Here is a 72,089-nt window from a genome sequence, read left to right on the forward strand (position 1 = left end):
AAATTGAATAAAATGGAGTCAGGCCAACTTTTCAAATCTTGGTATTTTAGAAACTATTTTCAATGATCCCATACTTTTAGATGCCACAAAAGCCCTATTTTAACAGCATTATTGTTCTGCTACTATGTGGTACTGTTAAGCTGTAAGTTATTAGATAGTATGACTTTAAAAAGAATTGTAATGTAGATGACCCAAAGAGGAACAGAGAGACACAAAGTGGGCAGAAGCATAATATAGCATGTTAGAAAGGATGACATGCTTGAGAATTGATGTAAAATACATAATCAAAGTCACATAAGACTAGAAAAAGAGATGAGGTGACCTAAAAGCAAGATCAAGGAGTAAAAGGTAGACGAATCGAGTGTTGGATCCACCAAAATATTTTGGTATCCCTAAAATATTTTAAAAACAAAGGAACATTACAATGACTTGGACTACTTTTTAATGGAGACTGAATGGAAAGGTATGAATAGAGATGGCTGAGGTCTACTGCTGGAGGAAGGACCAGTGCAATACAATCGTGAATCAGCTGAAGTCTTGAGGTCTAATGAAAAAGGACTTTTCACTTAGTCCTAATATTCAAATGCATCAGACTTCACATAGCTCCATAAAGGACTCCTTTGGACAAAAGCACTGAGAAATATGTACTCTGCTGTCATTTTTTTCTTTATTATTTTTATCATTATTAGAGCAGTTAGAATGACTCTACATAAAAAGAGGGTGCAGGAATGAGTCAATTAGAAATGTATAGGTGAGTAAGAGGGATTCCTTGGGAGAAGGGGGAAGGTAGAGGAAGAATAAGGAAAATTATTTTACATGAAAGAGATGCACAAGGAAGAACTTTTACAATGAAAGGGAAAATGGTAGGGAGTGGGTAATGCTTGAAATTCACTCACATCTAAATTTGTTCAAAAAAGAAAAAAATATATATACATACTCAATTGGTGTTAGAAATCTATCTTACCCAACAGGAAAGTAGGAGGGGAAGGGGATAAGAAAAAGTAGAGGTGATAAAAGGGAGGACAAATAAGGCAGGGGTCAAAAGCAAAACAGGCTTTAGAGGAAGGACAGGACAAAAACAGAAAGAGAAGGATGAATAGAAGAAAATAGAATGGAGGGAATGTACAGTTAGTAATCATAATTGTGAATATGAATGGGATGGACTCACCTATAAAACAGAAGCAGATAGCAGAATTGATTAGGAACCAGAATCCAACAATATGTTGTTTACAAGAAACACACATGAAACAGAGACACACATAGAGTTAAAATAAGGGGCTGGAATAGAACCTATTATGCTTCAGCTGAAATAAAAAAAGGCAGAGGTAGCAATCATGATCTCAGACAAAGCAAAAGCAAAAGTAAACCTAATTAAAAGGGGTAAGCATCTTGTTAAAAGGCACCATAGACAATGAAGTAATATCAATGCTAATCATACAGGCACCAAATGGCATAAATGCACCAAATTCTTAAAGGAAAAGTTAAATGATTTACAGGAGGAAATAGACAGTAAAACTAAATAGTGGGGGACCTCAACCCTTCTCTCTCAGAGCTAGATAAATCTAACCATAAAGTAAATAAGAAGTCAAGGAGATGAATAGAATCTTAGAAAAGTTTCATATGATAGACCTCTGGAGAAAACTGAATGGGAATAGAAAACAGCATACCTTTTTCTTACTGTACATGGCACCTTCACAAAAATTGACCATGTGTTAGCATAAAAACTTCTCAACCAAATGAACAAAAGCCTGAATATTAAATGTACTCTTTTCATTCCATAACACAATAAAATTACATTTAATAAAAGGCAATGGAAGCATAGATTAAAAATTAATTTGAAACCAAATAATTTAATCCCAAAGAATGAGTGGGTCAAAGAACAAATCATATAAACAATCAATAATTTCATTAAAGACAAGGACAATAATGAGACAACATTACAAAATTTGTGGGATGTAGACAAAGCAGTACTTGGGGAAAATTTAGATCTCTAAGTGCATACATACATCAATGAAAGAGAGAAAGAGCAGATTGATGAGTTGGGCATGCAATTAAAAAAAATTAAAAATTAGCAATTAAACAATCTGAGTGAAATGGATGAATATGTACACATAAACTACCCAGATTAACAGAAGAGGAAATTGAATACTTAAATAACCCTGTCTTAGAAAAAGAAATTGATTAAGCCATCAATGAGATCCCTAAGAAAAAATCCCCAGGGTCAGATGGATTCACAAGTGGATCCTACCAAACATTTAAGGAACAATCAATCCCAATACTAAATAAACTATTTTGAAAAAAAAAAAAGGTAAAGGAGTCCCACCAAATTCCTTTTATGACACAAATATGCTTTTGATACCTAAACCAGGGAAAGCAAAATCAAAGAAAGAAAACCTTAGACCAATTTCCTTAATGATTATCACTGCAAACTTTTTCAATAAAATACTGTTCAGTCGTTCTGTCATCTCTGACCCTCTATGACCCTGTGGGCCACAGCAGGCCAGGCCCTTCTAGCCTCCTCTCTCTTGCAAAGTTTGTCCAAGCTCATGTTCATTTTTCCATGACACTATCTATCCATCTCATTCTCTGCCATCCCCATCTCTTTTTGCCTTCAATCTTTCCCAACATCAAGGTCTTTTCCAATGAGTCCTGTCTTCTCAGTGTTTAAGCTTCAATGTCATTATTTGAATAAAATACTAATAAAGATATTACAGCAAAATATCACAAAAGCCATACACTATGACCAGATGGGATTTATACCAGGGATGCAGGGTTGGTTCAATATTAGGAAACAATGAGCATAAACCATGTCAATAACAATAATAACAAAAAAATCATATGATTATATCAATAAATGTAGAAAAAACCTCTGACAAAATACAACACACATTCCTATTAAAAACACTAGGAAGCATAGGAATCAAGGGAACCTTTCTTAAAATGATAAGTGGTATCGATCTAAAACCAAGATCAAGCATTATCTGTTGTTGTTGGGTTGTTTCAGTTGCGTCAGACTTGTGACTGCTTTTACGGTTTTCTTGGCAAAGAAATTGGAGTGGTTTGCCAATTTGTATCTTTCCTAACAGTTTCCATTAAAGAGTAGTCCAAGTTCTATGTGTACAAAAATATTTGGAGCAGCTCTTTTTGTGGTGGCAAAGAATTGGAAATTGAGGGAATGCCCATCAATTGGGGAATAGAGGAACAGGTTGTATATGGTTGTGTTGCAATACTATTGTGTTTTAAGAAATGACAAGCAGGACGGTTCATATGAAGGAAGGTTTATACAAGGAAGATTTATATGAACTCATACAAAGTGAAGTGAGCAGAACCGGGACAACATTATATACAGTAACAGCAATATTGTAAAGATGATCAGCAGTGAAAGACTTAGCTATTCTGATTGAGACAATGATCCAAGATAAATCCAAAAGATCCATGATGAAAAATGCTGGAGAGGAGAAAAACATGTAGGAGAAAGCCAGGCCCCATACACGTCTCTGATTTACAACTTGCCTCCCTAGAGACTTCTAAGAATTTCCCGCGATTGAGTTTGGTGACTCTCACTCTTGGTAGAGGTGAGATACCTCATTTCTAGTAGGAAATCCCATTCACTCTGTCTCTTGTCTGGTATATTCTAATCTGTTTAATTCCTTTGATTTCAGTTGACTACCTGCTTGAATAAGTAGATTTATATGCTATCCACTATTTGTGGTAGTCCTTTTTATAACTAGCAGTTAGTGGGTATGAGTCAAACCTTTGGATATTAGCTGCACCCCTTCCTCTTTAAGGGATAGAAACCAGGGAGGCGTTTTGAACCTAAAATTAATTTCCCCTAGATGAGCAATATTTTAATAGGGAGATAGATATAATTCCTATGTAATACACTCTCTTGGAGGAAAGCAGAGTAACCTGCCCCAACCTCCTTTTCCCCTCCGGGCAGGAATCAGTCTCCCTTGGAGAGGAGTTAGTGAGATTCCAGAGATATCTATCACTGCCTCCCTGCAGACTATATGTAGACGACCCATGTGAATGTACATAAGCTATCTACATGGGCAACACACACACACACACACATACACACAAGATAGAGAAGGAACCATGCATCTATTCCCACATAATCATGAAAGAATCTCTCTCCTTTTTCAGCCTGTTTCTAGTTTGAAAGAGATTCTTGTGTTAGCCACTGTAATCCTTCCCTAAGTTAAATTATCTGCTTTTATCAGACAAAGAATCCTGCTCAGTGGTTCCTTGTCTACACTGCTAGGTCATACAAGCTCAGAGCAGCAGAACAGGGAACTCTAAGAATGGGCATGGGGATGTGACAGGTTTCAACAGAACATTCTCAATCCCTCTCAGAGTGGGCTCTGGGAGTGGCTTTGCTGCGCTTTCCTTTTCCTTTTAATGAGGTCACAAACTCGTTTTCTACTGGCCATAAGACACACTGAACTTTTCATTGTTGTTGAGCAATTGTGCAGTTAAAGCCACTTGGCCGGCCTTTGACCTTTTTTTTCATGCCCGTGAGATCCAATTGTAAGACAATAGGGCATGCCCTGTAAGGTCTTCCAGCTAACCTTAAACTGTGCTTCATCTATCTGAAAGCAGACATGCCACCATGAACATCCCTCTAGGGACCAGTGAGGATATTCATTCTCCAAAGAGAAATAAAGCCACATCAACAGCATATAAAGCATGGGTTATTTAGAGTAGAAAGCAGCAAAAAGGTTATTGTTTCCCCTTGAATTACTGATGCTTTCTGAATAAGGAAAAAATTTGAATCTCAGGACACCAATAAGCAAGAACATGGTCAAAGGTTTTAAAAACAGTTCATCAAAACTATGGACTGAGTGACCACTGGGTGTGGTCCCTTCATGGGAAGGAACTGAAATTGTCCAGCTCCCCTCATCCTCATCCAGTCCAGTCAGTGGTGTCACCCCTAAACTCCCCACAAGAAAGACTAGTCTTGCCAAGGCCCTGAGAAGATGCACACATGGGTGTATACTGACAGAGCAGTCACCATTGGATTGCTGTTGGGCCAAGAATGGCCAGATCAGCAGTGGGAATGGCACAGGAGCCAAGCATTAGGAAGCCAGGCACTCCTTCAGCCCAGTCTCATCCCTTCAGAAAGTCTGGCATGCTCTCCCATTTCACCTTCTCCTTTGGACTCAGCTCAAGTTCCGCCTTCTACACTAGGTCTTTCTTATTTCTCCAGTTTCTAGGGCCCTCCGTCCCCAAACCACTTTGTGTAAGGGCAGGGGCCTAATTGAACTAATAAGTCATTCAACTTATTTCACTTAGCCTTGAGAGCTTTATAAAATGAGAACCTCTCCATTGAATCAAACAAGGGCATTAGAAAGTAAAAAGTCATTGAAAGCCATTCAATGAAATGGATTGATGCTCCACAAGAGATGTCTTGTTGGTAGGCTGAGGAGACTTGGCCGTGCCCTATGTGTCTTCTAGAAACTAGTTAGGAACTTGGTGGAGGGGGCGAAGAGATTTGAGCATTTAGCAGCTTAGCGGTACAGACTTAGGCTTCAGCCCCTTCTTGGCCAAAAAAAGACCCTTCAAGTTTTGAAAAGTCCAGAGATTTCAGACTTGTCATGGGCATCTTAGCAGCATTTCCACAAGTGACTGACAGTAATATCTGCTTCATGAGCCCAGGACAGACTGAATAAGATGAGGAAAGGCAAATTCAAAGCTCTGTGGCAGGGCTTCTTCCCTTCTGATCTGTCTTGGATCCCTTGGTGAAACCTATGAGCCACTTCTCAGAATACTGTTTTTAATGCATAAAATAAAAATATATAATATTACAAAGGAAACCAATTGTTTTGAAATACAGATATATGTGTATACACACGCACATACACATACACACGTGGATATACATATACACGTATACATACATATACATACATGTATGTATACACACACACACATACATACATGTTTGTATACAAGGAGCCCGATAGAAAAGCTCCATCATGCATATGGGAGCATCATGATGACAAAAGGACTTGCAGTAACTGTGAGTTACCCCCTTTGCCCCACGTGTTCTAAGGTGACTTTCCTCTGGCCTCTGTATGTACTTGTGAGAGAGTATCACTGACCTTGGTGGGGGAAGGAGCAGAGGGGCTATTTTGTACCAACTGTACACCACACTAGTTAAGTGCCCAATTCTAAAAGTTAATTAAGTCAGACTGGCTAATTGATATCAACTGAAAATCATGAGGTGGATGGTGGGGGGTTGGGGAGGAGTTCATTGGTGAAACCTTGTGATCTATAGCATTAGAAAGATGCTCCCAACTCCTCAGGGGTACCCCTAGACTCTGAGAGCTGCCCCCTGGGGACCTGACCTACCTTACCATAAGATTGGCCAGATGGCATCAAGTCTAAAACCTTCTAAACCCAGGCTGGGATTCGCTTCTGCTTAACCTAGGTTTGTCTTTGTATTTTCAGGTCGCAGCACAGAGCCTGGCACCTACTCCATAAAAGGTCTTGAATTGAACCAAATCATTGCTGCCTCAGCTGGTTATAGGGCCAACGGGGGCATGCGTTGGGGGAGAGGGAGGACAACAAGCTCTGCATTAAACCTTTTGGTTATTGGTTAGAGGTCATTAGATTGGACAAAGGGATTTTTTTTTCCTTCTAAAGTGGCATGTAAATAACAAAGGTGCAGGTGGGATTTTCGGGAGACATTCCCTAGGAATAACAGAAATAGAAATAGAATAATAGAAATAGATCTGAATGCTGGCTTATTCATCACCTCACCTGTTCTTTCACTGAACATGAAGAGGAGACTGGGTGGTCAGTGGTGCCCTACTTCCTGGCATCTGCTCAGAGATCTCCACAGCAGTACTCTGGCCAAAGAGGCTAAAAGCAATGGCCGTGTTAACACAGGGGTATTTTCTTTCAGACAAAGAAAGGAGACATTTTAGGAGAGTGTTCTAGCAGAAAATTCCATCTCAAACACTTTAGGAGAGCGCCTAAGTGGATGGATAGAAAGGAAAGGAATGAGCAGTCAGTGTCAGTCAATAATTGTTAGGCTCCTCCTGTGTGCCGGGCACTGTGCTAAGTGCTGAGGATATAAAGAAAGGCAAAAGAAGGATGGGACATATGGGATAGCGGCCCTAAATACAGTGATCATCAGACCTGGAGACAGGATGTGATTATTGTACTTTATGTACTTAAAAGGCAGTCATGTAGAAGAGGGATTAGATTGTTAGGACCCAGAGCAAAACTAGAAGTAATGAGGTACGATGCAAAGGAAAGGAGGAAGAAAGGAAGGAAGGAAGGAAGAGAGAGAGGGAGGAAGGAAAGAAGACCTTTAAATTCTAAAACTATGAATCAATTAAGTTGCAGAGCAATAAATTTAGACTTGGTGTAAAGAATAACTTCCTAACAACTAGAACTCCCCCAAAGTGGAATAGGCTACCTGAGGAGGTCATGGGTTCCTCTCTCCCCCCAACTTCCTATACCTACATATACACACACCCCCAAAATGGTAAGACAACCTGCTTCAGAGAGTCCCCTTTTCTAGAAGGATAAGGTACCTATTCAGGGATAATCATTTTTTTCTGAGAAAAGGGGGGATATAGGGGGTTGTCAAGTTGAAACTGGTTTAGGGGAAGCTAGAAATGAGCTGGGACTTTTAAAATCTGGGTATAAAATATATACATGCCCATAATACTCTGAGTGCTTGAGTCAAATTTATACAAGTCATGTTATACAAGCCAATTTATACAAGTCATTCCCCAATTGGCTGAGGGACATGAACAGTCAGTTTTCATATGAAGAAATCAAAGTTATCTATAGTCACATGAAGAAATATTCTAAATTGCTATTAATTAGAGAAATACAAATTAAAGCAACTCTGAGATACACCTCACACCTATCAGATTGGCTAATGACAAAAAAGGGAAAACGATAAATGTTGGAGGGGATGTGGGAAAATTGGGACACTAATGCACTGTTGGTAGAGTTGTGAATTGATCCAACCATTCTGGTGAACAATTTGGAATTATGCCAAAAAGGCTATAAAACTATGTATACCCTTTGACCCAGCAATAGCACTTCTAGGGCTGTATCCCACAGACATCATACAAACGGAAAAAGGACCCACATGAGCAAAAATATTTATAGTAGCTCTTTTTTGTGATGGCAAAGAATTGGAAATTGAGAGGATGCCCATCAGTTGGGGAATGGCTGAACAAGTTGTGGAATATGAATGTAATGGAATACTATTGTACTATAAGAAATGATGAGTAGGATGATTTCAGAAAAATCTGGAAAGACTTACATGAACTGATGCAAAGTGAATTGAGCAGAACCAAGGGTACATTGTATTCAGTAATAAGATTTTGTGATGATCAGCTGTGAATGACTTAGCTCTTCTCAGCAATACAGTGAGCTAAGACAATTCCAAAAGACTCATGATAATCTCCTCAGTAGAAAGAACTGGTAGAGTCTGAGTGTAGACCTAAGCAGACTTTTTTTTCTACTTTATTTTTCTTCGTGTATTTTTTTTGGGGGGGGATGGAGAGTCTATGTTTTCTTTCACAACATGACTAATAGGGAAATATGTTTTGCATGACTGCACATGTATAACCTTTATCAAATTGCTTGTCTTCTCAATGAGGGGAAAAGGGAGAGAAGAAGAAAATTTGGAACTCAAAATTTTAAAAAAATGTTAAAATTGGTTTTTACATGTAATTGGGAAAAAAGATCAAATGGGGGGGAGACTCTGAGTGCTGCAAATTTTGTCAGTCTCTTTGTGAAATTCAGATCTGCCTCATTTTCCTGTCATCTGAACTCTCCACTTGACCCAGACCATGTGTCTTTGAGTAGCTTCTGGAAAAAAGGGACTAATATTTTGGTTTTTGTCACCCCAGTGCCTGGAACACAGTAGGTGCTTAATAAATGCTTCTTGTTTGATTGCTGGGTCTTCAAACACTGTGCTCATCTGCAGCTGGTACAGTGTTTGCTGAGTCTCTCTGATATCTTTTGTGGTCCACCTTCTATGTCAGGTCATCTAACCCTGTTTCTCCATGACCAACCCATTGCCTCTGGACCTGCCTGGAGGAGAATACTTTTAGCTGTAGCCTTTCCCATATCTGCAGCTTGGAAAAGCTCAGCCTGTGCCATTGTGGTAAGAGGGAGGTGTCCCTAGACCATGGCAGGCCTGGGAGGAACATTACACAAGAGAATCCAAAGGAACATGGCTTCTGTCCTCCTCAATCACCCTCTGAGAGTGAGTCAGGGAACCTTACTTCTCTCTTTCCCTGCAGAACACAAGGACATTTCTACTGTTGTTACTGGAGAAGCATTTAGCTGGTGTTTGCCACTGAAATCTGGTCTAAATTTTAAAAAATAAACGAATGCTCTAAAAGATAATGACTTACAGGGCCATAAACAATATCCAGGGTTGACAAAGGACAAAGCACCAGGTGAACCAGATTGCTTTTGGGGAGCAAATTGCCTAAATGGATTGACAAAACATTTTCAAGCAGCTGATACCATGTCTGCTGCAGGCTTGGCTGAAACTGTTAATTCCCACTGGTTTGGGCTGGAGCATCCTCACAGACATTTAAATTGGCCGAGCACTGTAGTCAAGAGGTGATGATGGATGGTAATGCACCAAGTTAAGAGAAGACAGTGGTGGATGCCAAAAGACGAGAGATGGGCAACGGCTGCCCTGACTTTTGAAAGGGGAAGAGAGATCAGTTCCGGAAACCACAGCCCAGGGAACTAGACATTAATTCCCAGCAAAATGCTAAAAGGGATTCTTAAACAGAGGGTTTGTAAACACTCAGAAAAGGAAGACATTGCTGGTGGCTACCAAGATCACTAGGGGACAGCTCACATCAAACCAGCCTAATTTTCTATATTTATAGAATCACAAGACTGGTCCCTTCCTCCTCCAAGGACCTTCAGGCATGGATGTGGGGGGGGGGGGGTCTCTGGTACATTCAACCAAGCTGGAAAAGGCTTTGAGGATGGACAGGCTTGCTAGTGCCTCCTGTCTCAGCTCTGGCTTGACAAAAATTCAGTGACTGACCAAAAGCATATGTCCCCACAAGATGGATTTTTTCATTACAAAAGTTTGGAAACTGACTATTGAGGTGTGAAATGGCCAGAATCTGCTTTGGTGAAGGGAGACTCCTCATTAATGAGACCAGAAGGTTATAGATTTAGGACTAGAAGGGACCGGAGAGACCAACCCTTATTTCTCATTTTTCAGATGAGGAAACTGAGGAACAGAGAGGTTAAGTGACTTGCCTATGGTCACAGAGCTAGTAAGTGTCTGAGGTGGGATTTGAACTCTCACCCTCCTGGCTCCAAGTCTATTGCACTGCCCAGGCAGCTACGCTGTCTCATATATCTTTTGAAATACTCAACTGCTTCCTCCTGGCCACTGCTCCCTATGTGAGCTATTTTTCCTATTAGAAGTTAAGTTCCTTGGTGGCTGTGGCTATTTGTATCCTCAGCACTGAACACAGTGCCTAGCACATAGTGAGGACTCAATAAATACTTTTTTGTTCATTCATTCATGCACTGAAATATACCAGACTGGCAGATGACCCAGAAGTCTTTCATAGGGTTTAAAGGTAGAAGGGATTTCATAGACCATCTAATCCAATCCCTTCATTTTACAGATAAAGAAACTGAAGCCCATGAGGGTTAAAAGATGCCCTTTCTTGATTTCAGTCTAAAAAATAACAAAGCTTCTCATGGAGCCCCCAGCATGCAATGAGGAGATATCAATGACTCAGTTAGAAATGGATTCTCAGCTTCCTTGAACTTGCATGCACAGTAAATGCTGATTCCTCCATCGTTCTCAACCCAGATAGAAGTGTTGAATTTATAAATTTAGATCAGGAAGAGACTTTCAAGTTTATCTATTCCAACTCCCTCAGTTTCCAGATGAGGAAACCAAGTCCCAGAGACAGTAAGAGATTTCTCCATTCCTCCCCAGGACTCCCTGCTCATACAGAAGCTGACTGAAATCTTCCAGCTTAACTAGCAAGAGGAGGTTATCCCCCAGTTCAAGAATGCCTCCATCGTCCATCGTTATAAAGGAACAGGAATCAGGTTGTCCTGTGGGATTTCTCTTTTAGTGGTTGCTGGCAAGATTCTTGCCAGAGTCCTCTTTAATCGGCTGACAGTCATCCTGCCTTGGGGGGCACTGCTTTTGTTGAATGTCAATGTTTGCCTTGAAGAAGATAAGTCTGTGAGCAATTCAGCACTCTGCACCACACATTTTCTTTGTCACTGTCACGTCCTCTGTCTTCTCATTACAACGACATAGTCTGCTAAATGCCACTGTTTGTTGTGAGGGTGCATCCTCAAAGTTTTGTTGCATTTAGGTAAACAGAAGACAGTGCTGGTGATGAGAATGTTGTGAGACGTACAAATCTACAGTAATACGTGACCAATGCCATTGCTGTTTCTGACTCTGTTCCTCCTAAGGGCTCCCCACCATGTCTCATAGTCTGTGTCTACTCTGGCTTAAAGTGACTTGAAATTACTCAGAACTATATTTTGACACGTTGATGATGAGGGTCTCCAGGTCTTCATAAAATTTTTCTTTGACTTCATTAGGGTTCATCATGGCTCATCACTGATGATGGTGGCATGGAACTTTCCTGCACGAGGCAATCCCTTTGTCGTGAACCTGTCCTTCACTTTTTTTGGGAAGCATACAAGCTTGTTGACTAGATTAGTTTTGACTGTGAAACCTACTCTAGTTTCACGGTACTCCCCTTCACTTTGGCCACTCCATAAAAACATGTATCCAGCTCTGACTTTGGTAACCTGGGCTTCATTTGCCAGCCTTGTTTAACTCAGGGCTGCTGTTTGGATGTGATACCTGCTGAATTCTCTCACAACATGAGCTGTCCATCTTTTAGGCCTACCAGATTTTATATTGTCCATGAGTGTGTGCACATTCCATGTACTGATGGTAAGTGGAACATCTTTACAAAAGTTTTTGTGCATTTTTAAAAAATTTGACCACAGGGTGGGATCCCTGCCTGCCACAGTAATCAGGCCAGGGCTGGATTAAGCAGATAACTTTTTTTCTAATTTTTTTTTGGGGGGGAAGGGATTTATTTATTTTTAATTTTAAAATTAATTTATTTTGAATTATCAACAATCACTTCCATAAGCTTTTGAATTTTAAATTTTTCTCCCCCTCCCTTCCCACCTCTCTCCCCAAGACGGCACACAATCTGATATAGGCTATACATATATATTCCTATTAAACGTATTTTCATATTAGTGATGTTGTTGGTAAGAATTAGAACCAATAGGAGGAACCACCAGAAAGAGGAAACAAAACACAACAGAAGAAAAAAAATAGCAAATAGTTTGCTTCTATCTGCATTCAAACTCCATAGTTCTTCCCTTGGATGTGGATAGCATTTTCCATTATGAGGCCTTTGGCGATGTCTTACGTCCTTGCATTGCTGAGAAGAGCTAAGTCTCTCAATATTAGTCATCACACAACATGGCTGTTACTGTGTACAGCATTCTCCTGTTTCTGAACCAGATAATTTTTAGGGCAATTTTTTTAGTCTTTTCCTCATGTCTGGAGGAGAGCAGCATTGTCCTTTAAAAAAAAGTTGCTCAAACACCCGGGGACTGCAGAATCCCACCGCGGCTTCAGTTCAGTGAGCAGAGTATTCCGTGGCCTGAGCCACCTGTGTGCAGGAATGTATCCACACATGCTGCTTCATCACTCATCTATCACCATAGGACTTCAAGGTAGGTAAATTAATAAAATAGTAAGATAGTAAAATAATAAAATATTAAAACAGTGGATGGTGGGTGATGTCTTGACTTGCATGTGAAATGGGTTTGAGTGAGGCAGAATTGCACAGAGTGGTCAACCTCATTCTCTCTTCCAGAGTCATCAAAGTCCAATGGCAGGGCAAAAGTCAAGATGACTGGTGATGGCCCAGGACGCAGGGGATGACCTTGGCATCTTCAATGACTAACTCAGCTCCAAGCACTCCACATCACCTGCTTCTACCCCCTTCATGGTTCTTGGAATAAATTATTCTCCTCCACTCATTCTGCTGAGAAAAGTCTTTACATGTTTGGGGTAGACATCCCTGAAATCCCTAACAGGTTTGAGGCTCATTGGTTATTTTCAGCCTTTTTAGCTCATCTGCTGAGACAGTTTTACTGGGATGTGGTCACTGCACATGCTACAGCTTCTTGGAGGTCACAGATATCAAACAGTCAGGAACCCCAAGATTCATTGAATCCAACCCCATCTTTTGATAGATGAAGAAAGTGAGTCCCAGGAAAGTTAGGTGACTTGTCCACAGTCACACAGGAAGGAAGGGGCAGAGCAGCATTTGAACCCAGGTCCTCTAACTGCAAGGCAAGCTAAAGTGTTTTATACCTGGGGGAAGGGTCGGTTTCCTCTCTCTGAGGTCACAGGTCACGGGATGCTCCCTGGAACTATCCTGATCTTGGATCTGGCTTGTGTTGGGAGTGAAGACAGAGCCAGGAGTCCTTCCACCAATCCAGTACCCTTCCTGTTCTGGAGCAGCCTCCACCTTGCCCTGAAGCACTGCAGAGGTCTGCCAGCCCCATCGGGCCAAGGCATCATGGCGCCAGCCCTAAGCATAGCCCTTTCCCTCCTGACTCCAGCCAAACTGGGCTTCATTGTTCCACCTACACAATACTCCATTTCCCATCTCGGTGAACAAAATAAGTATTTCCATAGTGCTTACTGTATGCTGGGCACTGTACTAAGCATTTTATAAGCATCTCATTTGAGACTCACAACAGCTAACATTCATATAGCACCTGCTCTGTGCCAGGTACATGCTGAGTACTTTATAACTAGCCTCTCATTTGATTGTTACAACAACCCTGGGAGGTAGGTGCTATCATTATCCTCATTTTACAGATGAAGAAACTGAGGTAAACAGAGATTAAGAGACTTGCTCAGGGTCCCACAGCAAGTAAGCGTCTGAGGTTGGATTTGAACTTAGGTCTTCCTGATTCCAGGCCCAGCAGTCTATCCTCTGTGCCATCAAGTTGCCCATGACCTTGGCACCGGCTGTACCTGGTGCCTGAAATGCATTCTTTCCTCACCTCCTCATCACAGAATCCCTTTCTCACGCTACTCAGGCAGTGTGTACGAATCTTTTGTATGAATCTGTATTGTATGAATCTTTGTGTTTGAATCTTTTCCTGATCCCCTGAACTGCCAAAGCTCTCCTCACTTCCAGCTAACTTATCTTTAACTACCCTGTATTTAGTTGCATATCTTTGTATACTGTTTACACATATATTTGGGCATGCTGCCTAACTGCCCCGACCCCCAAAATAGGACATAAAGTCCTAGAGGGTAGAGATTTTTTTCATGCTTTGTCTTTGAATCCCCAGCACCTAGTACAGTGCCTGGCACATAGTAGGTGCTTAATAAATGCTTACTGATTCTCTACCCTTTCCTGTCCCTCTTTGGAGATTTTGGTCTTGGCCCCAAGGCAGGGCTGAATGAGCTTAGAGGTGTCAGGTGCTTCCTATAAGATTCTTCCCCTTGCTACCCCTAACTTCCCTTCCAGATTCCCTTGGGTGTCTCCCGCTAAGTCATACGACTGTCCATTTTGAGGTTCTAGAATGTGGAACCAGCTCCCCCAAGAGCAGCTGTTTTGCCCACCCATGAACTCTCTATTTTACAAGTAGATATTTCATTTCCTGTTTAGCTACAAAGAGTTCAGGAGGGCTGAGGCCTCCTAGGTTTGATATCCTGGGAGGATTCCAAGAAGAACCGTTTGAAGGAGAAAAGTGATGAAAGGAGACATTTTGCCATGCCCCGTGCTGTGATGGCTCCAGGCCCTGGTGGACAGAGCCAACTGAGTGATTGGCATCAGTGATCAGCCCCTCTGCACAAGAACTGAGCAGGCTGTACTGGACGCGCCAACTCACTGCTTTTGAAGTATGTTCGCAGTATATCCACAGCTCCAGTTTGGAGAAGTTGTAAAGGGAACTGGGTTGTTTTCATCTATCAGAAGAAGGTATTTCTGCCCGAGTTGGAAATCAGGAGGGCTCTGTGAGTTTCTGCAGTCCACATTGTCCCCTCCCCGCCTCCTTTTTGTACGATTCTGTTCAAGACAACAAGTAATTATTAAACACTTACTGTGTGCACAGCGCTGTACTGGGGAGTGGGACCCTGCAACACCTGCTACATAGACCCACAGAATTTAGAGCCAAAAATGATCATCTAAACTCCAACCCTCCCCCCATTTTACAGAGGAGGAAATCAAGGTCTGGAAAGGGGAATCAGCAGACCTAGACACTCCTCTTTTTCTTGAATTTATGCAATAAAACAAGCATTTCCATAACATAGTATAATACATTCTGATGGTAGTTAGGATTCAAACTCAGAACTTCTGACTTCAAACACAGGGGTAGATCCTTTCCCTACCCCATGATACTTGTCTATACCCTGTGTGCACTCTTCACAGGGGCCCCCTGATTGGAGAATCAGAAACTGTTTCTGATGGAAACACAATCAAATCCATGCTTCCAGGACTGAGTTTGTCCCTGCTGTCCTGAAGCAGCCAAGCTCATCAGTTAGATGCTTATTAAAGTCACATTCAGGAGCGGCATCAGCACTGGGGAAAATTTGGTTCCCTGGTGTAGACCTCACCAACACTATTGGGTTTTTCCCATTTTACTGGTGCTTTTTAATCTTTATACAACTGTTACTTCTTAATAACTCTCTGCCCCGCCTCAAAGAGTAGTCTCCTAACAAAGAAAACCAGTTAAGTAAAACAAACCAGGCAACGTCTGACAGCCCTTACAATATATGCCATGGCCGAGGTCCATCCTCTCTCCCCTTGGGGAAATGTGATTCATCATCCATTCTCTGGAACCAAGATTAAACACTGAATTCTGGGGGCTTTTCACGTTTTCCTTTATATGAAAGGAAAGACCCATCTTTTCAATAATAACATTTTACTGGTGTTGCTGAATAGCAGAGACACTTTGGAACAGTGCTGCCTCTGATGAACTGAAATGAGAATCAGGGTGGGTGGGAGCATGCGGCAACATCTATCCAACCAGAAATGCTGAAGGAGAACAGAACTCATGGAGATCAGTAAGTAGTTGTATGATAGGAAGAAAAGATGGAAGATAGCCAGAAGGCTCCACTGCTATACTGAAGGTGTCAAAAGAAAAAAAAGAAGGTCTCTGGCAAGTTGGGTAGATCCCAGTGGGGAATGTTTTGGAGAAAAAGACAAGAAGTGGAGTGATGGATCCCCAGAGTGTAGTTGACCACCTATACCCTCAGGGTTCTGGGGGTTACCCTGGAGGACCGAGTCTCTAGTACTTAGTGGGGAAAGCCCCCACTGGTGTGCTTCCCATTTAAATCAGCCATTAGACATCAACCAGCTTTTTAGCAAAGGGCCTTTATTTAAGTGGTAGAGCAACAATGATTAGTACAAGATATTCCTGCCCCCTCCCCAAATCTGAGGCGCACTCTCTCACAAGTACATATAGGTCCATGGAAGAATGAGTTGTAATTGTAGAAGATGGCTAGGGTGTAAATGCGGAACTTCTAGTTACTTTCTTGAGTCCATAGCTGGTATTCCTCTCTAGTAAAAGGAGTCACACTCCTTGTAATTGCTTCCTCCCTTGTGTGACTCATTCTCTGTATCTATGTTGTCTTCAGTATGTTCTGGCTGGTCCTGGCCAGACATGATGTCTACAAGTGGTATAATCTCTTTAGTAACATGATCAATGGAGAAAACTCTTTTAGGCTTACTTCCTACTACCCTTGCTGTCCTCTGGTACAAGTGCAAGGGTTTGACTCCTCAAGGTACACCCAGACCTAAAATATTCCACCACTTGACTGGTGTACCACAGAACTGAGGAACCACTGAAATTTCACCCATTATTTAAAGTCTCCAAGGGACATAGTTAGTTTATTTGGACCTAATTGAAGAGGAGTTCCAATTTGATAAAAAGTTCAAAGGAAGTTGACAAACATATTTACATACATTTAAAACCTAGTCATGTCTGTTGATTGGTTGAATAATTGATTGAGGTTGGGGTGTCAAATCCCTTCGCTCTGCATCAATTCATATAAATATTTCCATGACTCACTAAATTCCTCATGTTCCTCATTTCTTACGATACAGTAACATTCCATTATAATTTTTCTTACCACAATTTGGTCATCCATTCCCCAATCAGTATTACCCTGTTTCCAGATTTTTGCTACTAAAAATGTGCTACTATGAATATTTGAGTATATATGAGACTTTTCTTTGTGTAATGTCCTCCTTGGTACATGTGCCCAGTAGTGGGATTTGGGGCTCAAAGGGCTTAGTCAGTTTTCTTACATAATTCCAAATTGTTTTCCAATTCACAATGTTCCACCAGCAGCAGTGTGCCTGATTTCCCAAAACCCATCAAGTATTGGACATTTCCATCTTTTGTCATCTTTGATAATTTGGTATGAAACGAAATCTCAAATCATTTTAATATGCATTTTTCTTACTTTTAATGATTTGGAGTATTTTTACATAGCTGTTGATCAGTTACATCTTTTCTCCTGAAAACTGATTGTTCAAGTCCTTTGTCTACTGATCCATCAAAGAATATCCGATATATGTCTAAATAACAGGCTGCCACTACCACTATCACTCATTAACAAAACTCCCTTAACAGTTGAGTTGAGATTGGTCATTTGAGACCATACACCTGTTGTTTTTTTCAATGGAAAAAGAAACAGAATGCAGAGCTGGTGAGTTCTACTTCCTACTAGGAGAAAATTCGCTTGTTTATCACCATCTTTGCTTGGATCAAGCAAACTCAAGTTAAGTTCAATCGAAATTCATCCTCAACAGACCTTTCTCTAAAGTGTGTAGTAATCAATATTATGTCTTTAAGCACAATGCTATTTTTTAAAAAAAAGCTTCTCAGTGCTCCATTTGACAAAAGGTAACTTTTTATGAGGTGAGCAATTACTGTATATAAATTATGACGGTCTATCATATGACAATTTCTTAAAAAGGAAAACTCAAGATTTCTCAGAATATCACTGATAATAAAGCATCAACTTAATTTTCATTGTTATTAAGGCACATTATTATATGATTTAAATTTATATATTCCAATGGATCTGTGATCTCATTAATATGGGTATTTTGGCCAATAATGTAGACTGGAACCCATCCATGTCCTCACACGTGCTACTCTTATTCCTGTACTCCCATAACTTTTTGATAGGGTGGGAGCCTTTCTTGGTTTCTCTTGACATTGTGTGGATATCAGCAGAGGGCACAGTCTGTCCATTGGTTATCCTTTGTTCTTACTATGTAGTCAGTCCAACTTTTTCATATTTCACACATTTCTCTGATGACGTCCTTTACAATATTTCTCCTGTGTAATCACTCATTTGTAATAGGTTGAAGCTCCCCTTAGGCCCCCACACACTTCTTCATCACCTTTTGATGCTTCTCAACTTGGCTCCTCCACAGACCATGTTGTTTTGTTAGCTCCCGAGGGAAGGGACACCTCTTTTTGTATCCCCAGCTCATAGCATGGTGCCTGGCACATAGTAGATGTATAATAACTTTATTGGATTGGGCTATATCACCAGAAAAATTCAGGTGTTGAAAAGCTGGGTCTTTGTTTCATGAAGAATCTTGAAAGAACTTTGCAATTTCTCAAAGATTATCTGGTCTCCTTCCCTCTCTCTACTCAATTTTAGGACCAGCTTGTGGCCTATACATTTATAAACACCTACAAGTAACTACATGTACTGATGGACCAGCTCTATCAGTTGTCCACCCATTTGCATATCATAGACTGAAGAACAGGCATCCTTCATCCACTTGGTTTTTCCTGTATGGATAGTTAGGACAAACTCTTTTGAGTAGCAATTTTTTAGTCATACCTAAATAGTCAGTTCTAATAAATAGGTAAAATATTTCAGCACTCAAACTCTTCCCATTTACACTTTAAAGTTTATAAATATTACTAAATGTTTAAGAGATTCATGTTCTTTTCCAAATCAGAGCACTTCATTAGTAAGTTAGTTTTATTTCTTGCTGAAATTCAGTTAGATGTGTTGCTAAATGTTCTGCTTTCCACTTTTTTTCCTTTTGCATTACTTGTACTCATAAAGAAAGATATTTTATATCTCTTTTGGTTTACCTTTGCCTGGATAAAGCACATTCTCCAGGTGGTTCTGAATTCAGCCAGTATTGATAAGGGTAAGGGTCAGGTAAGTCCCAATCAGTGGTATTTGGGATACGGAGTACCAGAAACAGTCTAGACCAGGGCACAAGAATGTTCTCTTGTACCTGTGTTTGGGCTCAAGCTGAGGCATGGTCAGATGAGCTGGAGACAAACACCCAGAGGTCAGAGCTGAAGAGAGAGGAGGACAGGTCAGGAGCTGCTGTGAGGTAGATGAGGTACTCTTCTCCCCTTGAGGATGGAAGCCATATTTTCTGTCTGACATCTCACAAGCTTTCCTTTTGTTGTTGGAATGTCTGTCACTCACTATCCCTACCTTTTAGTTCTAATCCCCCTACCTAGGGCAGGATGGTAGAGTAGTAGAGAGTCTTGGGTTCAACTCTTGGTTGGACATTTAGTTACTAGCTTTGTCAGAGGTTCAGGGTTCAAATCCCACCTATGTGACCTGGAGCAAATTATTTAACCCAGGGCTTAGTTTCCTCATTTGTAAAATGAGGTCCCTTTGAGTTCTTTATTGCTGATCTTATGATCTTTCTCCTCTTCTTTGAACATTTTCCCTGTTTCACCTCTCTTCTGTAAGAACAATGGACTTGTATTCAGAGCCCTATATTAGAGTTTTAGCTCTTCCTGTGCATAACACAGTGTCTGGAACACAGTAGGCACTTAATAAATTCTTATGGACTGACTAGCACTCATTATCTGTGTGACCCAGGGGAAATTATTTTCCTCTGTGAGCCTCAGTTTCCACCTCCTAAAATAAGGGTGATTGGACCACATAAGCTCTAAGATTCTTTCCAGTTACGAAGCTCCCATGTTCTCTGCCCTTTTCAGGGAGCCTAGTGTTGGCCCTTTATAGACAACACCAGCCAATCAGAATGTTCCTTTTCCTCAAGTGGTTAAAGCCCCCCAGTCACAGCCCCTCATCTTGGACTCTTCTTAGATGTTTGCCACTGGCTTCTTAATGTGTCTTTCTTCCTCACCAAAGGTGTTTTCTTACCATGCCCCCTCCTCATTTGATAGTCTTGGCAGCATTCCAGATGTTAGGGGATGCTGGAAGTCTGGTCTCCAGGTAATTGACCCAGGATTGTATATGGGCAGCCATGAATGACTTTTACTCTCCAATGAAGTTAATGAAAGAGTTTCCGTTGAACCGTCCACCAGAGCACTTACAAGTCTTGGGGACCCCTGAGACCTTACTGCCTCTAATTCTTTGACTATTAAACAAGACTCCTTTGCAAATACCCCGTCTATGGGCTTCTTTTCTTGGGAAAGAGAAACTATCATTCTAACATCTTTATGTTAGATGAACCAAATCTAATTATTATTATTATGATTATGAACCAACCTAATCGTCCCATTGTAAAATATGATCAACTGATATTTTGTGCAGGATTATGGGAAGTTTCTGTATCTCTTCACTGGTGATCTCCATAAAAAACAGGAACAAACTATGAGCTGGCCTTTCTCTACTGTTCCTAAGCTTTGAAAAGTAATTTGCATTCATTAGCTCATTTGATCTTTATAACAATCTTGGGCAGTAGGCTCTGTTAATCATCTTTATTTTATAGATGAGTGAACTTAGGCTGAGGAAGGTAAAGTCAGTCTCCCAGGGTAACAGATCTATTAAATATCTGTCAGGATTTGAACCCATACCTTCCAACCTCCATGGCTAGTTACACTTTTCCTGTCCTGCCTTTCATAAAAGTCACTTGTATCATTGAAGCCTTCAATGTAGCAATGACAGGAGTTATCTGACAGGCCCCCATTTTGCAGATGAGAGAAAAAAGGAGGCAATGAAGTGGAACTCTAGAATGGTTGGAGCCTTTTCCCATATTCCTCTTATGAAAACAATGAACTGTGACCTAACAATGCACATTGATCTATTGCTTTATGCCTTAAGCTATCGTGAAATTTAGAGGAACTTCAGAGATCCTTTAGTCCTACCTCCTGAATTTCCTTGTGAGGTGAAATGGTGGCCCAGGACACATGGATAATGGGAGAATTGATTTAGAGCCAAAATTGACCTTGGAGGACATCTGGTCCAGCCCCCTGTTTATATAAATGAGGATAAATGAGAAGTGACTTGCCCTGGTTCTCACACATAGTAAGCAACAGGCAGGATTTGAACCCAAGTCCTTTCCTCCCTGTTAAACTTCACTTTCTACAAAGTCTCACCTTCCCACTGGGTTTTAGTCTTGACACAACTGACCTGCCCTTCCAAAGACACAGACTTGCCTTGAGGAAGCACCGTTGATGACTGTTCAAGGACGTAACAAAAGCTGGACAGCAAGGGCCTTGTTCCACACTGCTCAGTTTAGGGGGGTATTTGATGGTATTTTTGACTCTTCAGCAGCATAAGACCAACAGAGCTTAAGACTTACTCAGTGAGAATAGTTAGGGTTGTTTTTTTAAAAGGAAACTACCAACTCGCGGGCAGGGTGAGCTGCCCTTTCCCACTTCACTTCCCAGCTTTCACTGAGAGTGTTCTACTGTTCCATGTCCTGGGCACAGTACTCACCCTGCATGGACGAAAATCTTAGTTGCGGTTCTGTTGAAATGCTTGGATATTACAGTTAGAGCTTGAATATGACAACCCCATGAAGTGAGCCCATCTTGCAGGTGAGAAAGTGGCTTGCCCATAGCCATAGAGATTCCTTCCCTAAAATCTAGCTCTCTTTTCAGCATGCTATCCTGCTGGCCACTTCTTTCTCTTTTCACTTCCCTCACCTACCCACCTATTAGCCTGTGGTTCCTCCTAATTTACACGACTAAACTCGTGCCTCGTCTAAATGTGACTATTCATGTGAACATAAAAATGTGAACTACCAGACAGAGCATTAGTAGTTACATGGCAAAAAGCAGCCTGAAGAACGCCCAAAGCATTTCCCTTCAGAATGCAGAATGGCTGTAACCCGGAGATGCTCGAAGCTGGGCTCTTCCCTCTGCCTCATCCCTCACATCCAACCAGTTCTGACGTCAGTCCATTCCACACCACGGCATCTCTGCATCCATCCCTTCCTCCTGGATCACATGACTATGAGAGCCTCTTCCCTGGACTGTTGGCAAGCCTGCTCTGATAGATCCCTCTTCTTCCAGTCCTCCCCTTCCCCGATCCACCGTCCACACTTAGCTGACCACATCCCTGCTCTAAAACCTTCTGTAGCTTCCTATAACCTCCAGGATAAAATATAAGCTCCGCAGATTGTTGTTGAAAGCACTCCATCACCTGGATCCAATCTACCTTTCCAGACTTACTGCTCCCCTTTACACACTCTCTGTTCCAGCCAAACCTGGCTATGAGCTGTCCACCTGACTCAGTCTGCCACCTCCGGTATGTGCTGGCACATATGGTGTGAACACTTAGCTCTCCTCACTGGACTCAGGAGTCACCTTCTAAGCCAAGCCTTTTTCTGTTTCCCCCATTGTTAGAGATCTTTCTTTATGCCATTTGATAAGGAAGAAAAGTCACAGTGAGATGGTACAGTGGGTAGAGTCCTGGAGTTAGGAAGACCTGAGTTCAAATCTAGTCTCAGACACATATTAGCTATGTGACCATAGAGAAGTCAAAACCTCTGTCTGCAAAAACCTATTGGTTTTTGCAATTTTATCATCTGAGTGACTATCTCTCTCCACCACTCCCCTGTTCCCTCTCTCCCTCCCTGTCTCTTTCTCTCAGCCTCCCCAAAGTCTCTCTCTCATACTCACTGTCTCCCACTTCTCTCTTTCCCTCTTCTCTTCTCTTCTCTTCTCTTCTCTTCTCTCTCTCCTCCCCCCCTCCCTCTTTCCCTCTCTCCTTCCCTCTCCTTCTCTCTAGGGGTATGCTTCCCCCAGGTGGTGCCTTAATTATGTCATCTGAACCACAAGAGACAATCATTCTCACCTACATTCATATAGTGATGTCCACCTGTCTGCCCAGATTTGCACCCTACTTATCAAACCTAACTGATCAGACACAGAGCTGTTAAGCCACGTAAATGCACATAAAGAGGTGGGACAGTGGAGAGCAACCTAGATTTGGAATCAGAGAACCTGGGGTCCAACCTCTGCTGTCTTGCGTGACTGTGGGTCATTCAACCACTCAAGGACTCTGTTCCTCACCTGTAAAAAGAGGCCATAGGACACAACAGCCTCTAAGGTCCCTTCTTGGTCTAAATCTACAATCCTTTGAAAGGTATGTTTTAAACAATATATGTAAAAATTTGGGGGGTTTGTCTGGACCTGATTCATCAGACTAAGGGGGTCCTTGGTTAAGAAGCTGAAGCTCTCTCTGTCTCTCTGTCTGTCTCTGTCTCTCTCTGTCTCTGTCTATGTGTCTCTCTGTCTCTGTCTCTGTTTTTGGTCATCTCTCTCCACTCCAGGTCTCTCTGTCTCTGTCTCTCTCTGTGTCTCTGTCTTTCTCTGTCTCTCTCTGTCTCTGTTTCTCTCTGTCTCTCTCTCTGTCTCTCTTTCTCCCCCAATATAGGTCAGAGCTTTGCCTACATCTTACCATCTGAGAGATTTGCCCACAACTGAAAAAGTAAGTGACTTGCTCAGGGCCACACAGCTAGCAGATGTCAGAGGCAGGTGTTAGCACTTACAGCTCAGCAGTCCATTATCCCAGCCTGCCTCTCAACAAGCAAATATGTGAAGGAAGGAAAGAAGGAAGCATTTATTAAGTGCCTACTATGAGCTTTGTACTTGTTGCGTCATAGGTAATGCTAATAGTTTAGCGTAAATTTTAGAACAATTCTGTTTTACAAAGTACAATTCTGTGCCTTTGCCCATTCAGCTGTTCACTCTTCTCTGCCTTTAATCTCATGCTTAGCTGCCTAGGCTGTGCTTTCCCAATTGAACAAGCACCTCCTGTAAGGAGGCAGGTCCCTCCGGGTTTGGGGGCCAAATACTTTGTTTCTTCACTGAACCAAATCCTTCAGCTCCTTCTAAGGTCATCCAAGGGAAGGAAGATGGCTACTTTTCTTTTGGGGCATCCGCCTCCTTACCCCCATTAACAGAAGCAGGAGGAGTTGGGAGGAGGCTATGCTGCCTCATGCTGCCACTAAGGGTCGCAAAGCTCCCCAACCAGACTCCTTTCAGTCCCAGAAAGTTGTCCCCCCACCCTTTCACAGTTTGTCTCTGAAACTCGATTTCGTGTTGTTGTTTTTTAAGTAGCCCCTGCTGCCGGCCACAGAGATCCTGGGATGCCTGTCATCTGCATACAGTGGGGTCTATGCGCATCTATTAACTATAACTGGGGTAAAAGTAAAGTATTTTCGTGGGCTTGAGGCTATAAAATGGGAAGCTTTAAGGCAACTTTTATGCAAAAATGTAAAGCCTTGTCTGATTTGGTTATATCTGGTGATTGAGGGAATGAAGTGGAAAAAGGAGATCCAGAAGTAGGAGAGATGTGTTTAAAATTAAAATCCCACCTCCAACAATTGATCAGTAACAGATGCAGGTAAGTTGTTTAACCTCCTTCACCCTTCCATTCATCTATACAACGGGGCTAATAATTCCTGGAAAAGTTAACTATCGATAACATCTCTCTGTGTGTATATACAGTTATCCTTTCCACATTGTGACTTTCCCCAGGCATTTTTGATATATCTCAGGATGGCATCATAAATTAAATGGGAATTTGGGGGGAGTTTTGTGGAAGCCACAGACATGCAAAAGCAAGCAGAAGACACAGAAAAAGTTTAGAAACTCAGAAATACATAAAATATATATATATAGTATCAATGTTTTTTATCTTTTTATGTCATAATAATTTAGACTTCTTCTCTGGTACAAAGGGAGGGGCAAAAAATTTTACTGTGGATTTCCCAGATCACAGGGTGTTACACCTCTAACCTCCACAATGTACAAGGGATAACTGCACATAAAATCTATACAATGGAGCTAATAATCCTTGGAACAGGATTTGAGAGAGGGTGGAAGGAAATAAGGTTTGTGTAGAACTTTTCAATCTTTATACTGGAACTGGAAAAATGGTGGCTATTATTGCTAACATTATTTTCAAATGCTACTTGCCAAGCTGACTTAGCCTCTCTGTGTTTCACTGTTATCTGCTTTCTCCTGTTACTATCAGCAGCACCCTTGGATAGAAAGTATTAATGACTTTATGTGTGTAGCAAGCATGGGACACCTGGCCAGGTTCCATGCATGCCTATGCGGTTAATAATAATGATGATGATAAATAATTAGCATTTATATGATGCTGTATGGTTTACAAAGCACTTTACAAATATTGCATCAATGACTTCTTACATACACTTCATGACATCAATAACTCACAGCACACTGTCATACCATTCATTGTATACGGCCTTTCCTCCACAACTCGGCAGGCCCTGTTGTGAATGGTTTTCGATTCCAAGCTAAGGAACATAAATTTTATTGTACAGGCAATAGGTTCTTGGGCAGCTAGATGGCACTGTAGTGGATAGAGCTCCTGGCCCGCAGTCAGGAAGACTCATCTTCATGAGTTCAAATCTGGACTCAGACACTTACTCACTTAACCCAGGTGGCCTTAGTTCCCCATCTGCAAAAATGAGCTGCAGAAGGAAATGGCAAAGTACTCCTTATCTTTGCCAGGAAAATCCTAAACTCTTTGACGAAGAGTTAAACACAACTGAAACAACCGAAGAACAACAAAATAGATCCTTGAGTTATAGAGGTCCTTCAGCTGGACACTGAAATGGACAGACCTGTAGTGGAGGCAAATGATGACTAGTCCCTTTTTGCATACGGGGAAACTGACAACATGACTAATGTGCAGCAAAGAGTGAGCTCTCCTAAGTCCCAGATCAGTGCTCTTTCTACTACATCACATACCACGTTATAATTGACTAAAGACAGAATGCCAGCTTATGTCCACAGCAGAGAACAATTAGTAAATTAATTGTTTTGATTTATGCTTCTGTCCCCATGCCTGCCCTTAGTAAATTAAAACCATTTGCATTTCAAATGTCTTACGAGTCTCACCAAGCATCTGAATTAAGTATTCAATTAAATATCTGACTAAACATTTTCATGGGGTACCTCCTGATCAAGAGAAAAACATTTAATGAAAACAAGTTAGATTTGTGAATAGAAGTGCACACAGAAGCACAATGGGTGATTTTCTAATTATTCTTTGCTCCTAGAGCAATTTGCCGATGTTTAGGCTATGTTGGACCATACCCAGATCTACACAGACTGTAATTTTCCATTCTCCTCAAAATGGGAAATGATGGAAATAAGAGGAAAAGAACCACAGAATCTCCAACTTCAGAAAGAGAACTCAGGGTCATCTAGTCCATTCCACACCAAGTATGTCATTGCAGGAGTCCCCAAGAAGTGGTCATCCAAGGGGAGAGACACTACCCCCCGAAGTAGCCCATTGGATATTAGAGCAGTCCTCCCTTGGGAACATCTCTCTTACACTGAGCCCAAATATGCCTTTCTTCATTTCCCGTGCATTACTTTTTAAATTCTATACTATATTCTATAGTATAGTAGTCTTATTCTATACTATATTCTATGAAAAAGAAAATGCCTAATCCTTTCCCCATATAACTGTCTTTCATAGATTTTGAAAGGCAATGATCACATCCCCCTCAAATACTCTCTTCTTCTAGTTAAACATCCCCAAGCAGAGACAACAATTTCAAAATCATATTTGAAAATACTCCATGCTTCTGCAGTCCTAGAATATTGGTGTAGAAAAGATGGGCCTTGGTTTCAGAAACCATCTTGTCACCGAACTCATGGTACAAAGACAATTCAGTCTTTGCACCTAGCTCAAGGTCCATGGGTTGTGTCTGTCCAAAATGGACACATTTTATAGACTATCTGCTGACTGCTCATTGCTGTCAGCTCCATGGTACGGAACCAATCCTTCAACTCAGGGACCACCTTCTACCTAAGTCTTATTCTGATTCTCCCAGTGGCTGGTGCACCCTGCCCCCAATAGCTTGCATTTACTTTGTATACATTTTGCATCTAATTATATATGCAGATGATATCACCCACTCCCACAGAATGTGAGAGACTATACCGAGAGAAGAGACTATACTGTTTTTGTCTCCACCAAGACCATATTGATTGATTGAACAATAGGTATCTTCACCCATTTTTTTTGTGTATGGAGAGTTAGGCCAAACTCTTGGGGGATTTTAGATCTCAGTTTGGAGGCTCTGTTGTGGTCTGGGGTTTGATGGTATTGGTACAATATCATCCACAAACAGAAATATGTGGAGTTCGATAATTAAAAAAATATTAATTAATCAATCAATAAATAAAATTACACACACACACACACACACACACACACACACACAACCAGGAAATCCTTCATCCATTTACACCCTGCCCAGGACATTCTTCATTATGGTGGTGAACATTTTTGACTAGCATACATCTCCTTCACTTGATATCAACCCAAAGAGAGATGATGAGTATTAATTATTGGCAGCTCATTAACAATAGCAAACTGCCTGCCAAAAATATCCATACATAATCTATACATAAATGTTTTATATGGACAAACATCTCTTTGATTTCGTTATATATGTGTAAATAAATGAAAGAGGCAGCATGGTATAGTGGATTGAGAGCTGGCTTCAGAGCCAGGAAGACTGGGTTCAAAACCTGTGTAAGACCCATACTGGCCAGGTGACTGAGCAAGGCACTTAACGTCTCAGTGCCCCCTGAGGGGGCTCCAGAACACAGTAAGTTGCAGAGAAAGTGCCAACCTCCACTGGTAAAGGAATTTTCCTCATCTGGGAGTTCCCTATACCAATAAAATCATCAATCTAAACACTATCCCTGATAAATATTTTTTCAAATTATATAAATATACATATGTATGTATATAAGAAAAGGAAGTGAGCTGGTCATGTAGCCTGAGTAGGGGATAATAGATGAACAGCCTGTCTGACTCATGGATCAGTCATATGACGTCAAAAGAACTGAAGGAAGGCGCCCATCATGTAGGGTGGACATCTTATGGATGATTTATGACACAATGATAATAATAATAGCATTTATTTAGCACTTGAGGTTTGTCAAGTGCTTCCCATGTTATCTCATTTGATCCTCGTTGAGAATTATGGGAGAAAACGGACAAGTACGGCACAAGATGAGGTGCAGATGGGCTGGGAGATGGAGGTTGGAGCAACTCTGCACTTCAATGAGATCACACATCCATTGAATTGGATTTTAAAATCAGCATATCCATCATTATGTACGTCAAAGAGTTGTAAATCAATATTTAAGTCACATGACCAAATTCGGTTAGTTAAATAGGAAAAATTCACTGCAAGACAAAACTAAAATGGCTTGGCTAATTTATGTTTATTGATAAAGACTTGGCTGGAAGAGAAAGTTTCAGCTTCAGCTGCAATAAAGAACTTGGAGCATAAAGCTATTGCCGGGTTCTGATGTATATAATAATTAGAAATTCTTCCATGATGTTTTGCCTTCATCATCAGGCCATCAAGACCATTCGAACGAAATGGCCACCTCACAGAATCTCAGAATCAGAGAAATGGAGGGGAGCTCCCCAGCCATCCATACCAACCTGAATCAGACCAAGAATCAGCCCTAAAATATAGGAGTTGAGTGGTCACTCAGTCTCTTCTTAAAGCCTCCTAGTAAGAGTGGACCTGCCAGCTATTTCCTGAACATGCCCATTCCATTAGCTCTAGTTGTGAGGAGGTTCATTCCTCATATCGAGCATCAATCAATTAATCAATAAACACTTATTACATGCCTACAATGTGCCAGGCACTGGCCCACGATCTGCCCTCCAGATCTGCCTCTTGGTGATTCTACCCATTGCTCTAAGAGCTCCTGTCTGGAGACGTGCAGAATAAACCTAATCTCCGTTCTCCATGACAATCATTCAAACTCTCTAAGAGAGCTAGCACAGCAGTAACATGGTAGAGGGGACAGACAGAGGGTTAAACTGAGTTTGGGACAAGTCATTTAATCTCTTTAAGCCTCAATCTTCTCATGTGTAAAATGGGGTCAGACTCAAAGACCTTTAAGGTCCATTCATGATCTAAATCTATGATCCCATGTCTGTCTGCCCAAGCCTTCTCTTCTCCAGATTAGACATCCCTGGTTCATTTAAATGAACTTTACGTATCATGAAGGGTAGCTAAGTGGCGCCATAATTCATAGAGCACTGGTGCTGGAGTCTTCCCGAGTTCAAATCTGACCTCAGACACTCATTAGATGTGTGACTTTGGCCAAGTCACTTCACCCTGTTTGCCTCAGTTTCCTCATCTGTAAAATGAGCTGGAGAAGGAAATGGCAAACCACTCCTGTATCTCTGCCAAGAAAAGCCCAAATGGGGCCACAGAGAGTTGGACAGGACCGAAAAATGACTGAAAACAACAACTAATATCATGATCTCAGCATCCTTCATTACCCTGGTTGCCTTCCTCGAGTCACTCACTACTTTACCGATGTCATTCTGAAAATATACACTGAACTGAACACAGTACTCCAAGTGGAAGGCTGCAGAGAGACCATCTATCACTTTCCTCTTTCTGGATGCCATGCCTCTCTTCATGCAACCCTAGATCCTGTTAACTCCTTTGCTTTCCCTATCACACTTTTGACTTTGATGAAGTGCACAGATATGTTTGCCTATCCATGTCTCCCCAACTTCTCAGGTGCTGACTGTGTTACGAAATATCACAACAGCTTGGAGCTCCATTTCAGCAACACTAAGCCTGGGCTGAGGCTCCCTTTGGTAAGCAACCACACATTAGTCTGAGGGGAAATCAAAGTCAAAAGAGTGGGAATGACTTTTGGAGGGCAGATGACTCTGGCCTTTGGAAGATTAAATCGTTTTAAAAAATCAATCAGCAACCATGGAATGAATTGGGCAACAATGGCGAAACTGTAAATGGCTTTTTAATGTCCAAGTCTAAGGAAAACTTAGGATTGCATAGGACTTCCTGATGGCATTGAGCAAGTCCCCTGGTCCTAACCCATAGTCTTCTCTCTTTTTCCTTTGTCCTCAGAAGATCTTTGAAGTGACCAGGAGGCTTGCTTTTAGGACAGCACTATACCTGGGTTCCCCTCTTCCCCCCAAATTTGTCAAAATTAATTCTAAACTCAGAAAACGGAGTCAGAAATCCTTTTCTAACCCTATGCCTTTTTCTGGAGGCTTTATAGCCAAGACATGATCAAATCCTGCATGGCTTAAAAAAAAAAAGTTCCAATGAGCTCATGACCTAAGGCAGAATGCTTGCAGATGCTTCGAGAGAAAGACTTCCCCAGCTGGGGTGTGCGTGACTTTAAAGCAAAACGAAACACCCAGCTAATTGGGATGGCTTAACAAGAATGAGTTAGTGGGGAACCAAGACGATGCCTAAAAAAGAAAATACCAGCCCTTGGTTAACCACTGAGACTCCCAAATCCTGTAGCATCTGCCAGTAAAGGGTGACCAGCAAATCCTCTCTGAAGAGCTCGAACTATGATATCATTGTAAATATATCCCACTTCCTGAAAGACCTCCAGCAGAAATCACTGGGCATCGTGGAGTCCTTTGTCTTGGTGATGGAGGATGAAGAAATAGGGTTAATGACAACAGCAACAACAGTTGATATTTATTTAATCACCTCCAATGTTTTATTAAGCACCTCCAGTGTGATAAGGAACAGAGTGAAGTTGTCTTTGCCCTCAAGGACCTCCCAGTCTTGTCAGGGAAGGCAACGCGTACGTAGAGTATGTTAAGAATCGTAAGGCACTTTGTGCCCAGCATGGGAACAGCAGGACTTGGGTTCAAATTCTGACTCTGCTATTTGAGCCAATCATTTTCCTTCTGCTGGGTCTCACTTTCTTCATCTATAAAATGAAGAGTCTGGACCTGATGACCTTGGAGGTCCCTTTCAGCTCTAAATTGATGACCACATGAACTTTGTGAAATCACTGTTATAGATATTACTCCCATTTTAAAGATGAGAGAATTGCACATTTGTCCAGAGTCCCATGACCAAGAAGTGTCAGGGTCAGGATAGGAGCCCTGCCTCCCTTGACAACAAGCCCAGTCTGCTTTCCACTATATATTGACAAGGACCTTAGAGATTATCTGGTCCTACACGTTGTTTCACAGATGAGGAAACTGAGGCCCAGGTGGGAGGATGTAGCTTTCTTGAGGTCACCAAAAGAGGAAGTAGCAGAGTGCAGATTCAAAACCAGCTCTCATGTCTCCAAATCCAGTGTTCTTTCCATCGCACCAAGGCACATAGTGGATTTCTTGTCAGCACTGCTTTCTTCACTCGGAATTTTCTACTTCTTCTGTTCTTGATCAGTCTCCAGCAGCCTGAAGACTGAGTGTTTTCTCTGTTTGCTCTCTGTTTGGGTCAGCTCTGTCCCTGCTTCTCTAACACTCAGGACCACGGATGTGACGTGTCCAGGGGCTAACCTTCCAGGCACTCACTACTAAAGTTCCTTTCCTTTGGGAACTCTGTCATTGGGGTGTATGCTCAATCAACTTATTATGCACTATGTAAACATTTATCGATTTATTACAATGTGCCAGAGATTGTGCCATGCTCTGGGGATAGAGAGAAAGGTGAAGAAAACATTGTCCCTGCCCTCAAAGAGCTTCCATTCTAATGGAAGGGGCAGCATGTAAATAACTCAGTGCATACAAGTTACGTACAGAGTGAATGGAAGGCAATCTCAAAGGAGAAAACACTAGCAGCTAAGGAAATCTGGAAAGGTCTCTTGAAGCTGAGTCTCAAAGGAGGGGAGGAGGCAGCACATTCTAGGCATGATAGGACAGCCAGTACAAAGCCACGGATGGGAGATGGAGTACCATGGGCATGAGCAACAAGGCCAGTAGGGTTGGATTTTAGAGTGTGGGGAGGGGAGTAAAGGAAGGAAGGGCCAGATTACAAAGAGCATTGAATACCAGAGGACTTTCAATTCCATCCTTGAGGGAGTAGGGAGCCATTAGAGTGCCTTGATTAGGCCTGGACTTTAGAAAAATCCCTTCGGTGGCCAAGTGGTGGGTGCATTGGGACAGGGAGGGGATCAAGGTAGGAGGATTAATACGGAGGCTACAGCCATAGGGTAGGCATGAGGTTATAAGGGCCTGCACTTGGGTGACAGTTGTGAGTGGGGAGAAGAGGATGGACAGGGAAGATGTTGTGAAAGTAGAAACCACAAGATTCGGCAATGGATTGAATGATGGAATAACATAGGATCTAATTTAATCATGGAAGCACCTCAACAGGATATCATGTTTTTACCCAGGCCCCAGCATCTCCACGTGTGCCTAGTCCTGCCTCTCCCTTCAGGTGCTCAATAGTCACATACTTTCTTCCTGTCCCAATCTATGCCTAAGATGGGACTCCTGACTCTTCTCTCTTCAACCCCTTACCATCAAAAATGGTAAAATAATCTTTTGAGAGCACAGTTCTAATCACGTCAATATCCCACTCAAGAACCTTGGATAGCTCTCTGTCTCTGTCTTCTCTCTCTCTCTCTCTCTCTCTCTCTCTCTCTCTCTCTCTCTCTCTCTCTCTCTCTCTCTCTCTCCTCTATCTCCTTTCTCTCTCTCTCTCCCCTTCCCTCCCTCTCTCTCCTCTCCTCTTCTTCCCTCCCTCCTTCTCCCCCTAACTCTCCTGCCTTGCAGCTGGACTATTGTTCTCTCCCCAAATTAGAGTGGAAGCTCCTTGAGAGCAGAGATTAGTTCAGTTCTTTCAATTGGAACCCTCACTGCTTGGCACACTGCTTGGCACATAATGAGTGCTCAACTGTATGAATGCTTTTTATTCATCCATTCATTCTTTGTGTATAAAGCCTTTTGTAAATCTTAAAGCACCATATGAATGTGAGTTATTCTTATGAATACTAATGAGGCTTAGAATCAGGAGAAATGGGTTTGATTCCTGCCTCTGACATGTCTCGAGTTACAGTGTGACTGGGCAAATCAGAGCCTTCATGTGCGTCAGGCAATTGCTTAGGATTTAACTACTAAGTCATGGAATGAATGCCTGAATGCATGCATGAATGAAAAAGTATTTATCGAGCCCTTCCTTCCTATGTGCCAAGCACTGTTACCATGCCTGCATTTCTATACACTGATGAACTCAGAGATCCTAGTGAATTAGCATGAGCCAATGGACACCAAGCATTGTCATTTTGGTATTCGTTTGTCAAGTGTCCAGCATAAATAAGAGGCTGTGGCTTTGTAATGGTGTTCTTTTCTTTGTGCCAAATGAGAAAAGAAAAAAAAAACATTCAGCCTCATCTTTGCCCCAAAGTTCCCAGCTGACTTTTGGCTATAAGGTCCTTCTGAGAGCCCAGAATTGTCTGATGCAGCTTTGAAGTCCCTGATGCCTTTTCCCACAACACAGAGATTTTCTGCTCTCATTGCACAAGAATCTAAATCATGAAATGATTTGGATACAGGTCCAGATCTACGGCTGAAACCTCCATCCCTTCAGTCAGACTTCCAGTCACTCAGGCATACAAGAGAGCAGTCAGGACCCAACGAAACCAACAGATCATCTGTTATCTGAGCCCACGGAATCATGGACCCTCAGAAGCTCAGAGCAGGCAAGGACCGCTGAGGTGATTGAGTCTAACCTGGACCCAAACACCACGATGTCAAACATGTGGTCCTTTGGCCCCATGCAGCCCACAATACTCACAAGCATAGCTTGACCTCAATTAAAATGTCATTGGGAAATATTTGACAAAACAAATAAAAATACAATAAAAATGGAAATATTAATTTAAGGATTTCTAAGTCAATGTACAGTTTAGCAGCCCCTAATCCTATCTGAGTTCTACAACCCAGATCTACAGCATACCCAGCAAGTGGTCATTGAGCTTCTGCCTGAAGACCTCCATTGAAGGAGAGTTCACCATTTCCTAAGTCAATTACTTGATCAGTCAATCAACAAGCATTAATTATGCATTTACTATATGCCTAGCATTGAGTATTAGGGACATGAAGAAAGGCAAAAACAGCCCTGTCCTCAAGAATCTTACAGTCTAAAGTATGCACATAAAAGATACAATTGAGATATGCCACATGGATGGGAGATACCCTGAAAAGGGAGGTATTAGGGTTAGGAATGGAGCTGTGGGTAGGAAAGGCCAGTGACAGAAGGTAGGATTTGAGATGAATCACCAAAGAAGTCAGGAAAATTGACAGGTGGAGGTGAGGGGGCCGGTGTTCCGGGCATGGGAGACGGCCAAAGCAAAGGAACCGAGGGGGAATATTGAGGAACAGCAAATAGGGTAGTGGGGTTGCATGATGGAGTATGTGGAGGAGAAAAGAGTAAAAAAAAAAAAAAAACTGGAAAAGGTACAAAGGAGCCAGGCTGTGAAGAGCTTTCGATGGCTGGTGTGGCATAAAGGATGGTAGCCTGTCCTCAGAGAATCGAGTTTCACCAAAGACACAGATTGGCCCTGTGACTGAACAGATCATAGAATTCTTCCTAACCACTCTCTAGGGCTCTACATGGCAGAGAAGGGATGACCCACCCTAGCAGAGGGAGTTTTTCCCACTGGGAGTTCTCTATACCAGTGAAATACACAACTGATCGAAAAATCGTGCCTCAAACACTGCACCAGGTGCTGAGAATCCACAGACTAGACTGCAATAGACCCTGAACCCTAGGAGCTTAGATTCTCCTAATAACCTTCTGGGTAGATGGTATAGGTGGTATATGTGACCTCTGACATGAAAGCCTGGGCCATACTCTCCTGAATAGGCAGCAGTACAGGCAGGATTTGAACCCTGCACTCTCCATCCAACACTCTTCTATGTAAGTAGTCAGCCCCCCTCCTCCAATGGCACAGCTGGGAAAACACCAGGAGCCAGAGCATTGTGTCCACATTGTGTCAGAGGAGTGGAAAATGGCCCTTTGTGCCTGCAAGAGACTTCACGCATCCCGATTTATTTTCTTATCTGTGTTCAATTAGATGCGTGCCCATTATTTTCTGTGTACTTACGGATGTCATTTGTGCTGTGCCCAAGCTTGGATGTGTGTTGTTCAGTTCCCAGCCTATTTACAAAGCCCTTACCTATAATTAGCGTCACTTGGAGGAACAAGGCCCCTCTGTGCTGTACCTGCCCTGGCTGTCATGCTTTCTTCCCAATGAGTTGCCTTGATGGGAGCTCGAGGCCCCAGATTCTTTAGAACGAGGCATGAAATGTGTTATTGCAGTCAGGCCGCTCCTCAGACTGCCATATCAGGTGTTACCCTCTGCGAGCCCCGGCTCAGAGAGGTCTGTCTCCATTCCATTTCCAGTTAATTATTCCTCCGCTTTTCAATAACTCTGTGTCATGAAGACATGGCAAGGAGTCAACTCGTATTAGCTTTAATCTGTCAGGTCGTGACAGACTTTCAAGACAAGCGCGTTAATCGAGAGTCTCAGGTTTTGGGTATCTGCTGGATGGGAGGGCTGTCAGCCATGTTTAAGTGGAGGGGCCCGGGCAGGGGAAGGCATTTTTACGGGTGTACATTTCATTAGAATTCCAATAAAAGTGCCGTGTCCGTTTGAGGTAAGCAGAACAGGCCTCACTGAGGAGTTTAATTTTTCTTCAAGACACTTTCCTATTAAAAGAAATTGCTTTAAGGAAAAACGTGTTAAAAGTAATATTTTTCCTCCAAACATAATAAGCCTTATTAAAACCTTAAGGTGTTTTTTGTAAAAAGCATTTGTCAGGATCCTCCCTGGTGTTACTTTTGGGCTCTGCTCCTGTCTCTCTCTCTCTCTCTCTCTCTCTCTCTCTCTCTCTCAAAACCAGGAAAAATTCAAAGGGCCAGGGTTTGAACCCTAGCCAAGGTCTGGACCAAAGGACTTGACCTGAGCTTGTGGAAAGTCATGGGGATTTCCCAGCACCATTTTCAGCTGGTCACATTTTTCTTCTTTTCATTGGATGATACTGACATTTATGGAAGACATTGAGGTGGGAGTTAGTCCAACAGTAACATAATGGGCCTGGAGACAAGACAGCAAAAGAAACTGGGGGTGTTAAGCCTGGAGAAAGAAGTCTTGGTGGGGAGGGGGATGGCAATGAGAGTATAATAATAATTCTTTAATTATTTCAGGAGTTGGCTTGTGGAAGAAGGATTAGGCCTGATCTGCCCAAAGGGTAGACCAAGGAACAATGGCTGCAGATTACATGGGAGGAGGAGCGGTGGAGAGAAGGATGAATACCTTCAAGATGGTGGGCACGGTCTCCTCTCTAGCAGTCCTTATGGAAAGCCTGGGTGACAATTCACTAGATGTAAAGGGGATGCTATAGAGGGCATTCTTGTCTAGGAATGAGTTAGGCCAGATGGGCAAGGAAGTCCCTTCCAGTCCTAGAATTCTGTCATTCTGTGGCTTGTCTGGGGACAGCTAGGTGGTGCAGTGGATACAGCGCTGGGCCTGGAATCAGGAAGACCTGAGTTCAAATCTGACCTCAGACACTTACTAGGTGAGTGACCCTGGGAAAGTCACTTCACCCTGTTTGCCTCAGTTTCTTTGTAAAATGAGCTGGAAAAGGAAATAGCAAACCATTCCAGTATCTTTGCCAAGAAAACCCCAAATAGAATCATGAAGAGTCGGACATGACTGAAAAATGACTTAACAATAACATGGCTTGTCTGCTTTTTCCCAGAAGGCAGAACCAGAAAATGTGGACTGGAAGCTTCAGGGAGGCAGGTAGCAACTCCACAAAAGGGACGGGGAAGAAGGGAGAATAAGTAAACAGAAAGGTAAAAGTGAATTCCGTGGGAAGGGGGGAAGTGACAGGGATCGTGGGGATCAGAGAAGACCTCATGAAGGAGGGATTCCTTGAGCCAAGTCTTGAAAAGATGTAGGGGTGGGGCAGCTAGGTGGTGCAGTGGATAGAGCACCGGCCCTGAAGTCAGGAGGACCTGAGTTCAAATCCAGCCTCAGACCAAACACTTGACACTTACTACTTGTGTGACCCTGGGCAAGTCACTTAACCCCAATTGCCTAAAAGTAAAAAAAGAAAAAAAAGAAAAGAAGTAGGGGTGAGGAAGGCATGAGGGACAAGAGATTGAGTGCCATTCACTGTGGATCAATTTGACTAGATCATAGAGTGAATGAGGGGGAGCACCCCACAACCCAGTGGCATGATTTAAGGGATGCTGGGAAACACCCACCTCTCTCTCCTCAACTAAGTCTTCATGTTACTTGGGTCTTAAGAGTTTTTCACCTCCCATGGCTGCTACCCAAATTCCAACAATCCAGGGAGGGGCAATGCTTTAGGTGCCCATGTAGGCACCTCCTTAGCTGAGATCTGACAACAGCTCTCGGCAGAAACCAGACTTGGGCTCGGTACATGGAGTGAAGAAATGGAATGGAGAGAGAAGGAAAATGGTAGGTTGAAGAACCTAAGACCCACTTTTCATTTCCTAGGCACTTGCTTTAAGATCAAAGGGCTTTACTAGTATTATCTCTTATTTCCTAATTTTTCCTAGTACCTCCCTGGGCATTTGTCTAGTCTGATCAGGATTGGGAATGCCCCAGGCAGCCTCAGGGAACTTTTTGCATTTATTTTGTATTTATCTGTATATGCTTTTGTGCCAAAAAAAACCATTTTGTTGCAACTTGGACTACAAGTCAGTGAAAGCTTTCATGGCACACATGTATTACGAGCATAGGCAGGGATGGGCATAGGGTGGTACACTGCAAGCGTGCCCCTCTCAGACAAGTTTCTCATGGGTACTTAGAACACAAAACACAACCCAACACTGTGTTCACGACCAGTTAATTGTTGGCCTTGGGAGCAGTTTTTTCTGTTTCAGGGGAGGGAAAAGAGACTTTGTGATCTCTCTTCTGTTGGTTCTCCCAGTTTCACTCGCTTCCCTCTGTATCAGTTCACACAAGTCTTCTCACGTTTCCCAAGATTCCTCATATTCTCTGTTCCTGGTGCAATAGTCGTCATTAGCCTTAGTGAGTCCAAGATGAGGTAGACTCTCATCGTCTTTTGGTTGGCCTTGAACAAGAACTAAGGGAAGGGAAGGCAAAATAAAAGCATTAGATGTGACGGCCCATTTAAGCTTAAGAGAAGAGGATTCTCCAACGACTTACATCAAGAAAATGACAATACAGTATCCTCCTCTCTCTGCCCCTGCAGGATTCATATATATGCACATAACCTCCCTAGAAAGAATGGAAGTCCCCTGAGGCCAGTCTTTTTTGTTCTCTGCGTCCCTAGGACCCAGCACACAGTCCATGGCACACAGAATTTAGTAAATGTTTGCGGATCATTAATTGATTTTCTTCTATGAAAGGCAGCACAATTACAGGGCTTATATGCCAAGTTTGTGCCCAAAGAATACACACTGTGGAGTATGACTGTAAAGGAAGGTTATTGAACCACGCAAATGACAAATATGAGCAATTCAGAGAAACATGGGAAGACTTGTATGAACTGATGCAGAGGGAAACAAGCACATCTGGAAGAACAAAATACATAGTAACTCCAGTCATGTAAGTGAGGGACAATCTGAAAGATGAACTAGAAAAACACGTCTTTCCCAATGACTGACATTAGAACCCTTTCCTCTTTGTTAATAAAGCATGACCTAAAAGCTCAAGCCATTACATAGCCTGTTGGTCACCAACGCTAACAGTTTTGCTTAACTCATTTTTAGGGGAAGGTATCATGGGAAGGAAGTTTCTGAGAAGTAATTATCATATCAAAACAGAGCATATCCATAAAATACTGCTTTAAGTCAAAGAAAGACAGTATGGCCCATGGAAAGAGTATTGGACCTGAAATTAGGTGAGAACCAATTTCCATTTGTGGCACTGATAATTATTGTGTGTCTATAGACAAGTCAGCTTATCTCTCTGAGCCTCTGCTTTCTCATCTGTAAAATGGGGTTAAGAGGTTAATACTAACCCTACCTCCCTCACAGGGTGGCTGTAAGGAAAGTACTCCATAAACGTCAATGCTTAGTTTAAGCGCTTAGAAATGAGAACTATTATGTGTGTGTGTGTGTGTGTGTGTGTGTGTGTGTGGTGTATTTCAGGAAGTTGCCTTCTTAAAATAGAATATACATATATAAGTATATATATACATATACATAAGTATGGGAATTATTGGTGTGTGCATATATATATATATAGATATATCTTAAAATAGAAAAGAATATATATGGGAGTTATTGATATATATATATAATATATTTCAGGAAGTGGTCTTAAAATAGAATATATATAAATACATATGTAGGCATATATGGGAGCTACTGGTGTGTGTATGTGTGTATATGTATATATATATATTTCTTAAAATAGAAAAAATATATGGGAGCTACTTTTATATATATATATATTTCAGGAAGTAGTCTTCTTAAAATAGAAAATACATGTATATAAGTGTGTATACATATATTTGAGCTATTGGCATGCATATATATGTATGTGTGTATATATAATTCCTTATTTTTTCTATTTTAAGAAGGCCACTTACTGAAATATATATGTATGTATGTGTGGGTGCATATACATATATATCCCATACATATTTATACATTGCTCCTATACATACATATATATATGTATATATATTTTATTATTTTAAGAAGGAGACCTCCTGAAGCATCTTAGATCACTATAGACATAAGGATAAAATGGTATTGCCTTGGAAACAGTCTAAACCAAACTCAGTAAATTCTGTTTTTGTTTTTGTTTTTGTTTTTTGTTTTTTTTTGGTTAGGCAATGGGGTTAAGTGACTTGCCCAGGATCACACAGCTAGTAAGTGTTATGTGCCTGAGGCCGGATTTGAACTCAAGTCCTCCCGAATCCAGGGCTGGTGCTCTATCCACTGCGCCACCTAGCTGCCCCAAAACTCAGTAAATTTGATGATGCCTGAGAATAAAAGCTGCTATTTACACATTATCAACATTAGGACCTGAAAAGGGTTTCATCTGTATTATCTCATTTGATCCTCACCATAACCCTATGAGGAAAGTACTGTTATCCTCATTTTACAGATGAGGAAACTGAGGATCAGAGAAATTAAGTGGCTTGCCTCACTCACCTAGTATCTGAGGCAGGTTTTGAGCTCATATCTTGCTGATTTCAAGTCCAGGACTCTATCCACTAGATGGTTCAAAACAGGATCATAGATTTAGAGCAGAAGGGAACATTGGAGATCATGGACATTCAGTCTTTTTTGTATCATGGACCCCTGGGCAGTCTGGTGAAGCTTATGGAACCCTTCTCAGAACCATGTTTTTAAATGCACAAAATAAAATATATGGAATTATAAAGTAAGTCGATTATAGCGAAATATGGTTATCAAAATATTTGAAAGTAACTTGACAGACCCCAGGTAAAGAGCCTCTGATCTAGACCAACTCCTTGTTTTTAAGATATGAGGCTCATAAATGTGATTTACTGAAAACTATGAAGGAAATATGCTTATCTTTGGGGGTACTGTGGAAAGAGCGCTCAAGTCAGAAGCTCCGAGTTCAAATCCCTCTTTGACCCTTACTATGTTATGGTCTTAGGTAAGTCAGGTATTCACTCTGGGTCTCAATTTCCTCATCTGTAAAATGGGGGGTTTGTACCAGATGGCTTGGGAGGTCCCTTCCCGATTGAAATGTCAGGTCCTATGAACCTAAGTGACAGGGCTGTGATTCAAACCCAGATCCTCTGCCTCTCAACTCCATGGCTGATACCACACTGCCTCTCCTGACCTTTCTGATGACAAGAATGATTCTATGACCCAAGATTCACCCAGGTTCACAGGTACTGCCCACTCAAAGCTGTCAAACATCAACAGGATATCAACCCCCTAAAATCCAAGTGATTAAATTCCCCTTTAAAAAAAAGAGGAAAAAGGGAAAACGGCCAACTTCAGGTATTTGAAATTGGGAATTATAACTAGTAGCATGTGGTTGCCATGAAGAGGACAGTTTCCTAATCTGCTTGGTTTATTTCAAGGATGTTAATTTCCAGCCGCCCCCTTCTCTCATCACTATCACTCGCTCCTAAGCCTGACTATAACCTCCCAAATAGAAATTCCACAGCTGCATATGGACCTAATAAGTTTCCCAGATACTTAATCACCAGGAATTTTTTTAATCATCATTATGACAAAATCGGGTGTGTTTAGCTTAATTCCCAATGTAATGTTTGCAGTGCCTAGGAAATGGAGCCCACAGCCCTGAGAAGGAGCAAGGTATCCTCTCTGCTTCCACTTGAAGAGGTCTGGGGAGCAGATGTTTGTAAGGCAAAGGAACGATGATGATAATGAAAAAGTGTATATGAAATGATATCAATGATTAAAGGCCAGGATGTAGTTCATGCTCGTTAATGGATGGGGGGCAGGGTAAGGATGGGGGGGGGAGAGGAGGAGGGGAAGGAATAGGAAGGGGAAATCTCAGCGTTATCAAAGCACAGAAAAGATTGCATCCTGGCAGAGCTTTCCCCAGACCCCTCTCCAAACACTGTCCTGCTCCCAATGGAACTAACACCAAAGGCCCACAATCCTTAGACCTGAGACCCTTCAGGGCATTTTGTTGTGATGTGAAGAATACCCTCAAACCCAAAGCTTGAGCAAACAAGGAGTTCAGAATTACTCTTTCAAGAAATCAAAGAAGTAAGGCTCTGTGAGGCTACCATGTGTTTGTCCTTGGAGATACCAAAGCAAAAGAAATCACTGTCTGCAAGGGATTTGCTTTCTCCTGGGAGCTCATATTCTGTGGCTCAACAGCACATGATTGTTATTTTCAGGTTGGGTAGATTTAACCACCTACTAGCCTCGGCTCACATTACTGCCACTCACACAGTCAACGTTCCTGGCAAAGTGGCTGCCTTGCTTTTCCTGGGACAGAACATAGCTTCTCTCACTTCTGCATCTTTGTGCCACCATGATTGTCCACCATGCCAAGAAAGGACTCACTCCTCGCTGCCTCCATTCAGAAACCCTAGCTCCCTCTAAGGATTGTCCCAGCTGCCATGTCAGTCTGCAAGCTTTGCCTCATCCTCACAGCTGCTGGTGCTTCCCACTCTCACAAAAATATCGTATTTATTTTGTCTCTACTTTATATTTACCGATCAGTGTACATATTGTTATTTTTCCCTATTCCCCACCCCCACTGGAATTCCTTAAAGGCAAGGTGTGCTTCATTTTTATTTTCATATCCCAAGTCCCTAGCAGAGAGCCTTCCACACAGTGGATAACCTAATATTTTCTGAATTATTGTAGTTGTGCCTGTGACTCCCTTCTCCCTTTCCTTCCTTTCCTCTTTTTCTCTTCTTCCTCCCTCCACCCCCATCTTAGGGATAAACTCTGATGAGTAAGAGATATAGTCATATTACTTCCCACTGTAGCTCCTAAGCCCCCACTGGTGTGCTTCCCATAATACACAAAATCACAGTGACACCCTTCCTTAAATATGAAACATTTATTTCACAATAAGAAAAAAAGCAAAAATAATCATAACATTTACACATTAGAAGGCAGGAGTAGGAATAATCATAACATTTACTCAATAGAAGACAACAGCAGGCACATTCATAACAATTACTCAGTCAAGACAAAAAAAGAAATAATTATAACCTTTGTTCAATAGAAAGCAGAAGCAATAAATAATCATAACATTTACTCAATAGAATGTATGAGCAGGAATAATGATAACATTTACTCAAAAGAAGGCAAGGACAGGAATAATCACGACATTTACTCAAAATAAGGCAATGAATAATCAAAATATAAGTCCACCCACAAACCTAGGTCACACTCTCATCAATGCACCCAGTGTCTGTATGGGAAAGTGGGTCCAAACTTACAGAAACCTTTCAAGGACACTCATGAGTAGAGAAACACACGTGCCTACAGCAACTCACAATTCTGGATGGTAGGCTTTGATCTCTTAAGAGAACAATCTAAACCAGATACGTCAAACACATGATCCAAGGGCCCATGTGCAGCTCACCACACTCCTGAGTATGGCCTAAACCAGAATAAAATGTAATTGAGAAATATTTAACAAAATAAACAAAAATACAGTAAAACATAGACAATATTGCATTTTAAAACTAAGCCAATATGTGTCCCACAGAGATCCTTACGTATGGATTAGTGGCCTCTGTTTCTAATTGAGTTTGATAGCACCCTAGCCCTGCTGGGAAAAAAGATTCCCCTGCTATCAGCTTTTCATCTGGTTCTCAAATCTCTCCTGCTGCGCAAAGCAGCTTCTCTGCTATTCTTGGGCCAATGAAGCAGTAACAAACTTTTGAGCACACATCCACCTTTAGCAGGGCGCTGGAAGTGCTGTGCTCTTTCAGTGACCAGCAATTCCCTTAAATCAGAAGACACAATTTTCTCAGAACTGCTCTGGGACTTGGAGGAGTTTCTAATTCTTAAGCTCCAGATAGTGATAGGTCCATCCATGCAATCCTTCCTCAGACAGCTTCACAAACAGCAAGAGATCCTGCTTTGTCCATTTGACTTTCAGAAAAGCCAAGCCTCTGTTTTACAGCAAAGTAGATGCAAAGCCTATCTTTTACCCTGAGAGGTGTCTGCTCTCAGGCCATAGAAAGTACTAGAAAGCAATAGTAGGAACAGAACTCAGCGGCTCACAAAGCAGCTCCTTTCTTCCAAGGAGCCCCCAACACTGAAGCTGTGGCTTCAGTCGGTTCTGCCAGCTGACTCAGCCCCGTGTTGACCGGCTCCATCCTGCCTTATGTAAGGAGCTTTGCTGACACACCTATACTTTCTGTACCTGACTCCTACTATGCTCAGCTTCTTTATCTTCTTTTCCTTTTCTGCTCCTTCCCTGCTGGTTCTGCCCATTGCTTGTTCTCTGGCTTTTAACACCACACCTCAAGGCAGTGCCTTCTCAGAAGCTGTGACCCATCTCTGACTTAGGATATAAAGCTCAACAACTCCATCTTGGTCATGCCTTATAGAAATCTTCCCATAGTTAGCAAATGGTTGTTCAATATCCTATTTCTTAGCTATATCCTTTTAAATTCTGAAAATGGTGACATGCAAATGAGCTGATAGACCACAAGGCCCTGCAATCATCCATCATTGCCTCAGTCACTGCTCTGTCTTCAATGAATCCCCCTCATACATTTTCCTGAGGGGCATTTCCCTGTCTGGACCTCAGAAGGGTTGGTGTGGCTCCTCAACTTTTTTTTTTGTCTGAGAGCCTGTTTTTCTTTGCTAATTTTTATAATTTTCCTTACACAAATGTCCTTTTCCATCCCTTTCAGAAACCACAATGTCCACATAGGAAAAAGGAAATTACCTTACTGTACGATAGAAACGGGGAAGAACATAAGCTACAGTTCACTTGTGTTTGACTTGGGAGTACAGTCATCGTATTTATGTTAATAGGGGCTGCCTCATTTCAAATAATGCAAATGCCGGCCCTGGAAAAGAGAATCGAGAGGAATTGTAAATCTCTCCAGCTTGGCCCATCACTACACCTACTCAATGTCTCCCTTCTCATCACTGCATGAAGGCTGGTTCAGCATGGTGTACTGGTTCTGTCTGGAGTCAGAGAACCTGGATTCAAATCCCAGCACCGCCATTCATTACCCGTGTGACAGCAGCCAAGACATTTTGTCCCTCCCGGCCTCAGTTTCCTCCTCTGTAACATGAGGACTGGGTTGGACTCCAGGCAGCACAGAGTAGTGGGTAGAGCGGTGGATGTGGAATCAGGAAAACCTGGGTTTAAATTCCGCCTCAGGCTAGCTATATAACTCAAGTCAAGTAAACTAATCTTTCAGCACCTCAGTTTCCTTATCTGTAAAATGAAAAGGCTGGACTTAATGGCCTCTAAGGTTCTTATCAGCTCTATACCTGTGATTTCTATGAACCCTCTCAGTTCTGAATTCTACTTGGGACAGCGTCCTCTCAAGACAGGCAATATAAGATTAAAACAAAAATTTTGCATTTGGGTCCAATGCTTTTTCTCGCCGCAGTACCTAACTTTGTCATAATTATTTTCTGCAATTCAGATCCCAGGACTACCATTTGTGTTTTGCCCTTTGTGTCTTTGAAAGAGGAAAATGAGAAGTCTACCTACACCTTGCTAAGAGTGATTGAAAACCTGCATACATTGAGAAACTTTGAGGTTGAGTGTCACTACTTGCGATATGGGAACTTTAGTTTTTGACATTTTGATAACTTTATTTCAATATAATTGTTTTCTTTTGTCATCGTGTGTGTGTGTGTGTGTGTGTGTGTGTGTGTATGTGTGTGAGTTTTCCTTTACTGGATCCATAATTTTATCAGTGTAAGAAGCTCTAGGTGAGGCTATTTCTTCTACCAATGTCAGTCATACTTTCTCTGCACCTACAGTCTTAAAGAGATGGCTAGAACACAGAGGGGTAAGTGACTTGCCCAGGGTCATATCTTCAGTATATGTCAGAGGCAGGCTTGAATCTGAGACTTCCTCATTCAAAGGCCAGTCCTTTATACATGATATTGTATAGCCTCTATAATAATAAAGCAACATATATTTTAGAAATGACATTTTAGAAATGACAAAACTCTTTCCTTGCAACATCTCTGTGAGGGAGGCGGTGAAGGTATTCTTGTCCCCATTTCACAGCTGAGGAAACCAAGGCTGGAAAAGATTAAATAACTTACCCAAGGTAACACAATTCATTGGATCATTTTGGGGGTTTCCTCCTTTTTCTGTTAACTTTTGGGTCAAAGCTTCTAACCTCATAACCATCGTCCAAATGTATATACTTTGTCAGCACTTGACCTGACAGGAACACAAGATAAATTTCTCATCTCCACCCGTCCCCTCATTCCCTGCCTGCCCCGAGGGTCATGAGAACAATCTTGTGGACTGGCAGAAGGCAGAGAACAAGGCGAGAGGTTCCAAGGCAGGGGTGGTGCTGGACACTCAGGGCACCTGGCAACGTTTGTGTGTGGAATCCGGTTTTCTACATCTCTTGTCTCTCCTCAGCACTAACACTATCATTTAAGAAACAAGAAAAGGGTCTGAGCCAAGAGCAGGGTTGCTCAGGTCATAAATAATCTCATGCTAGAAGCAATTTATGCAGCTGCCTGGTGTACCTGGCTGGGAAGCTCTTGCACACACACGGCCACCTTATGCACAGCCCTGTTTGGAAAAGTGCTATGCACAGGGGAACTGACCCTGGGGCCTCGTGGAATGTGACTGTTGGCACAGCTCAGGAGCCTCCCTGGACCAACACAAACTGTGTTTTTATTACCAAGCCGTCTTGGGGACCTTTGGGAATTCCTTTGGAGGAAATGTCATTTATTTCATCTGACTTACAAACTGAAAGTGGGATACTGTCAGCACACTGTTTGTTTGCCCCTACCCCTCTCAGAACTGGGCAGAGGACAAATGTCGGGAACATTGGACTGCCTGGGGGGACCATTTTTATTGCCTGTACTTTGAAGAAGGATCTGACTTGAAGAGAGCCCAGTGAAAGGGCCAGAGGGCTGACTCCAGAGTCAGGAAGGTCTGGATTCAAATCCTGCCCCTGACAATTACTAGTTGTGTGATCATGGACAAGCCACTTAACTTGACAGAATTTCAAATTTAGAAAGGCTGTCCCAGGACCATTTAGACCAGATCATACCTGAGGGAATAAGAGCTCTCTCTCCCATCTCTGCCTTTGCATGGGCTGTCCCCCCACCCCTGAAATGATCCTCTTCCTCACCTTGGCCTCTGCCTTCAAGGCTAAGGTCAAGCGCCACTTTCTATACTAGTCCTTTGCCCAAAGTTTCCCCTTCACCCACCAGTAAGAGTGCCATCCTCCCCAACTTGAAAATAATAACTTTGTATTTGCTTTATATATACTTTATATTTACATAACTGTGAACATCTTTTATCCCCTAGTAGAACGTGAATTCCTTGGTGGCTACATTGTCTTATTTTTATCTTTGTATCCAAAGTGCCTAGCACATAGTAGGTGCTTTAAAATTCTTCTTTTTTAATTTTTTAAATTAATTTACTTTGATTTATTAACAATCACTTCCATAAGCTTTGAGTTTTAAATTTTTCTCCCCCTCTCTCCCCACCTCCCTCCTCAAGATGGCATGCAATCTGATATAGGCTATACATATACATTCCTATTAAACATATTTTCACATTAGTGACGTTGTAAGTAAGAATTAGAACCAATAGAAGGAACCACCAGAAAGAGGAAACAAAACACAGCAGAAGAAAAAGAAATAGCAAATAGTATGCTTCAATCTGCATTCAAACTCCATAGTTCTTTTTTTGGATGTGGATAGCATTTTAATCTATTCTGCTATCCTCTTCCATTTTATGAGAGAGTTCATCCCATTCACATTCACAGTTATGATTGTTATCTGTGTCTGTCTCTCCATCCTTTTTCACCCCTGTTTATGCTTTTCTTTCTCCTTTCTCTTTTTCCCTCCTCACTAGTGTTTTGCTTTTGACCACCGCCTCCCTCAGTCTCACCTCCCTTCTATTAGCCCCCTCCTTTTTCTTACCCTTTACCCTTACTACTTCTTCCCTCCTTCTATCCCCTCTCCCTTTTCTTTCCCCTTTTCCCTCCTACTGCCTATAGGGCAAGTTAGATTTCTATACCTAACTGGTTATGTTATTCCCCTTCTTGAGCCAAACCTGATGAGAGTGAGGTTCAAACAATACTTATCTCCCTCCCTTCTAAAATGTTTCTTGAATGAATGAATGACTATGTGACAAATTGTCCTCCAGGATTAGCTTTAAGATTGACCCCTAGTGGGCTGGAGCCCCCTCCCACCTGAGGCAGTCCACTGTACTTTTAAATCTAATTCTTAGGAAGTCTACCCTCTGGGGCCAGAGTGACCAGGTCTACTCCTTCCTCTACACAACTGCCCTTCAAATATTTGAAAACAGCTCATGTCTCCTCTAAGTTTTCTTTTCTCCAGTCTAAATGCCCCTGGTTCCTTCAAACAATATTCATATAGCATAAGTTCAGTGGCAGGGTGGCTAGAGTACTAGACCTAGAGATGGGAAGACCTGGGCTTGAATCCTGTCTCTGTTACTCACTAGCTACATGATCTTGGACAAGTCACTCAACCCTCTCGGCCTCATTTTCTCCTCTGTAAAATGGGGATAATCAGAGTACTTACCTTATATGTTTGTTGGGAAGATCAAAACTGATAACGTATGGCAAGTCCAAGTTCCCCCAGGGGCTAATGGTGCCTTTCTCCATCAGGATGGAAGGGGGGTCATAGGGAGAACTCGCTTGTTGGTGAAGTCTCCCCTAGTTAAGGATTCAGGCAGTTGGCAAAGTTTCCTTTCCCTTCCCTTTTGCTCTTTAGAGATATTTGTTTGTTGTTATGATTAGTATCAAACTGGGCCAATTTGATACAAAAGATAGGTCCTAATTGCTTCTGAGCACTAGGTTTCCTCATTTTCGAATGGGGGACTGCAACAGAGAGGAGCAGTATTTGGTATTGGTACAGAAAGTTCAGAAAGGACTAAGGCTTGAGCCCTGGTTGCAAAATGCAACGCTTTTCCTGGATGGGGAGAATGGGCCAGAGGTGGGGAAAATCAAAAGAAAATCTTATGGTTTTGATTATAATAATTTTTTATTAAATTGCCAAAAGGAGCATTTTTTCCCTTTTGCCCAAATGAGTCCCAGTACCACTTGGCTGTCTTAGCTAAGCTGTCAGGTCACATGTCCTTATTCTATCTGTTACCCCTCCTCCTAGAAAATACTACTAGACAGCAGGAACAGCTGAGTGGGAGGATAAAAAGTATGGCCAAACTTGGCTGGTAATGCCCACATTTCAAAGGTGGGGGCCAGAGGAGGGAGCAGTCTGTCAGTTTCTGCCTCTAAACCTATACCCAGACAGGTCCAGGTGGCTTCACATGTACACAAACACATACATGATGCTTGAGGAGGAAGGAGAAAGCACTAACCACTAGGGAGCTATGGGTAAGGCTTTCTATAGGAGGTAGCCCCTCAGCTGAAGCTTGAAGAAGCAGAGAGGAGGAAGGAGCACATTCTAGGCCCAAGGGAAAGAGGCAGGAAACAAAGCGAACCACAGGATAAACAATGAGCCTTTCAAAAAACATTTTATTTTTTCCAATTACATGTAAAAACAACTTAACATTCTTTTTTTTAATTTTGAGTTCCAAATTTCCTCTCTCCTTCCCCTCCCCCCTCATTGAGAAAGCCATTTGATATAGGTTATACACGGGCAGTCATGCAAAACATATTTCCATGTTAGTCGTGTTGTGAAAGAAAACACAGACCAAAACCAAAAAGGAAAAGAAAGAAAAAAATATTTTCAAAGTATGCTTTGTTCTGTATTCAGACTCCATTGGTTCTTTTTCTGGAGGAGGATAGCATTTTTCATCATGAGCCCTTTGGAATTGTCTTAGATCATTGCATTGCTGAGGAAAGCTAAGTCTTTCACAGTGGATCATCCTTACATCATTGCTGTTGCTGTGGACAAGCTCTCCTGGTTCTGCTCACTTCATTCTGTATTAGTTCATATAAGTCTTCCTAGGTTTTTCTGAAAGCATCCTGCTCATCATTTCTTACAGCACAGCAATATTCCATCACAATCATATACCACAACTTGTTCAGTCATTCCCCAATTAATGGACATTCCCTCAATTTCCAATTCTTTGTCATCAGAAAAAGAGCTACTATAAATATTTTGTATGTATAGGTGCTTTTCCTTTTTCTTTGATCTCTTTGGGATACAGACCTAGTAGCGGTATTGCTAGGTGAAAGGGTATGCACAGTTTTATAACCCTTTGGGTGTAGTTCAAATTGCTCTCCAGAATGGTTGGATCAGTTCACAACTCTACCAACAACCCATTAGTGTCCCCATTTTCCCTTGTCCCCTCCAACATTTGTCATTTTCCTTTTGAGTCATGTGAGCCAATCTGATGGGTATGAGGTGGTACCTCAGAGTTGCATAAACATGGTCTTTAAAGCTTTTCTTAAGGCAAACTGTTCCAAATGCAGACACTAAAGGAAGGGAAAGGAATAAGCATTTATATAGCACCTACTATGTGCCAGTCACACAAGTGCTAAGCCCTTTATGAATATTATCTCATTTGATCCTCACAACAATTCTGGGAGGTAGGTGCTATTCTTATTCCCATTTTATAATTGAGAAAACTGAGGCAAACAGAAGTTAAGTGACTTGTCCATGATCACACAGCTACAAAGTGTCTGAGGCTGGATTTGAACTCAGGTCACCCTAACTCCAGGCCCACTGCGCCCACCTAGCTACACTAAGCCCTAAATCACCCATGCGCAGCCAGAAAGAAGACTGGAAGCCCTGAAGTCCTTCAAGTCAACATGTCCTCCCTAACCTAGAACTGGAGGGCTCATGAACAAGTGGTTTGAATTACAGGAAATCAGAATGTGTTTCCTTATTCTTGGCCATAATTGAGACAATTATGAAATCTCTCCATTTCAGAGTGTGTTGTCCATATGCCTTTTGCAGCTGCATCTTTTCATGAACAACATTATCCAACCACCTGGCAGATTAGTTAAATTTTTAAAAAATATTCTTCAGTGTGAACTTCCCCAACCACCTGAATGAGGGCCTTGTAGGCTGGATATCTAGGAGATAAGGAACGGTAACATTCATCTCTGCCCCTTTAGTCATTTAAAAATGAAATTTAAAATGTTAAATCAAAGAAAGGAGAAATAACAAAGTCATTATTGTATTGTTGGATTTTTTAAGTTATTAATGATGCTTTAGGAATTAGAAAAATCTCCTAATTTGCCAAGAAGATCCACATGTTGTTCTGTGTTGAATGCTGACATCTAAACATGCATTCTTGTAGCTAACAGGAATTCCCAACTTCTTACTTCATTTCTGCAGGGGGAAAAACCTGTAGTATAAAAATGTTGCATACTTGAGCTCAGTCTAAACATCGTTGGGGTTCCCGCCCCCCCGCAAAGTGACATTAATTCAATATGACAGAGAAGGAGCAAGCCTTCTCCTTTGGATTGTAGCATCACTGCCTTGGAGCTGGAAAGGACCTCAAAGATTATCCAAGCCTACCCCCACTCACTCCGTAGATAAGACACTGTGACTTGCCCAGGGTCACACGGTAAGTGTCTGAGATAGAATCAGCTAGGTCTTCCTGAATCTTAGTCCACTGCCCTATCCATTAAACCACACTGTCTTCAGCAAAAGGCAACAGCACAACACTTACTGACAGTGGTATTGTGCAGTCTGCAAAGTGATTGATTCTATTATATCTTCACTCTGATCTTAGAGCACAGCATGGCCAAGATAGGAAAAATCTAAAAGCAAAATGGCGGAAGTGACTTTCAAAGGCCTTTGACAGTCGGTTAACAAGCATTTATTAAGTGTTTACTATGGGCCAGACACTGTGCCATTCAGTGAGAATGCAAACACAAACAGAAAGACTTTGAAGGATCCGTGATTCATCAGGGTACGTATATACTCTGCCCATTAAGGCAGATGACATCTCCTCCTTGCTTTTCCTTCCTATATGATTCTTTTTTTTTTTTTAGTGAGGCAATTGGAGTTAAGTGACTTGCCCAGGGTCACACAGCTAGTGAGTGTTATGTGTCTGAGGCCAGATTTGAACTCAGGACCTCCTGACTTCAGGGCTGGTGCTCTATCCACTGCACCACCTAGCTGTCCCTCCTATATGATTCTTGTCTGTCTTTTCTCATAAATCCCAGAATCTTGGAATTGGACCAGACTCCCCTCCCACATCAATCCATCTCCTCTAATCTATTCTGTTCTATACCTATACCTATTTTCTATATATAGAATCCCTATCAAGTGTCCAATTGAAGACCTCCATTGGAACAGACCCAAAACCTCCCTTGGCACCCATCTCACTTTTTTGTTGGCTCCAAATGCCAGGGATTTTATCTAGACCTTGAAGCCAAATCTCTCTTTCTATAGACTTAGTCTCCCTGGAGGAAGTCAAAGGATCATGGATCCAGAGCTGGAAGGGGCCGTCTAGCCCAATCCCTTCATTTCACAGATGAAAAAACCAAAACCCAGAGAGTTTCATTCTTAATAGAAGACAGACCCAATGGACTGGAGCCCTTCTTCTTCTTCTTCCTTTTTTTTTCTCTTGTACATGCCTTTGGTTTCTCCATCTGCTGGTTCACATTCATGCTATATGGTTGACCCACTTCCTTCTCTGATCATACATATATTATTGCCTAAGCTTCCTGTACTACTTCTTGCCTTACAAGTCATTTTTGTAACACTACAGTCTACTTACGTGACCGGGCACTTTCCTTCTTCAGAAGAAATGTAAGCACCTAAAAAGCAGGGTCTTGGTCTAGGGAGCTCTCTAGGAGGAAACCCCCTCTTCCACCTGGCCCACAGTTTAGTCTTAGAAAGCTGTCTGGGAACACTAAGAAGGTAGGTGACTTTCCCGGGGCCACACAGCCGGTATAGCCAGCATACATTAGAGGCAGGGTTTGAATCCAGGTCTTGTCAGAACTTAACACTGCCTAGCATGCATTTGGCACTGAATAAATTCTTGTTGGTTAATTGATTACTAAATCCAAGACTGTCTCCCTATCTACTACCCCACACTATCTTTTGCCTTGCACATAGTAAACATTTAATAAATACCTGTTGAATCAAACTGAATTAAGATCGTTATTTTTATTCTTCCAATATCATGGAGTTCCAGAATTCCTAGCCATGAATCATCACATGGAGAATAATGGTGTTAAAGAGATGGGATTTGACAGTGTAAAATACTTGGGCTCACTAATCACAGTGGACATGTGCAGATGTAGCCATCTCCATCTCTAACCCTGATTCTAAGGTCTGTAAAGCATTTGACATATGTTATCACAAGTGAGTCCCTGTGAGGAACAATCCTGTAGGGAAGGTTCAGGGATATTATCATCCCCATTTTAAAGACAAAGAAACCGAGCTTCAGTAAGTTTAAGAGATATAACACTAAAAAGGGTCAGGTGGAATCTTATCCCAGATCTCCCCAGATTTTAGGCTCTGCACCTACTCTGCTATACCATGCTCTCTTTTTACTGAAAGCATCACACAGTTTCCCAAATGCAAGGCAGCCCAGTCTCCCTCTGCTGCTTGCTCCCTGGCCCAATTTGCTTTCCACTTGTAGCACTCATCCAACACATAGACTTTGATGGACTAATTCAATGGACTGCCTGGCCAGCAGCATGTCATCATCTGGGCAATAGGAATTATTCATCCATGATATTTTTTCCAGGGTGGAATAATCTATTTCAGATTTCCATGGACTTTGCTAGGGATGCTTTGCAGTACTATAGGGCTAAGTGTGCCTGGACTTGGAGTCAGGCAGACCTGGGTTCAAATTCTACCTCCAGCCCACTTCTAAGCCATATTGCCTTCTCTGAGCCTGTTTTCTCATCTGAAAAAGGATGACAATAATCCCAGCAGCATCAAATTAAATAACGTACATAAAGCACTTTGACAACTTTAGTACTCCATTAAAATGGCAAGTAGTATTATGGAGACATCATCAGTGACCCAGCCGAGCATTTGAAGAATGGGGTGAAATGATTTGCCAGAGGAGATAGGAAATACTGGAGTCAAAATTGAAACACTCATGGTCACTGAGTCCCAATTCTCTCTTTGTAAAAAATCAATAGGCTTATTGTCCTAGAATTGAAGTAGCTTGTGGTTCTTAGAACTGAACTTCCAAAGCTATTTTTCATCAGAGCTTAAGGATGGAGGGAGGGAGAGGGGAAGGAAACAAAAAAGGAGATGGAAAGGAAGGAGACAGAGAGGGAAGAAGAGGAGAGAGAAGGAAAGAGAGGAGAGACAGAGACAGAGAAGGGGAGAGAAAGGGGGAGACAGAGACAGAGAGATATCACTGGGGGAGGAGTTGAGGACATTTTCTCCTCTTTTTTCTCTAGGTAGGTTACAAGCTGAATTTAGTGATAATAGACAACTGCTTTGGTTGTCAGGGTTTGGGGGCAGGGCACAGGGAGACTTCAGGGAAGAGGAAGAGACACAAAGTAGAAAACCCCAATCCCAGTTATAAAAAGGAAGTCATCAAACCCCAAATAAAACAGTGACATTTCCTGCAACTCTGAAATTCAGGGGCATGCTGGGTGGAGAGCCAGGATGGGGTAGGGGAAGTGGGGGTGAGGAAAGACAGAAGGATGGGAAAAAGGAAATGGTCAGAGAGGAGCAAATTTTACAATTTGGAGAAATTTTCTTTTATTAAAAATGTTTCCTTAAAAATGTCACTTTCCCTTTTTCTTTTCTTTGGTGATAATTACTCCTGTCAGAGGGACCCAAACAACTGGAGGCAAGGGAAGGGAGGGAGGGAAAAAATCTATTGGCCATCTTCACTGCCCCATCTTGATGTGGCAGTTTCTTTCCAATTGTTAGGGCCCTAGGAGGGAGAATGATGTTACTAAGGGTAGAAGGCTGGATAGCAGTGGGAAGGGCAGCCTCTCACTCCTCACTAGAAATGGTCTCCTTTCTCTCCTTCCAAATACAAAATGTGAGAAAAACTAGCACAGCAGTGAGTTGCTGGTGGAACTGTGAATTGGTCTACTCATTCTGGAAACCAATTTGGAATTTTGCCTAGAAAGTCACCGAATTGTGCATACCCTTTGACCCAGGCATATGGCTACGAGGCCTATACCCCAAAGAAATCAGAGAAAGAAGAGAAGGATTCATATGCACAAAAATATTTGTAGCAGCTCCTTCTGTGGTAGCTAAAAATTGGAAAGTAAGGGGATATCCACCTATTGGGTAATGTTTAAATAAATTGCGGTAAGTGAACAGAATGGAATAATATTGTACCATGAGAAATGATGAAATGGACAATTTCAGAGGAAATTGGGAAGACTTCTATGAGATGATGCAGAATGAAATGAGCAGAACTGGGAGAACAATTTATACAATGATAACAACATCATAGAGAAAAACGACTTTGAAAGAGTTTAGAACAATAATCAATGCACTGATAAGCCTTGAGCCCCAAAGAGTGAAGATAAAATATTCTGCTCACTCCTGACAAAGAGTTAATGAACTTGAGATGCAGAGACATACATTTTCAGACATGGGCAATGTGAGAATTTGTTTTGCCAGACTATGTAGTATGTATTGGGGGTTTTATTTTGGGAGATTTCCCTTTTTTAATGTATTCAACAGGAGGAGATGGAGTAGAGATATACTAATTTGCTATGCTTGTTAATTGAAAAAAGAAAAATAGTAAACTATTTTGAAAACATCAAACACAGCCATACCCTCTTCAGGCCACTCTTCCCATGGATCTGCCAAGGGATTGACTCCTACCACTTCCTAGACCCTCAGTTTCCAAGGTAAAACTCCTAGACACAAGGGCTGGGACAGGAATCATTCCCAGAATGCCCTAGGGCTTCAGAGGCAGGAATGGTGGCCAATCACCAAGCATTTACAGCTCCATTGCAGTCATTCCACTTGTTAGACTTTCCCTGAATCAGCAGTTCACCCTACCAATCACTTTCCAATCCCTCCACACTTCTCTCCTCTCAATGAATGGCATGTTCCCAGAGAACAAAGAACTTGGTCCTTGGACCTATTAACACTAATCCTAGTAGCTCACATTTGAATAGCGCTCTGTGGTTTTAATTTGGATAAAAAGGCATATAAGATCGCATGCTTATCAGATTTGAAGATGATTAAAAATGGGGAAGCTTAGCATCGGATAAGGGAGTCTTGTCTAACTAGAATAATGGAAGGCGACTAAGTGATGGATTGAATAGATCCCTGGGCCTGGAGTCAGGATGACCTGAGTTCAAATCTAGCCTCAGACACATAAAAGCTCTATGATTCCAGGCAAGTTAACTTAACTGCCTCAGTTTCCTCAACTGTAAAATGGGGATCATAATAGCACCAACCTCCCTGAGTTATCATGAGGATCAAATGGGATAATATTTGTAAAGTGCTTAGCACGGTTCTAAATGCTCATTTTCTTCCTTTATTCATTCACTCTTCAGCTGTAAAATACAGAGATTGGACTCAGTGTCCTCTAAAGTCCCTCCTAGTTCTAAATCTATGATCATAGTATCTAATAAGATGAAATCTAATAGGGATAAATGCAGAGTCTTATACTTGAATTCAAAAGATTAACTTGACAAGCACAAAATGAGGGAGAAATGACCATAAAATGATTTGTCTGAAAAAGATCTGGGAGTCTTGGTGGCCTCCAGACTCAATATGAGCCGACAATGTAGTTCAGTATCCAAGAAAGTGCATGCATTCGAGAGCACTGGGGCTGAAGGGTGCTACCCATGACAGAAAGCAGATTGGATTTAGGCAGAATGAGACATGTTCTCAGACACAGCCAACGTGGGAATTTCTGTTGCTTGATTCTTTCTATTTTGTTGCAAGGGGAGGGACATAGTTACTGTAGCATTTGTCTCTATTAAGAGAGACATGATGTCCAAAACTGGGGAGGTGATTATATTTTTGTGCTCTGTCCCGGCCAGACCACATCTAGAGTGTTAGGTTTGGTTCTTGGAGTCACAGCTTTGGAAGGGTATTGACAAGTTGGAGCAAATACAAAGGAAGACAACTGGAAGCCACATGAGAAGGGCTGAAGAAACAGGAAATCTTTAGTTTTGAGAAGACAAGCTTTAAGGGGAAAGACGCTTTGTTGAGTGGCAGAATCACAGTGGCTCTGATACTGTGTGACCTGAGGGAGTTTCTCAGCCTTTCTTTACCTCAGTTTCTCTATCTTTAAAATGAAGTAGATGCACTGGAATATTTGTCAGGCCCCTCCAGGCTCTAAAATCCCATGATCCCAAAACTGTTCCCAAGCTTTGGGAAGGGTCATAATGTGAAAAGGGCATAGGATTGCTTTGCTCGGTCCCAACAAACAGAACTAAGAACAAAGATGTTTGGTGTGAGTTCAGCTGAAGTCCAGTCTTCTCCACAAATCTTTCTCTATTCTTTGTCCCAATTTAGGTAAATTTGGATCTAGTTAACAACCAGCTGCAAAGATTGTTGGTTTATGGACCAAAATCAACCTGGAGGAAGGTCTCCAGTGATGTGCCAGAGACCTGTCCTTGTTCCTGTCCTGTCCAACATTGTTAGCAATGACTCAAATGAAGATTTTAGAAGGCATCATGATGAAAAATGTTCTTCACCTCCAGAGAAAGAACTGGCAGAATCTGAATGCAGATCAAAGCAGACCATTTTCCTCTTTATTTTTTTTCATGTTTTTTTTTCTTTTTGGTCTGTGTTTTCTTTCACAACATGACTAACATGGAAATATGTTTTGCATGATTGCACACGTAATAGCTATATCAAATTGCTTACCATCTCAGGGAAGGGTGAGGGAGAGGAGGGAGATAAATTTGTAACTCAAATTTTTTTAAAAAAAGAATATTAAAAATGATTTTTACATATAATTGGGGAAAATAAAATATTATTCAAAAAATTAAGAAGGCATGATGATAAATTAATGGATAATAACAATATGGGAGGAATTGCCAATATGAGAGAGCACACAACCTAGATTCAAAATCACCTCCGCAAGCTAGGATCAGATGAGAAGCTGATTCCACCTGCATCCTCTAAGGACTCCAGCTCAGTTGTGCTATTTGACAGCTGGAAAAGCTGATGCAATTTTAGGTGGGGGAAGCAGAAGCAGAGAGCCCACAGAGCCAGGAAGACAATGACTGCACAGTGCTTGGTACTTGTACAAGTATAATGGACATGACTGAGTCAGAAAGCAGCTTTGCAGACCCTGATGAGAAGTAGGCTAGAAACAAGTTAAAACGAGAGAGAGAGAGAGAGAGAGAGAGAGAGAGAGAGAGAGAGAGAGAGAGAGAGAGAGAAGTAGAAGAAGAAGAAGGAGAAGAAGAGGAGGAGGAGGAGGATAAGGAGGAGGAGAGAAGAAGAGAGAGAAGAGAGGAGAAAAAGAGAAGAGAGAGAAGAAAGGATAGAGAAGAGAAGAGGAAAAGAGAAGAGAAGGGAAGAGAAAGATAGCATAAAAAGCTTTAGGAAGTCTGGTTGAGTCAGACAAATGGTCACCATTTGAAACTCCACATAATGTTACTTTCTAGATGTGGAATCAAAGACCCTGAGTTCACATTCCTCCTCTGCTGTTTACTGATTCTCTATTGACCATTTCCTGTCTATCTGCTCTATAGCTTTTTTGTACACAACTATGGCATATCATCTCCCCCATATGACTGTAAGGTCCTTGAGGGCAGGACTTTTGTCTTTCTTTGTATCCTCAGTGCTTAGCACAGTGCCTGGCACACAGTAGGTGCTTAATAAATGTCTATTGACTGATTATCATGGATAAAGTCTCAGTTTCCACATCTATAAAATGAAGGGGTTGGATTTGATGAACTGAGCACTTCCAGTCTAAACCCTGCAATCTCATATAAATGTCCTTCCATGGGGGTCTCTGATCCTAAATTGCTTCTGTCCTTTATTTCAAGTCCCTTGGACTTCAGAATTCAGTAGATCTCCTGGTAACAACTCTGCCCAGCTTTTCACTGATGCTTGTTTGCCCACCAGTTTGTGTCCCAGTTCCTTTCCTCCCAGAAGCAATCCTCCTTTCCCACACTGGTGATGTGGTACCAGTTGGATAGGGGGGTGTGGAGTGGGTGGGTTGGACTGCATTGGGAGCATTGTATTCTTCTCAGGGTATTAGACTGTAAGACAATGTCTCCAGGTGAGTGAGCAGAATGTTGAGGGGAAAATAGGGAACATAAAGAATTGGCGAGAGAGGAGTTGACAACAATGATTATCCTCTTAAATAATGGAAAGCCTGAGTAGAGGAGCACGGATCTTTAATTGACTTATTCTGTGATGATGTGTTGAGAGCAGAACTAGGGCAAATGGGTGGGAAGGGAAGAAGCTTTTTCGTTTAATTAGAGCCACAACTGGCAATTGCGTGCCCAGGAAACTGGCACAAAACGCAGGGGCTGGAAAGGGTGGAGAATGTTAGAAATGGGGAAAGCAAGCAAAGAGCTAGATAGGGACACTGCTGCAGGGGAGCTGCCTTTTTAAATTTATCATTCTTGATAACTAGGTGCTAAGCTGAGTTGTTTCTACCTGTTGCAGGACTGAACATGCTGCCAGTTTCTCCCTAAATTTTTATGCTCTGGAACATGCCCAATCAGCCAACCCTAGTTATGGCTCTGAGTTTAATAAAAAGAAAGAAAGAAAACTTTCTAATAATTAGAGCTGTTGAAAAATGGAATGGATTGGAGCCTCATGTAACAACCTCTCTGTGGTCAGGTGTTCAAACTGTGACTCAAAGGATTCCTTCATTAAGTGGGATTCTTCTCCAGCCCATATGGATTTGTCCCTTCTTTGGATCCCTTCTGTCACTTACAAACCATAATACCTGCTAGATCTTAGAACTTAGAGTGACAAAGAGCCTTAGACACCAGCAAACTCAAGGCAATCCTCCTTTTACAAATGAGTAACCTGAGTCACAGAGGTCAAATGACTTGCCCAACATCACACAAGGAAGTCATAGCAGAGCTAGGATTCAAACCCAAATCTACTGAGACCATGAAAGCCAGAACCTTTCCACATCGCCCAGTTGCCTCTCCATCTGAGAACTTAATTATGAATTGTGTTGCATTATTCTCTATTTTACGTCTGCTTCTCTCATGTCCCCTAGTAGACTGGAAATTTCTTGAACTCAGGGGTCATGTTGTATTCTTTGTTGGTCTCTGTCATGGTGCTCTTAAAAGTGCTGGACATAAAGCACATTCTTTATAAATATCTGATTGAGTGTCTAAGCTTTATCAGTGAATGACCCTTTAAAACAAAGAGATGGAAACATGTCAAATGCCTTGAAAGTCCACTCACTCATAAATATTTGAAAAGTTATTTTGAGGGCAGCTAGGTGGGGCAGTGGATAGAGTACTGACCCTGGAGTCAGAAGAACCTGAGTTCAAATCCAGCCTCAGACACTTGACACTTGCTAGCTGTGTGACCCTGGGCAAGTCACAACTCTAAATGCCTTGAAAAAGAAAAAGAAGGAAAAGAAAAAGAAAAAGAAAAGCTACTTTAGCCTGTAGGAAAACCCTGCCCAGACACACCCATTCTCAGTGTTGGTGCTCTCCTGGCATATTCAAAGTTCACCCCCAAAAGTTTGGAAATCTTGGCATGAAGAGAAAAATTAACACTGAAAGTTGGCCTTGCTCTTCAGTCAAAAGAGGCGAGTACCTGGCTCTTGGCGAGCTATTTTCTGTTGGCTACTCCACCTTTAGGGTCGGTGGACAAAGTGCTGGAGGACCTGAGTTCAAATCCGGCCTCAGACACTTACTAGCTGTGGGATCCTAGGCAAGTCACTTCACCCTGTTTGCCTCAGTTTCCTCATCTGTAAAATGAGCTGGAAAAGGAAATGGCAAACCACTTAAGCATCTTTACCAAGAAAACCCCAAATGGGGTCACTGAGAGTCAGAAACAACTGAGATGAATATTTTCCTTCCAGACAAATCCCAAAGGACTTTATCATTAAATGAACTAGCAAAGGGCGTAATATGCTGTAAAGACACCACATCACCTTGCTGGGGACAAAATCAAATGAAGAGTCATATTAATATGATTTAGTAAATTTGAAGGGATGGGTCCCATTATTAGATAAGAGACAGAAAACCTAAGATAGCATAGAGGAAAGAGCACTGGATTGGGATTCAGAGGATGTGGTTCCATTTCCAGCTCTGTCACTTAGGACTTGGGTGACCTTGGACAAGTCATATCATCTCCATGAGCCTCAGTTTCCTCATTTGTATAAAATGAAGGGTTTGGACTAAATATCCTCTGAGGCCTTCCAGCTTCAATGGAAGCCAGTTTTCCTCCATCCACCTCCTTCATCAGTCAAAAGGAAAGTTACAGAATATTTTTAATGAAGTTTTTTATTTACATAAAGGGGGAGAGGGAGCCTATCCCCCTCCCCTCAATTATCCAGAAATTGGTTAATCATGACAAGATAATTGATCAAAGGGCCAGCAAATCTGAGTCACTTACAACAGCTGGTGCTTAGCAGCCAATGTGTCAGATACCAAGGAAACCTTAAAAAACAGGAAATATCAAAGGCTGCTCCAGAGAGCAGAACTGGGGTGAATTTGTACTTTCCTGATTCGTACAATGATTTGCAGATGTCCTCGGGAACCTGCAGCCAAAGAAGGGAGGCCTAGACCAGGTTTGCCCTTCATGTGGAGCAAACCCATCAGTCACCACCAGCTGAGAACAGCCCAGGGTTGTCTCCGGGCTGCTGCCAGAGCCCAGGCTGGCTTCTCGAGGTGCTTCACATCATTCCAGCCTTAAGAGAAAACACCTTCACAAAAGCCAGCCACTAAAGAGTGGTTTGGCGTCCTGGGCCATCGACTGCTTTCTTTTGTTTCTTTTTCCTGACCAGTCATAGAGGCCCATGTGTGACAGCAGCCATCCCAGGGGGAGGCAAGGAAACGGAGGCCCTTGTCCTCACTACCACCTGGGGGTGGGGGCAGGGGAGGAGGGAAGAGGCCAATAAAACTCTCAGGATGAGAATGGTATCCTTGAAAGAGAGTAAGAATGGCAGGCTTCAAAGGCATGCCACGGAATGATACTGGGTACAATTGGTTTTGCCAAAGAAACATTTTCTGTCTCTGTCTCTCTGTCTATCTCTTTGTCTCTCTCTTCTTTGTTTCTCTCTGTCTCTCACTTGGTCTATCTCTCTGCCTCTCTCTCTCTGTCTCTCTCTCTCTCCTGTCTCATCTGTCTCATCTCTGTCTCTCTGTCTCTCTGTCTTTCTTTGTCTCCTCTCCTGTTCTTTCTGTCTCTATGTCTCTCTCTCTGTCTGTCTCTCTGTCTCTCTCTCTCTATCTCTCTGTCTCTCTTTCTTTGTCTTCTCTCTCCTGCTCTCTATCTCTCTGTCTCTCTGTTTCTCTCTGTCTCTCTCTTTGGATGAGGAGAGGCAAAGATTAACTGGTTCTTTAAAAATTCACACTTTGTCTGCCAGGAATATGATTTTTTAAAAGCACAGAAGTAAATAAATAAATGCTAAACAAATTGGTGATGGGACAAAAATATCACCATTCTGTTTTTATGAACTTTAAAAAATGTGAATCCCTGTTTGTTTTCAGAGTGTAGAGGCCCAGGGGAGCAAGCTCAGGGCTAAGAGGCCCAAACCATCAATACTATATCCCTCAGCTCTCTACGTCTCAGGTCCTTTGCTCCAATTAAGTTAGAACAGCATCATTGTAAGTGTCCAGTGCTATGGGAGAAGGGAAAGAGAGAGAGAGAGAAAGAGAGAGAGAGAGGGAGAGGAGAGAAAGCCTGGCCCAGGCACCACCTCCCCCCAGAGGCCTTCTCTGATCTCACCATTCTGTAACTCTCTCCCCCCCTTGAAATGACTTGGGATTACTTGGCATTGCTTGGTAATCATCCCCCGCTCCAGTGACGAGGTAAAGACTCTGGATTTGGAGTCCGGAGGCCTGAGCTGGAAGCCCAGCTTTCCCACTTAACAGCTGTGTGATCTTAGCAAATCTCCGCCCTCTCTGGGCCTCCCTGATCTGTCTGTAAAACGCGGGGGTTGGATGGAGCGCTCTCCAGGGACGCTTTCCAGAGACGCTTTCATTGCTCTACATTCAGTAATCCCATGAATCACTTGACCACCCTGGGCCTCGGTTTCACCTCTGAAATGATGGGGTTTCATCAGATTATCCATGAATTCTTTGGTAGTTCTAAATGGCGAATCAGATGGAGAATGTCAGGAAAGGCAGTGAGTGGCAGGGCTCAGAAACCCAACTAAATGGAAGAAAGATTCAGGTTCAAGTTCCCCCTGGGACATCAGCCACAGGGCTCTGGGCAGACCCCAACTTCCCAGTTTCCAAGGAGCTTAGTCTTCTCAGACTTCTGAAGCAGAATGAGTCCCCCCCATCATCCCCTCCCTCTCTAACCTTTCATTTTTTTCTGCATACTAGTTCTTTCCCCTGGACATTAGGTGGTGCCACAGGGCACAGAGTGCTAGACCTGGAGTCAGGAAGACCTGAGCTCAAATCCAGCCTCAGGCACTTACTAGCTGTATGATCCTGGGTAAATCACTTAAACCTGTTTGCCTCAGTTTCCTCATGTGCAAAATGAGCTGGAGAAGGAAATGGCAAACCACTTCAGTATCTTTGCCAAGAAAAGCTCAAATGGGGTCATAAGGAGTTGGATACAACTGAAACAACTCAACAACAAAAGTTCTTCCTCTACTGCCTATAGACATACCCAAGTCTCCTTCATCCTTTAATAAAAAATAAAACCCTTTCACTAGATGTCATCCTATCTCCCTCCTGCCTCCATTTCCCCTCTTGCAATTTCTCACCCCTTTACAATCTGGCTTCTGACTGACTTACCCCAGTTCAGACAACCCCCTCCAGAGTCACCGATGATATCTTAATGGATTTCCAATCCTCATCATTCCTGACCTCCCAGCAACACTGGACAGCGCTGACCAGCCTCTCCTCCAGGATCCTCTCTCCCTTCTCGTTTACAGGTCTCTGCCATCTCTTGGTTGTCCTCTACCTGCCTGCCCGCTCCTTCTCCACCTGCTTTGAGACGTCATCATCTACACCACAGCCTCTAACGATGAGTGGACCCCAAGACTCTCTCCCAAGCCCCCTTTGCTTCTTTCTTACCCTCTCGCTCCATGACCTCATCAACTCTCAAGGGTGTAATTATTTCCGTGCGAATGACTTGCAGATCCTCATACCCAATCCCAGTCACTTACCAGGGCTACTTTCCCATATCTCCAACTGCTATCAGACTTTTTGAAAAAATTTTAACATTTTTTCAAATTACGTTTAAACCCACTTTTTACCCTTCATTTTCTATAATTTTGAGTTCCAGATTCTCTCTCAGCCTCCTCCCCCCTCACTTGCTGTCAGACATTTTTAACTGGATGTCCCAAAGGCATCCCAAACTCGTGTCCAAAACAAAACTCATTCATTATCTTTCTTCCAAAACTTTCCCCTTTTGTGAATTTCTATATTAAAGTCAAGGACACCACCACCCTACTGGCAACTCAGGTTCACAACCTTGATGTTTTTCACTCAATCCATACATCCAATCAGTTGCCAAATCTTGTTGTTTCTACCTCCAGAACCACCCTCACATTCATTGCCTTCTTTCCACCTGCTTAGCCACCAACCTGGATTCTCATGATCACCTCCTGATTGATCTCCTGGGCTCAAGTCTCTCCCCATGCCATCCCATCCCCCACATGACTACCAAAGAGACTTTCCTTAAGCACGTTTCTGACCAGGTCACTCTCCTACTCAAGAACCTATCATGGCTCCCTATTACCTTGGAAGGCCAATACAAATTCCTGTGTTTGTCTTTTAAAGCCTGTCACAAACAGGCCCTAACCTGTTTCTGCAGTCCCATTAAGTATGTCTTTCCTTTGCTCACTCCAATCACACTGTTCATGTTCCTCATACATGACCATTCATTTCCTGTTTCTAAGACTTTGCCATGACAGAAGCGAAACTGCTTCTCGGCTGTCCTATTTATAATTCATTGTCCCCTTCAAAACTCAGCTCATGCACATCTTCTATGTGAAGCCTTCCTTCTGCCCATCATCTGCAATGCATCCTGTCCCTATTTTGTTCATATAGAGATGTTTCCCCATTAGAATGAGAGCTCCTTTTTTGCCTTTCTTAATATCCCTTGCTCTTGGCACAATGCACATAGTAGGTGCTTAATAAATGCACACTGATTGATCTGCTTTTAATAAATGAAGAAACGGAGGCCCAGAGGGATTATATAATTTTTCTACGTCTCAAGGTGCCAAAGGTAGGGTTTGAACTCAGGTCCTTTGCCTCCCAATCCAGCACTCTTTCCACTGGGCCACACTGCCTCTACAAGTCTGAACTCCACTCTCTCCCCCCTTCTCCCCTAAATTCTGATATTTGAAGAACAAATATCCATTTTTCAAAAGGAAACACAAATAGATTCCTTTATGTTGGAAGCCTCCCTGATGACTGTGTTTGTGAACAAATCTCTAGTTACGAGATCCTGAGATATACCAAAGAAAGGAGTTGGAAACCACACCTCCTGAAGGGTGGCCAATGAGGAAATTCTGAAATTACACTGGAAGGAAGTCTCTGGGGATGGATGGAGCCTGGCATGGTTCTCTGAATCCTGAAGAAACATTTCATGGACAACCATACATGTAGCTCGGATCTACTCCTACTCCAGAATAAATACTCAAAAAGTTCTTTGACAAATAGGACAGAAGGATGTGTTAGGGAAATTTTTTAAAAAATAAAAAGCAGCAGCAGGAAACTTGGACCCACCCAATTGATATGTTTGCACACAGTAGGGGCTCATTTTGAATCTACTATCTCAGCTAGAAGAGCTGAGGAAATTCAAGCCCAGAAAAGGGAGATGACTTCCCCAAGGTCACCAGGGAATACAGGGCAGAGCCAGGATGCAAACCCTCACCTTTGGCTCTAGATCCTGGCTTCTTGTCACCATAACTTCAGTCAATTTTAGTTTCAGCAAGATTTCCTGAAATGGTGGGGAAGTCGTGTCTGTGCAGGTCTGCCAGGGATCTTAGGCATCTTGCTGAACGTGCAAACAAGCTAGAGACACAGGGCCTCTCCACGTCTGGGTCTGTGTTGTTTCTTTGTGTTTCAGAGTTCTTTTCTGTGGGTGGGGGAGAACCTACCTGGTCAGACCCCATCTGGAGCTCTGTGTTCAGTCTGCTTACCACATTTTTAAAGGCTGGAGAATGTCCAAAGATGGGAAACTGGGATAGTGAAAGGCCTCAACTCTATGTCACATGAGGCGCAGTTGAAGGAATTGGGCATGTTTAGCCTTAAAAAGATAAGCCTGGGAGTGGGGGTGGGGGGATCAAAATTAATCATCTGAATAGCTCTCATGTGGAAGGATTAGCCTCGTTCTCCTTGGACAGAACCAGCAGCAATGGGCAGACATAGTAATGAGGCAGATTGTAGCTCCATGTAAGCCCTTTCTAATAATTAGAATTTTCCCCAAATGGAGTGGGGCTGCCTTGGGGGGAATTGGGTGGCCCATTACTGGTGGCATTCAAGCAAAAGCTGGATGGTTTCTTGGCAGGAATGTTGCAGAGAGGACCCTCATACAGGGACGGACTGGACTGCATGGCCACGGAGGGCCCTTCAAGTTCTGAGAGGCTGAGCTGGGGGAAATCGTGCAGCAATAGCAGCGGAAGGCCCTAAACTCAAAGGCAGGGGAGCCCAGATGCAGCCAGAGCTTTTAACCTGCCATATATGGAGAGCCGCCATCCCTGAGGCGTGGCTTGTCCTCATCCATTATTCAGAATTCTCTTGGGATGGCAACGATCTGATTAGGATTTTCAGAAAGTCCTAGAAGCAAAAGGGAGACATGGCCACATGTACAAGCAGTGTTTGCAGTGATTTTAAAAATCTGTTTCCAACAGAAAAGCTTCTTTTTACCTTTACTGTTTCAACTGGCAGTTGTGACGGGTTGTGAGGACAGAAGCTAAACAAACAAAGCCGGTTGGGTTGGTTGGTTAATTTGCTTGTTTTGTTTTTTGTTTTTTATTTACCCATAATTGGCCTTCCGAAAATCTACCATATCTGCTCCAGATCAAGTCTCTTAAACAATCTCTAATACCTGTGGCAACAGCAGTGCTGTCATTGTGAGGCATAAAAATGTTATACTTCCATACTGAGCCATAATCAAGGTGGGGAGACCAGGACTTTGACTCAGGCCACCAAAGTTTAGAGGGTACAGAGAGCATTTCTTTAGCAAAAATAGAAACAATTGAGTTCAGCACCTGGCTAGGGAGAGAAATTTGTTAAAATAGGAAGCTACCAGACAGAGTGCTCTGCCCTTAAGTACCTACACTCCAGTTGAGCTTCTACCCAGTCCCACCATGGTCCTCCTTTTTCAAGCCAGCTAGGTAGTGCAGTGGATAGAGCAGTGTCAGGAAGTCAGAGTGGAGTTAGGAAGATCAGAGTTCAAATGCAGTCTCAGACACTCCCCAGCTGTGTGACCCTGGGCAAGACACTTAACTTCTGCCAGTCTCAGTTTCCTGAGCTATAAAACGAGGATAATAATAGCACCAGCCTCACAGGATTGTTGTGACGAAAGAATGAAGTAATATTTGTATAGCTCTTATCATATAGTAGGTGCTCAATAAATGCTTATTTCTTTCCTTCTTTAAATGTCTGTATATACACATCATAGGTTATATACTTTATGCACATATACATACATACATATATCCATGTTGTGGTTGTTGTTCAGTCATTTAGTTGTGTCTGACTCTTCATGACCCCATGGACCATGGCATGCCAGGCCCTTCCATTCTCCACCATCTCCCAAAGGCTGTCCATGCTCATGTTCACTGCTTCCATGATACCATCTATCCATCTCAGCCTCTGCCATCCCCTTCTCTTTTTGCCTTCAATGTTTCCCAACATTAGGGTTTTTTCCAATGACCCATCTTCTCATTATGTGGTCAGTGTATTTAAGCTTCACTCTTAGCATTTCACCATCCATGAATAGCCTGAATGAATTCCTTTAAGTGTTGAATGATTTGATCTTCTTGCTGTCCAAGGGACTCTCAAAAGTCTTCTCTAGCACCACAATTTGAAAGCATCCATTCCGCAGCGCTCAGCTTTCCTTATAGTCCAACTCTCACAGCCATACGTTGCTACTGGAAAAACCATGGCTTTGACTATACTGACCTTTGTCGGCAAGGTGATGTCTCTGCTTTTTAGTCTGCTGTCCAGATTTGCTACAGCTTCCCTTCCAAGGAGCAAACATCTTTTCATTTCCTGGCTGCAGTTGCTGTCTGCAGTGATCTTTGAACCCAATATTATAAAATCTGACACTGCTTCCATTTCTTCTCCCTCTATTTGCCAGTAAATAATGGGATCAGTTGCCAAGATCTTAGTTTTTTGACGTCAGGCTTCAAGCCAGTTTTTACATTCTCTTCTTTCACCCTCATCAAGGGGTTTCTTAATTCCTCTTCACTTTCTGCCATCAGAGCGGCACCATCTACATATATGAGATTGTTGATATTTCTCCTGGCAACCTTAATTCCAGCTTTTGATCCTTCCAGCCTGGCATTTTACATGATATACTATAAGGTGACAATGTACAGCCTGTCATACCCCTTTTCTAATCTGAAACCAATCAGTTGTTCCATGTTTGGTTCTAACTGTTGCTTCTTAGCCCACACACAGATTCCTCAAAAGACAAGTGAGATGTCAGATGGCACTCCTATCTCTTTAAGGACTTGACATATTTTGTTGTGATCCACACAGTCAAAGGCTTTAGTGCAGTCACTGATGCAGGAGCAGATGTTTTTTTCTGGAACTCCTTTGCTTGCTCCATAATCCAGTGAATGTTGGCAATTTGGTCTCTAATTCTTCTGCCTCTTTGAAAACCAGCCTGCTTTCTGGGTAATTCTTGGTTCTCATATTACTGAAGCCTAGCTTGCACATTCTTAAGCATAAACTTGCTGGCCTGTGAAATAAGCCAGTTGTTCAGTAATGTGAACATTCTTTAGAACTGGGATATAAACTGATATTTTCCCATCTAGTGGCTACTGGATTTTTTCAAATTTGCTGGCATATTGAGTGTGGCACTTTAATATCATCATCTTTTAGGATTTTAAATCACTCAGCTGGAATTCTATCACTTCCACTAGCCTTGACTCCATTCTCCAGGATGTCTGGCTTTAGATCATTAATCACACCATCCTGGTTTTTGATGATGTTAAAATCTTTCTTGTACAGTTCTTTTGTATGATATACATATGTACAGATGTATACTAGGAAAAAATATATATAATAAGATGTAATATATGTAAATGTATATTTCAGATCTCCTATATTTGAGAAGTTTTGCAACTGGGAAAATCCTTTTCCCAGACCATCCATTCTACAGGACACATGAAAGTTGCAAATAACTTGAAAGCAGAAAGAATTAGAAACTGATAAAATGTTACAGGGGACAAATAGCCAAGACAATAGAGTATTGGGAGTAAATAAGACAAAAAGGAGAAATAATGTGAGTAAATATTGTCTTTTATGAAATCTCCTTAAGGAAATGAAGATAACATTGGAATATAACAGCACCATATTTAACAGCAGGGACATCAGTTCTCAACAGCTCTCTGGGTCTCAGTCTCCTCTTCTCTAAAAGGAGGAACAAGGATGACACCCACACTACTTAACTCACAAGGCTATTGAGATGACTACTGTGACCTGAGTAAAGAACTTTTCAGAGCTTAAAGCACCATACAAATGTTACGTGTTATTAATATGGGGCAACAAATAAATCTAGTTTCTTTTATAGTTGTCTGTTGTATTTTACTATAACATTTTAGTTGGGGGGTCCATTCTTGGATTTTATCTGTGTAGGGAGTGCCCAGTGTTTAAACTCTCTACACAGATATGTATTAGCAACTCCTCAAGCCCCCATAACTTAGTCTTAAAGAGTTACCTTAGAAACTTAGAGATTATTTGTTCACAGTCACACTGATAACATAAGTCAAGGTGGAACTTGAACCCAAGACTTCTTCCCTCTGAAGCTAGCCCCCAAACCAAGGAGACTCTCGTGGGTATGCAGTAATTGAATGAATTCATGGAAAGTCATCTAAGTGTTTGTTATGTGCAGACCTGTGCTAAGCTCTGGGGATACAGAAAAACAGTTCCTGCCCTCAGGATGCTTTTATTCTAACGAGGAAGACAACACATGTAGGGGGTGGTGACCAAGGAGGGGTACTTTGGTTTGGACAGTTACAGGATTGACAAGTGGCACAGAAAAGGAGTAAATGGTCACATCCTTTCTAGCAGTAATGGCAGTATTGTTTTGATCATGGTTCCAGAAGTGGACAAGAGGAGGGGGGAAAATAGGCATGTGTAGCCATACAGCAGGTGGAGAAAGGTAGCCAGAGAGTAGAGGAAAGTGTCCCTGGGGCTGTCCTGAAAGAATTCAATTGATAGAATTACAGCTTGAGAGCTGAAAGGTCTCTCATTGGCCATCAATCTTCTCATTTTACAGATGAGGAAACAGACCCAGGGAGATGAAATGAATTTGTCTAAGTTCATACAGATAGTAAGAGTAATGTCAAATATCTCTTACATGCTTGCTATGTGCAAGGAGCTGTACTATAGCTGGATATACAAAGGACAAATTACACAGCCCTTACCTTCAAAGAGCTTCTATTCTAATGGGGTAATATAAGGCATACGCATAAGTGTAATGCAAGTGAGGGAATGATGGGGACAAAGGAGAGAGTCAGACAAGTTGCCCTCAGAAAGCTTGAGAGGGAAGATGTCATTTTCAACTGAAAGGTGGGGGGAAATGAGGGATGTCACCTGAGTTACCTTAAATTATTAGACTTAGAGCAGGATAGCATTTTAGAAGTCAGACAATTTGGGCTTGAATCCCAAATCTGACACTTATTACTTGTCACTTGGGTAAAAGACTTTTCTCTGAGTCTGTTTTCTCACCTATAAAATGACACAATTAGACTAGATGACCTCTAAGGTCCTATCTCGATCTATGATTCCATTGTAATAGAGTTAGAGCACTAACTAATTAGATTGTACTTACCTATTAAAAATAAGGGAAATCATAAAAAAAATTCTGATCTTTCTCCAACCTACCCTGCCCATGTCTGTCTAATAACAGACATTCTAATATTCTCTTCTTACTTCTTTTACCTAAACATTTCTTGTGATCTACTTCAGGCCTCAGATATAAATAGTCCAGGGGATAGCTAGAAATAAACATAAAATCTAATCTTGGAAGACAGACAAAATTTTGCCTGAATATCTGGAATTCTTCTAACTAACTGGGGGCTCTGAGCTATAGGGATTGTACTACTGACTTTTTGATTGATGTAACCTACGTCAAGCAGCAGAGGAGAGAACCACATCATTATATTGACCCTGGGCTAAAAAAGCAACCAGACTTTTGTAACGGGGTGTGGTTAGTTAAATCTCCAGAGAGAAAAGGAGTAAGGAGGAAAAGGCTGGCACAAGTACTGGCTGTGCAACATGATGATCAGTCATATAATCCAACCTACTCATTGTTTGGCCAAAGTCACACCAGTGACCAAAGACCTGAATCCAAAGCCTGCCTCTGGCACTTACTGAGCAACAGCTAACAAGTCACATAACTCCTATCAACCTCAGTTTCTTCCTCCATAAAATGGGGATAATAACAGCACCTACCTCACAGGATTGTTGTGAAGATCAAATGGCATAATACATGTAAAGCATTTCACAAATGCTATAGAAATTGAGCTATTATCATTATCATCTATCATTATTATCTGCTGAAGTTTGTCATTACTACCCAAGAGCAGGAACGATGCATAAAGGAGCATGTGCAGTGCCCTGCTATCCCTCATTCCTCAGCCACCTTGCTAGGGAATGTAGATCCTAAAGACAGTCTCTAGAAATAAGCTGTCATCTGAGAGCTTGACCACTCTGCCCAGCCTACCAGGTGCTGACTTCCCATCTGTAACCACCATCATTAAGAGAACTGGCCAAAGGAGAAGACAGGAGAGCAGGCAGGTTCTCACTCTGGGCATCATCAAACAACTCACAAGTGTTTAATTTTTTTCTGTGAAAAGGGTCACGTAGTCAATGAAATCTAAAGATAAACTTTAATTACTGGATTACAGTCACTCTGGGGATTTAGCTGAAGAAGATCAGGTTGACAATGGAAATGAAGAGCAACATAAAATAAGCCAATTTAATTGCAGGTCAGAGGCTTAGCTTAATTTACAAAGTATGTTTTTGAGAAAAGCCTGAAAAACATGTCAAGAGAGGGTGTGGTGCCCATTTAAAGATACTTCTATCTTCTAATCTATTCGTATTCCTTAAGATGAAACTGTTTAAACTTTGTATAGAAATATTAAAAATATCTTTTGCTTTCTAGTTTTTAGTTTTTACTTGAATTTCTTGCCAGCCA

The sequence above is a fragment of the Vombatus ursinus genome, unplaced genomic scaffold (genome assembly GCF_900497805.2).
Source record: "Vombatus ursinus unplaced genomic scaffold, bare-nosed wombat genome assembly UNPS02014799.1, whole genome shotgun sequence".
Taxonomy (NCBI): Eukaryota; Metazoa; Chordata; class Mammalia; order Diprotodontia; family Vombatidae; genus Vombatus; species Vombatus ursinus.